The sequence below is a fragment of the Emys orbicularis genome, chromosome 12, assembly GCF_028017835.1.
Source record: "Emys orbicularis isolate rEmyOrb1 chromosome 12, rEmyOrb1.hap1, whole genome shotgun sequence".
Lineage (NCBI taxonomy): Eukaryota > Metazoa > Chordata > Testudines > Emydidae > Emys > Emys orbicularis.
Genome location: NC_088694.1, coordinates 6,798,345 through 6,859,292, shown reverse-complemented (window position 1 = coordinate 6,859,292; position 60,948 = coordinate 6,798,345). Strand labels below are relative to the sequence as shown.

The following is a 60,948-nucleotide window of genomic DNA, read 5'->3' as shown; positions in this document are numbered from 1 at the left end:
AACAATGGGGGATTGCTTCAGTTTGTACCAGCCTAAAGCTGTAAGTAAGCACAATCCAGGGGGTATTTGGTTATATGTATCTGTTTTTATATAATTATACTTAGGCTTGGATTTATTTGGATCTTAAGTAAAGTCTTCGTGTTTCTAATTGTTTGCTCCACCAGTCTCAATTCAATACAATTTCTTACATAGCCGCCTGAGTAAAGAATCTGTTATTAATTATGCAATTTCCACCCTCAATTTATCTAAGGCTACAAGAGGCACAGAAAGATTAAGTGGATAGTCCAAAATGATACATGTCAGAAGCAGAGCCAGGATTAGCACCCAGGTCTAATCCAATAGTCCCTTAGGAAAGTCTTTTATAGTCTGATTTTCAGAGCTGTATCAGCTGGGGATGCCCCTTCGCTGGGAGAATTCTTATAGCTGGTTAAGCCATTTTTAAATAAGCTATGCACCACTAGAGCAACACAAAACATCTTTAACGGGGCACCTGGTCTGGCCCCAAGTGTTTAAATTTCCTAACGGTTGTTTTGCAGAGTTTAACAATACAATACACTGGCTCTACCTGTCTATGTGCAAGAACAGGCAAGACTTGCAGAATCAAAGTTTGAAATGGATCTCAGCCCAACCTCTATCTGATGCATGTGCAATTCTGTGTGCACAGTTATTTTGTGCACACTCATTTGGGCATGCAAATGACATTTTACCTGTCTTATTATGTATTTATAAAGCATTGCCTACATATATGAGGCACTTAAGCAATTTGATCTTGATTTACATGCATAGATGGGCTTTGTGCACCAATGGTCAAATTTTCAAAAGGATGCATTTTCATTTATGGACACAATTTCTATTTCTCTATCTAGGGTTTTCTACCACACACATCATCATGGTGTCTGCAATTAAATACAGGTTCAGATCTGAATATTTGCACTACTATTTGATTTACAGGCACAGGTTGAGTGGCTGGAAATCGAAGTACTCAGATTTGCACCTGCAATTCATTTTGCAGTGGCAAAAAAGCAGACACACATTTAGCAAGTGCAAAGTATACCCATAGAAAAGGAGGGTGGGTCTCAGCCTTTTGAAACTTTAACCCAGAAATTGAAATAATGCACCCATGCATATATTTGTTGACAAAAAATTGGGCTAATGACTGCATGCACAAAAAGAAGCGATTGAAATATCTCTTACATAGGTGAGCATAACGTATTAGGAAGTATTACAAAGAGGATAATGTTGCAATGGAGCAGCATGAGTGCCTATACATAAATATAAAGGGTCATATATCAGCAGGGCTTGTCATGTATTTATTCTGTAAATCAAATTATATATTTACTAAATTATATATTTACTAAACAACATAAAAGTAAGCAAAATGGCTGTAGCAAACCTTAACTAGTACTTAGATTTTCAGACACCGTATGCTCAAGCTCTGTCACGGTGTTTAAGGTATAGGGTGCCAAGTCATGGAATTAAGAGGAGATTGTTGTAGTGTACTGAAAATTGGCTCAAGGGAAAGTGAGCACAGATGGAATCTTTTCCAGCTGGATGGCACAGATCAATGATGGGACCTCTGGCTTTCATTATTTATACAAACCACATGAATAAAGGTATTAAAAGCAAGGCTTCCATAGAGAATAATGAGTGATATACAGAGGATGATTAAAATCATTTTCAGCACCAGGGCTTACACATGACTAATACAATTCAATACGCATAAATGTGTAAGAACAAAAAATGAGGGAAACGAATTCTTAATGGACAGAAAAACATAACTTCCCAAGGCTTGAGTAGGAGATGGGAGAGTTACTGTAGAAAAAACCCTTGCACGATAGTTACCGCCACATACCCATCCCAACATGCAGTTACATTAGAAAGCAAAGGGCCAAATTCTGCCCTCAGTTTACAGCTGTGCAACCTTTTTGATTTCAGTGGGCACAATTTACAGAATTAACTCTGGCTGGAATTTTACCCAGGATCCTAGATAACCAATTAAATTTCAGGAGACAAAGTGCAAAAGGTGGATAATAATGAGGTGACTCCTTGTATTAGTCAGACGTAAATTATAATACACAAGAACTTGAGAATGAAATGATTTCCTTTTGCAGGTGCTGGCCATGTCCATGGACAGGGGACATGATAACCAATGCAGAAGGCAGCTGGAACCACTGGGAACATCACCCACACACTGACTTTGAAAAGTTATTACTTACGGGAAACAACCCAGAGCAACAACCACAGTTCTAGGGCTTACTGGAATTGTCAAGGCACATTGCATAAAGTCAACACAGAGGAATGCATGAAGACTGAACAAAAATGTAGCAAAATATTTTCCGCTAAAGCATAATATATATTTCTAATGATTCTCCTGGTCCTAATCTATGGCTACCAATAGTAATTTTTCAGTGGTTAGTGTGAAGGAGTGCAGAGAGTGGCAATTACTGCAGTGGCATTTGATCTGGGATCAGTTTGGCCCCTTGTCTTATTATGTATTTATAAAGCATTGCCTACATGTATGAGGCACCTAAGCAATTTTATAAAGTAATAATACCTCTCTCTGAAGGTATTTTTCTATCAGAGATGATCCAAAGATACACTCTAAACCCCAGTTCTTAAGCGTTTCGTGCTGTCAATGAAGAATAAGGGCTTTATTTTCAAAAAGGTTAGGCACACATGCTCATATACCAGCTAAAAGCAGAATGTGCACACGCAACGTTCATGATCATCTGTGTGAATCAGGTAAGTGTGTATGCAAATAGATCTTTATGGCCATTTTAATGTGCGATTACCTATATGTGCAAATACCACATATATCTGGGTGTAACGTGTTCATAAAGTATGTGTTGTGTTCTCTTCCTCCAGGGCCGGGTCCACATAACATATAGCAGCCTACTACTATTGGCAGCTAATGGTTAGCTCCAGTAGTAGATGTCTGTATTTTGGTGTTTAAAATTCTGGTTTCAAACCCGACTGTTTACCTGTGTTGGGGATCATTATACATGCACAATCACGACAACTGTGCATGCGAATTGGGTGTCTCCATTGCTTCACTGACCTTTTCCAAAACCACAATATCCCTTTTAATATATATAGAAATCAAGTGCTGGGGTGAATTCAGATGTTCAATGATTGCATGAGGTTATCTGCAACATTATCACAGAGCAATTGGGCTGCATGGGTTTGTCTCATCCCAAAAAGGCCAAATAAGGAGTCATTATTGATGGCTGGTGCTGGCATGTGGGCAGAGTTCAAGTGAGCATACTGTGGGACACAAAATATTTATCCATATAAATGTCTCTCTAAATGTATGCTTAAATATAAATACAAACACAAATATAAATATGGAGAGACAGTTCTCCCACCTATAAAAGGACTGATCACATGTTCACAGAATGTTTTAGTGAATCCCATGCTGTAAAGGGGTTGGTCAAATGTGACAGCAGCAACAAAATGGAGGTGCTAAGGAGAACTGACACATCGGATAAACTCCAGCTGTCACCTGCAGTCAGCACCTCTTTCCCCCTCCCTGGCCTGGTCCTCTTCCCTTGGCTAAATGATGAAGTTTAAATTAAAGGTAAACCTCTGAAATTGAAAAGTAAAAGGAGGGGAAATGTTTTCAAAGGAGATGCTCAGTGGGTAACAAAATGTGAATTGAGATGCAGAAAATGGCAACAGCTTATTATTGTTTAGAGCAGTAGCTCTCAACCTTTTTGATACCACGGACCGGCTTGCTGTTTTCCTAAGCGGTGTCAGGGAGATCTCAGGGACTGGCACCAGTCCATGGACCGGTCATTGAGAAACACTGGTTTAGAGCATGAGTTTTCTCTGAAATGTTCGTAGTATTCCTTAGGGATGCATTTCACAGGCGCACACTGATATAGTTGCTGTGTCAAATGCTTGTTTTTTTCCCACCCCAGTAAAACAATTGTATAGGGGTGACAATGGTCAGATTTCAGGATTTTCTTGTCCAAAAGAGTCGTCTTTTCCTAGTTTGCTCGTACTCTGACCCTGTCAGAACTCACCCTTAAGCAGAATCAAAGTCAGGTCAGTATTTGAATGGAAGACCTTCAAAGAACTCCCAGTAGATGCTACAAGAAGTAATATTGGCAATTCTGCATGTGGCACTCTGCCCACTGACCTAGTACTGAACAAATGCTCCTGGATGGTTTTAAGAGGCTACCAAAGGTGTCATCTTTCAGGTGAGATGGAAAACTGAGGTCCTGACTACTCACAGCCACTAAAGTCATTTTTTTTTCAGCAATGGGGGATGTTGACACTTGTGTCTGGCCCAAATCTTAGCTCAGATAATGACATATTGCCTACCTCAGTCCATCCTGCAATTTTAGCTGGATAAAATGTTCTTTACTTCCTACATTCACCTCGTCTGTGGACCAGTGCTCAAGTTGTGCTAGAACACAGTACTTCTGGTACTTGCGTTGCATCACTTCTTTTTTTTAGGACTGGAGCATTGCTGTAAGTCTTTCTTTGCTTCACCCCATTGATGAATGAAGTGATTCCCCCTGTGCTTAGTTTGTAAAGCGTGTTAGGTTGGACTAGGACTCAGGCAACCTGGGTCCTTTTCCTGGCTTTGCCACTGATGTGCTGGTTGAGCTTGGGCAAGTCATTCACTCTGTGCATCAAGAGGATAACAATGTTGACCTCTTCCGTAAAATGCTTTGAGATGGCTATATAAGAGCTGGGTATTATTTGTATTCTTTGGGATAACTGGATATTCATGTGTAAGATATTGGGCCTCAATTCTGCAGAAACTCACACACATGTTTAAGTTTGGCTTCAATGGGACCGCTCCCATAAATCAAGTTAAGTGTGTGTGTGTAAGTGTTTGCAAGATCAGGGCTTAGTAGTTGAATATGCTTTTCAAATGCACAAACTTTCATCCTCATTCTGCTGGAAGAATGACTTTAAGTAAATATGTCCTTGTTCATGGCTATAGCTGGGCACTGATCCCTCTCAAACCTGTACTTTATAATGCATGGACGTATTGTATAAAAGGGAAGGTTTATTCCTTCTAAAATTTAATTCCAGTCTTGTCTCAGGGGTGCCATGGAGAATGGCCACTTATGCATGGGGCAGACATTGTAACTATCCATTAAAGTCCTGATTTATTCCAAGTAAAACATAAGGTAATTCAATGTAAATGATGCATCATATTTTGTTCTGAATAACCCACCACTGCTTAGAAGTCTCATGAAGAAAACCAAGCAACTGATGCAGCCTTGTATACCAGTTCCCTTGACCTTGTTTTTTTCCCCTCTTAGTAATTATTTTGGAAATGTCCCTATTCTTACCTCTATGAACAACAACAACCAAAGGGGAAAAAAAAGTTGAAAGTGGCGCATTATCTTTTAAATGACATATTTAGCCAGTTATTCAGACTATAATGAAGCTGCTTAATGAAGTCAATGTCCTTGAAAGTTCTTCATCAATTTTTTTCTCATCTGTCAGCATATCTACTTGCCGACACAATATTAATTAAACACAACATTTCCTGAAGTGTTGATGTGAAGTCCCATCACTGATAATGAACAGGTTTAGGAAAGTCACATCCCAACAAAATTACTTTTTAAACCAGCCTTATTAAGCAGAAAATTAGACCTAAATCACCCTACAACAGCCTCATTAAAAGCCACTGATCCTTGGCTGCTTCTATGTTCTAACAACTTTAATTAGCAAACTGCTAGTCTATCTGCCATGATAAATGCTATTAATCTTACCTTTCATTTGCTTTCTCTTAACCTATCATTTGCCAACTTCGGGGAGACACACGCTTCCACCAGAATTCATTTTATTTTGTCTAACGTCCTTGTGAGGATGAAAAATATTCTAGCTATGGGTTAAACATAGTTATGGGTTAAACACTTCCCTCCCCCCATCCCCCGCAACCTCCATTGCCTGGGCCTCATGATTTGTAGTTCTCTTGGATGGTGGAAACAAAAATATGGTCGTTATGTTTCTTGAACTAGTAAGTATGTTTTCTAGCAGATACTTTGAACTTTAACTTGTCAGGCTTTGGTGGTAAAATAGTTACTACAGATCATTTCCCTAATTGTTACTATGTTTAAAGTTGGTAATTGTAAGGGACTCTGATTAAAAAAAAATCTATCAGGGAAAACACTGTTTTAAAAATATCGCTGCACTTTTGAATTCTAGCAACTGAAGCTGTAACCTATAAGTAGCTTTTATACAGTCTGACAGCTTCACAGCTTCTTTAATATTTGTTCATAGAATCTACACAATATAGCAGGACAAATAACATACTGTGTTAGGTCACTTTCACATTATATTAGTCATATGTACACATAGAATGGCGTACAGAAGACTGTATTTCAGAAATCTATTATTAAGTACCATGCGCTCAGATTGTTTTTTCTATCTTACATATGCAATGTGAGAGGCCTTTATTTTTCCAGTGTGTGGTAGTGGTCTTAATCTAAATCAGAGCATTTTCAAGATGGCATTTTCACTGTTCAGTTGTGATAGATAAGGCTGCTTGATTTTCATGCCATCTATCCCATCAGCCTCATATCACAACCACAACAGTCACCACGTACAGTAGCCTCTTCTCCAGCCTGACCTCATCTATTTCATGTCTTGTATAAGACAAAGTCAGGCTGCTCTTGCACATCTGTGGTGTCCACAAGGCTTTCGGTGTTCTTTGGATCTCTTCCCCAAATGTAGGTCTTGGTTCAAGAAAGCACCAAGGCACCTGCTTAAATCCCAATTGACTTCACTGGGACGTAAGGCATGTGCTTAAACACCCCTCCTGAACAGGGACGCTTTTCTATGTCAGGTTTCAGAGTAGCAGCCGTGTTAGTCTGTATCCGCAAAAAGAACAGGAGTACTTGTGGCACCGTAGAGACTTAACAAATTTATTTGAGCATAAGCTTTCGTGGGCTACAGCCCACTTCTTCAGATGCATAGAATGGAACATATAGTAAGGAGATATATATACATACAGAACATGAATATGGCTACTTCCACCTTTTCATGTTCTGTATGTATATATATCTCCTTACTATATGTTCCATTCTATGCATCTGAAGAAGTGGGCTGTAGCCCACAAAAGCTTATGCTCAAATAAATTTGTTAGTCTCTAAGGTGCCACAAGTACTCCTGTTCTTTTTTCTGAGTCAGTCTCCATTCAGTCCCTGGTCTGATTCCCTCTGCTACCAGACCTGCCTTAGAGTATCTATGCTATGGAGGCTATACATGTAGATGCAGCCTACACCAATGCAAGGGGTTCTTCCATCTGTGTAGAAACACCACCTCCCTGAGCGATGGTAGCTAGGTTGATAGAAGCATTCTTCGGTTGACTTAGCTGGCAAAGCTATGGCTCTCAGGGGGCTGTGGATTTTTCACACCCCTGACAGCTGTCTCTATGTCAATCTAACTTTTAAGTGTTGGCCAGGCCTTATAGTTGTCCTGGGCAGCGTCACTTTCTCTCTCTGATAGTTTGCACCATGTCTTTGAGTGGTGGCTGAAACTTTGCTTTGTCGTTTTTCTGGTGTTTCCCATGTCATTCCATAATTCTCTCTGCATGACGTGCAACATCTACACGGTACGCTTTTCACCATATGTAATGGCTGTAGAACTTCTTTGCAGTACCCCTTCCAGTTTAGGAGGTAAACTTTTAGAAAGCTTGCAAGCTCAGTTTACTTTGAGTATCGTATTAATCTCTTCATTATTTTCATCCCATCCTATTTAGTGGTTATACTGTTTGCCCATGTTTATACACCTTTCCCCAGTTGGCTGCTTTAATGATAGCTGCTTTCAATTACAGCTATCGTTGCCAATGTTATTCTTAGTGCTGAGGTGTTACTTTTTACTGGGTCCAGCTTACTATAAATGGTGAGACAGAATAGTCTAAGCTCTTATCTTTGGGCTTGGTCACACCATTAGACCCTTACTGATTTTATTGGTCTACGACCTATACCTGAAGTGGTTGAATCAGAGGCAGAACACTCTGTTTATATTAGATTTCTGAAATGATTCCTCTGTAACAAGATCTTCTTTTCTCATAGGATTTCTTTGTATTACAAATTTTTTGAGCTAGTTTTCTTCTCACACGGGCACAAAAACATACAGCCCATTCATTCATTCACACACTTGCCGAAACATAAATAAATAACCCCTCTCTAAAATAGCCAAGCTGCTTTTCCTACAGGAAGAGAAAGGGATTGTTATTGGTATTTCTGTTTTTCAATTCCTGGATGCTTCGATACTACGGTGATGGTTGTTATATAAAAACCCAGACAGGTAAAGAGAGAGCTAGAAAACTGAACTGTGTTGAGGAAAAAGAAGATTTAATATTAACAATAGGTTTCTATTCCACCACCAGATCTATTCATGCCTTGATTTAAATCTGATTTGGAGTCCTTCATAGGCAGGCTAGAGCTGGGTTTAAATCAAAACCCTGGACTCAAAAGCCCACAAATTTTGGGGGACTTTTGAAATCTGGATCTGAATTTTCACAGCTGGTCCAAACTAGCTCCCACATCCAAACATTTGGGGGTCAGATCTGGATTGAGATCCAAAACCAAAGCAAGTCCCTTCTCTGATTCAAACAACACTTGTCAGTCCAACAAATGGAGCAGTGTGGAGGGGGCAGTACAGGAAGCAGAGAGAAAATCAGCAGAGAAGCATTTAGAAAATTGTTATCAAAGAGCATCAAGCTTTTCTGTTACTGGATTGGTTAAAAGCCCTCCTAGGGTTGTGATGATATCCTGGACATCTCTATTATGTGGGACCACTTTCTGTTTCCTGAGTCCAGCCTCACAGATGCAGTCCTACCCACCTAAGGTAAATGGATAGTTTTTTTAGGTTGCAAACTGAAATATGTAGGATTTAAGGGCAAATTATTAGCATTATAACCACACTAACATCAATGGGAATCACATGCCCCTACAAAGTAAATGCCCCACTATTAGCAAATGCTTTTTGTTATTCTTATGGCTGAACAAATCTGCCCCATCTGTAAAATGGGGATAATGTAAAGTGCTTTGAGATCTACCAATGAAAAGTGCTATATAAGAGCTAGGTATTACACCTGGTGAAATTTTCCTTTTCATCTGTTTTGAAGAAAAATGTTCCCGGGGCCTTAGACAGTGACTCTGAGTTTCTCTCACTCAAAATCAATTTTCACATCATTTCTGAAAAGGCCTTTTAAATAAGAGGGGGGCAAACTTGTTTCTTGCAGAATGGAAGAAACTAAGGGCATGTCTACACAAACATTGAGTTCATGGCAATCTGGGGTGGGAATCTACCCCGCAACTAGCCTGCCATGCATAGTTGATCATGTGGACCCTGCTGATGTACACTAACAGTTTGTTAGTCTGCTTTAATCAACTCTCATTTCAAAGTGGGGTAGATCAAGGTGCACCAATCAACTGTTAGCGTGGGTTAGCAAAGTCCACGTGGACAGTTAGAATGTAGCAGGCTAGTGTGGGGTAATTCACTCCCCCCCTCCCCCAGTGTGCCGTGAACTAAATGTTCATGTAGAAGACTTAAAGGTTCAGGATCTAATTTAGCTTGCTGAATGGTACCCACATCGTCAGCTATATGTGGTGGTGTCAATGCAGGAAATCTTGGGAAGAGTGGGAGCATAGACATGGAAATAGTGAGGAAATAGTGAAAGAAAATTGCCTTTAAAATGTTGGCCCAAAAGGTAAATGTTACAGGCCTGCCTCTCCTCTCGCACCACCTAAATCAGGAGTAACTCCATTGAACTCAATGGATTTATACTGGTGTAAAAGTAGTGTAACTGAGAGAAGGATAAGGACCCTGGAATGGAAACTACTGGCTGGCTGTGGAGTGAAGGAATATATATATATATCTATATAAATCAAAATCCCACAGGATGAGAAATGGCAAAAAAGTGCAGGTTAGAAAAGAAAGGACAGACTATAGGGATGTGACTATGTAAATTAAAAAAGGATCACTATTAGAGATGCCTTAATATTCTCTTTATAAGAGGAAAAGGACAAGGGGATTGGTAAACCAGTAATAGCACTGACACCTCCACCGTGCATGAGTCTTCATAAACTGAGGTTACTGACTTCATAAACTCTTCCTTCTGGGGCAGCAGCCCTTGGGTTGAGTCATGCCCAAGATGCAGACAGTGGCAAAGGAGAAGCCCACTGCCAACACTGAAAAGATTAAAATAGTGTCATTTCACATTCACAAGTTAGAATCTAGTGCGGAGCCTGTCACTTCCCACATTGCAAGAGTTAGAAGTGACAGAAATGAACACACAAACTCGGAAACCAATTAAAAAGATGCATTTTGCCCAAGCATATTTTTACTTTCAGGCAATTTAAAAATTCTGGCCCAGATCCTCTGGTGTGGCTCAGTTGTGGTCAATGCAAGACCAGAGGGATAGAAAGGCAACAGGTGGCTTCTTTAAGCCACCTTTACACTCCTTTGATGGGGATGTTTGGGAACTAGCTGGTCTCCGGTGCAAGTTCAAGCTGCCTCAGATCTATAAAGGGCTGTTCTAGCATCAGGGGATTACTGGGAAGCAGGGACCCAGCCACACCCCCTTTTCCCTGGATGTCTTTGGTGAAAAAGATGCCATGGGGTGATGTGTGTGACACAGCACCAGTACAACGGCTTTATTCTACCCAGGCAGAGAGAGAGAGGAAAAAATGATTGTCAGTGTCAATATTATTGAAAAAGCAGTGATTACAGCAAACAGCAGCAAATCAACAAGGTCCTGGGTTCAAATATGTTGAGCCACTCATTCATTCACTGTCAGTGTACGGCTGGCGGTAGACTTCTTGAACTTCTTATGCCTCTAGCCACCGTAGTCAGAAACTAAGTAAAAAATAATAGGACGTTACTGAAACCCAGATGCTGCATATGAGCTCTGCTTATCTAAGAAAAAGAAATGAGAAAAAAAATATATAAACGTCTTTGAATTGACAGGGAGAAAGAACTATCCAACTACAAATATTTGACACATTTATCTTGAAAATCCTCCTTTCTGTAGTTTTGCTTCCATGGAAGCATCAGATTGCGAACTCCTTACTCCCCATGGGACTGCTTTTGTGAGTAACTACTCACAACTGCAAGTGAAGAGATCACAGCCTGGTCCTTTTCTGCTAACAAATTCCCATGAAAATCAAAAATAGGAAAAGTTGCCTCTCAAGAGATTTCTCCCTCCTCCTTCCCCCACCTTGTTAATGAAATAAAACATAAATGACTATTGGACCCCAGACCACTAAGAATGAAGGAAACATTCCATAAAGGTATTCTGTTGAAATGCACAGGAAAAAAAAGTATATTTTTATGTACTGCTGCAAGCAAGTCTAGCGCTTCTCTTTGCGAGGGCGGCCCGATGGAAGATGTGAGTAGTACAGGAATGAACTTGCCTATGTAGTGCATTCTCTTGGCACCTGTATTATTCCATACAGTGCCATATTTAATCACAAAGGAGAATGTTAAAGTAATAGAGCTCCTGTAACTAAAATGTTTTCTATTCTCAAATCTTTTAGAAGCTGACTGAGGCAGCAAGGGGGAAAAAAGCCAAGGGGAGAAAACTTGTTATAAGTAAAATTCTATTTTCTTGGACACTGGAAAGTATGTAAACTAACCCAGAGGCCTCCAAGTCAGCAGCCATTTTAACATTTTGCAAGAGATTTTCATCTTTTCCCCCTACAGCCTCAGTTCTTTTGTAAATACTGAGCATGCCCACTATGGCTGTCACTTGTTTAGTCTACTTTACACTGAAGCTGCCAGGAGATAAGAAATATTTAAGGCAGTATAATTCTCAAATCAGTGGCATAAGGATTTTTCCAGGACTTCTCTTGTGAATAGCACAATGCATTACACTGAATATGACCAAGTACTGAGTGATTCAAAAAAATGACAGTTCAAGTATTTGGATGCTGCCATTATGACGAAGTAGGAAAGATTAAAAATAACAAAAAAACAAAAACCAACAATCCAAACCATACACTGATTTTTTTAAATGAAGTCAAAATGATTAGAAATAGTTTCTTCATCAAAGTCCATGTTTTCATTATACTGTCATATTGTGCAGGCTAGAGCAGTTTTGAAGTAGTAGTTTGTAAGTATGTGCAATGTATTAGTCTCTAGCATCATCAAATTATACATTGTACTAGATTAAATGCAATTCCGTAATAGTCTAATACAAAAACAAACCGAAATGAAAAAGGCACAGTTCATGTGTATATATAAATAAGTTAGAGATACAAATCACACACATACTTTCCTGTGTGTTTATAAAAGTGTTTGTGAATATATGTTATATATCGTAATTGTGCACACATTTATATATGTGTGTGTGTGTGTGTGAGAATATACACATAGATATACAGAAACATAAATAGAGGTGAATTTATCATTTTTTCCCCCTCGATCGATTGGCCTGCCATTTACTGGAAGGCAAATAAATGATAATTTCCCTACTGGTATCACTAAAGAAGAGGAAACATTTCTACAGAATATACAAAAGTTCAGCACTAGTAAATTCTTACAAACACCATTACTCTGATTACTGTTTCTGCAGAGATATGTCTGCCTCATTGTCATTTCTGATACTACATCAAGCGGAGGCTGGTGGGTTCCCAGTGGTGTTGTCGCCCAGTTGAATATGACCTTTTTTGGGTGACCGCGTTCAGGTTCTGGTGGAGATTTTTCCTTCTCTTTTGTGAACATGTTAATAATATTAAAAATTATAGAGCCTAAAACGCTAAGCAAAGTTTAAAGCATGGAAATTAAGTAGGCTTTTTTCATTAGCTTTGCAACTTTTGTGTCATTTGTAGTAAAAATGAAGGGGGTAAATATCTTTGGATGTGGCAAATTTTAAGCCACATAATGGTGGCGATAAAAATCCATAATGTCAGTTGCCTTGTGGCAATCAGCAAACATTTCGCATTATGCTTGCATCTTAGGGTTTGCGGCCAAAAAACAGATTTGCCTCTGTCTCATTAAAATAACGAATGCAGTCCGAATGGATCTGCAATGATTCACTGTACGTCACACTAAATCACGACGCTTTTTGGAACCAACTGACTATGGCCTCATTACTTTAGACAAAAGTGGGCTTGGAGGAAAAACTGTGGTGATGTTTTTTTGCTCAGCCATGTTTTTCTCTTTGAAATACTTAAGGCAAAAGAGCAGATTGATTTTCCCATTGGTAGCTTATGAGGATTGAGTTATATTAAATCTAAAATTTTGTTTTAATACAGATAAATGAACAAAACACTAATGTTAGTGCAGGAGATTAGAGGTTAATCATATACACACATTTTGTTTTTTAAGGCTAATTTTACTGAACATGATTCATTTTGATCAGAGATTTAAAAATGTAACTAACTTGTTTAAAGGATACAGAAACGGAATTTTGAATTATTCTGTAAATGTAATAATTTTGAATACATGTTTGTTCTCATTCCACATTATGTACGTCCTTAGATATTTGTGGATTATCTTGTGTTAGGCTTACATCTTCCAGTTTCCCTATCTTCCATAAAAATGTAGCAGAAGAATACTGCAAACCAATTTTGTTGTCTTTATTTGCACAGACAAAATTATTAGACAAATGTTTGTTTTAGTTTCAAAATTAACATTTAAGAATGTAAGCATGCAGCTTTTATGAATTTGGAGAATAAATATTAAATCAAGTTTTAGTGTTTGTAGAGTTGATTAGGAATATTTTAAAGGTTAAATTGGATTACTTGAAAATGATCTGATATATATAAATAGAGAATTTTAGAAATTAGATTTTAAGAAATGGGCATGTGTTTATTGATCCATGAATACATTCCAGCTTTTTTTAAATCGGGGGAAAAAATTAACCACAGTCATGCTGAAAATCATATTTTGAAGATTACTCTACGAGAATGGCAGAAATATCAAATATAGATTTGAAAAAAATCAACATACAATAGTGTATTTTTCCATGTTGCTGGCTGATTTCTTTTATAAATGTATGCCTCAATTTAATGACAGAACACTGTACCTTGATACAAGTTGTTCTAGTTAATTGCAAGATATCTGCAGTTTTTAAATTTGAGTAACACAGGTTTCTAATTTAGTAGGAAAATATTTTGTTATATTTATATAGTGAATTTTATATTTCAGATATAATTTTTCTTGTATGAGAAGCATCCATGGTTTAAAACATCACAAATCCCTCTTTTTCATTTCCCATTGAATAGGATACTGAAGGGGATTAAAGACTAAAGACATATCACAAACAAATTTACATTATCAAAATTACTGTAATCAGTCTTTTCTACATTAATAAGGATTTAATGAAACTTTTCTGCTTTGCAATACCAATCATAACTCTGTCAGAAGACAGTGGAGTGAAAGCAGATTTGTAATTAAAATTATTGTTTTGTGCATTAGATTGTTTAAAAAAAATTGTGTTAACTTAGGATAAAACTGCTCTTTGGATGTTTCATATACTGTAAAATTACATGTTGGGCAACAAAGCACATGTAATAATAATGTATATTAGCTTTAATAATGCTGTAAAACCAAGCCTTTTACATTTGGAATAATGTTAATGGAAATGTATTTGTAAATTTATGCAAATATTTGAACTTTTCCATCTTAATGCCAACTAAACAATCTTGTTTCATTTTGCAGAGGGGATGCAGTACCTTTCTGTCCTGCTAAATATAAAAATCTCTCTGAAGCCACAACATTAGTACTATAGTTTAGACGACTTAGTTCATAAAATGATGCAAATGCTTTGCAGGCTTCAGTTCATTATTCTCTTTGGTATTGAATATTAATATGTAGAATATTTTACCCTGGTATCTACTAGTGCTTTGCAGGATGGTCTCTGTGCTAAGTATCCTACTGTTCACTTACTTATAACACTTCATAACACTGAATGCCTAGTTTTGGCCTTGTAGACTGAGTCACTCGAAATAGTCTGTGTTTTGGAAAAAGAGGCCAGGAACTTGCTATGCTGGGATACTTTGCTTCCAATAACTTAAATACCACTCAGCCAGGACACAGTTGGCAATACCTGGCTTGCTCTAAGTATGTGGAAGCAGTACATTGAGGCCTGCATCCACCAGTGGTCCATACTTTGTAACCATGGTGCAGGTCTAAAACAGTAAAGGGATAAAGGCTGTATAAATTTCCTGCTCCTTTTGATGCTTTTTACAATAAATAGAGTTGCATCGTATTGCTTTCAGTTCACAATTTGAGTTCTATAAAGCAATGGCTCCACTGCAGTTAGTAGAAGTTTTGCCAATTACTTCAATGGGAGCAGGATTGGGCCCCACACCCATTGCTTCCTTATAAACATCACTTCTACTAAAGACTTAAATCGTAGAAATGTATATGGAAAGAATGACTACAACAAAGATATAGAATTATAACTTAAATTGTGCTATGACTGACTGCTTTGGGAATTCAGAGAAGCCTGGTTTCTAGCAGAAAACTGGATACTCATAATGGTTAAAGGGTAGTAAAAGGCTTCATTACCTTTACTTCATTCTATAAGTTGTAACTGACTGGGTTTCAGCAAAGAGAATTAAAAGTAGACTGCTGTACTCTGGACTCCTCATCTTCAAACCTGTTGCTTCCCTGTATTTGGTTAATCAAGTTTTATCTTGTAATCTAAAGAACACTTCAGCCAAGATTTGACATTAGCAATGCAAATTGACAACTGTTTCCTACTCACAGTTAATAAGATTATACTGATTAGAAAAACATTAATGTTAGTGACTAACATTACATATCTTACAAGCGACAGATACTTGAGAACCATTTCCCTCTTTGCCTGTCTTTCTAAAGGTGTTTCACACCAGCTGCTCTTAAAGTTTGGAAAACTAAATGGAACTAGAAAACAATATTTTTTAATTAAAGCTGACATTCAGTGTATTTTCTATTAAATTAAGGAGAACAGTAATAAGATAATTAATAGATTCATACACACAAGCTGCATTTCAGTATTATCTGAGCATACAACACAATTAATATTAAAATGAAGGCTAGGCAAGATAAGAACAAGAGTATTTTAACATAAAAACGGGTTCTCAAAATTTCAAAATCCTCCTTTTGCACCCCCTAAAAATTGCTGAATGCCACAGATTTTATTCTCACATGGAATATAAAATATAATTTGAACTGAAAATTACATGAAAAGGATGAAATCAAATGACAATCTGTAGGATGTTGTCAATTTATTGCAAGGTTAACTCTGAAGATACTGTACCTGCAAATGCAATATTCTCGCATTAGGTATTATTAGAGAAGTGCGGACACAACCGGATTTCTTTCATCCAAAGTTAGGAATTATCCTCACTGAGACTTTAACAACATTACAAATACAAGATATAAATTTAACTGAAGCAGACACCTTCTGGTTAACAAGAAAACAGAAGAAGGGTTGCTTGCCCGTGTAAAAGTTTGTAAGTACTGCAGACACTGTTAGATGGAAACAATTTATCATAGTGCCTAGCTTTCAGACTAACCATTAAATAGTTATGGTTTACTCTGTTCTAGTTAAATGCTATACTGGTGCTATATGCAGGAAAGAAAAAGGAAATAAGTAGATTTTCTCTACTTCTAAGTTATAAATATACACCTTGATGTATATTTTTAGTCATGTCTTAGACGTTATTTTAACATTACTGTGGTGAATTCTAGACTTCTGTTTTTGAATGTCCAGCTTTTAAAAAGTACTTAGATACTGTAACCTTGCCACATTTCCATATGATTTTCTTGATCTTCTATGTTTGAAATTCCATTTTTATCCTACTGGGTATGAGAGCATTTAATTCAAAATTGGTTCTGAGCAGAGTTCTGAATATCTCAAGGTCCCTTAGAAAGTGGATATTTTAATCTGAGGATGGATATGACAAAATAAGGAAGCATTTTTTTACTGGAAAATTGAGATAAAAGTTAATCAATAAAATTATACCCAATAGCATTGTTCTACGATACACCTTATATCCATGGAGACTTCCTTAAGCTATCAGAAAGAGAAGCAATTATAAACCCCATCGTTATTAATGATCATCTCTGAATCAAACAAGCTTGTTTTTAATATGAAACTGTTAAATTCTTTATTCTACAGCTATTTTAATAAGAGTGGAAACTTAACAATTAAACTATTCTGCATTTAAATAACACCAACTGCTCCGTTTCCAGCGCTTTCAGCTAGAATTAATAAATGTTTATCATAAAATCATGCTTTAGTGTTAAAATTGAACCTTTGTTGAAAATCATTTCTGGCACTGACTCAGTCTGCAGAATTTAAAATGATTTTTGTATTTCCTAGTCGTTTTTGCTTCAGCAATGGTTCTTCTTGCCTTTAGTTTTGTCAGAAGTGTTTTAAACATACTTTTGTGTCTCATCTCGCTCTCTCTTTGTCTTGACACATAAAAACAGATAAACTGGTCTTCTGAAAAAAAAAAAAAAAAGGGAGGGATGAAGAAATAAAAATGGAAATGAGTAGAAACCAGTTTTAAGCATATGTCTGTACGAATGAGGCTTAATCACACACTTCATTTTGCAAATACAAAAGTCGTTTGGAAATGTATTAATTAAAATTAAATACTACAGACAAGCAGCTTTAGAGGGACTGCAGTCCTTGCCAAATTAGCATAACACTGGCGACAGCCATGGAAATTGGTTTAATAACCCTAAATAGTTACACCCCATTCCTAACACAAATGGCCATGGACAGGTCTAGCCCCTCAGGCTGCTATTGTACCAGTTTACGTGGTCGCTCTGACATTGGGTGGTGGGTATTCCTGTCTGAACACAAATCACAGAATGCACCTCAATTATTATTATATAATGATTTGTGAAGCATACAAGGCATCACAGCATTAAAAAAAATCCCAACAATTTAGGGACTAGCTACAGAGCTCACTTGGTAACTTGCACCAATGTGACACACTTGGAGAGAGCTTTTGGTTTAGTGATCACAGTGGGCCAAGCTTCTGACATAATATGGGATTAGGATTTGCAGATACAATAGACAACCAAGCAAATAGAATAGCAGTGATTTCAAACAATCGTTTATAGTCATCTCTGGCATGTTTTATTTTGTTCTGAGCATTAAACTCTTACAAAAATAACTGCTAAGATATCCCCTTCTAATAAAGCTGCAGCTTTGAGGACAAAGACTTTAGTCAAGTATCCAAATGCACAAACTCAAACCAACCTATCCCCAGACTATTTCTCTTTAAATGACATGAGTAAATCACTTCCCCCCCCCCTTCAAGATTTATGGGATAAGTATAAAAAAAAAAAAAAAGTATATTGAAATGGAGTTATCCAATAGTATTTTTAAAAACTGACTCACTCACCTAACTTCCACCAGTCTAATCCAAATGATGTTTCTTTACACCTTACATTGACTTCATCATTTATTTTGCTTAGACTGCCAACTGGTTTAGAGAGATGTAGGACAGAGTAAGTGGTTATTCATGTCTTTTATTTGTTATAAATACACTTTAATACGTTGAGTGATTTTATGTTTTGTTTACCAAAGATGAGCAATGACTTTGGAAAATCATCTGGAAAACCCAACCAAGTTGAGAAACAGGCAAAAAAGCAGGCAACAGTGTACAATCAAAATACTTTTGTCAGTCCAAGAATGGGTTCTTAACTTGAAAATAAACTAATAATTGTAAAGCTTCCATGGTTTTACCAACACCACAACAAACACCTGAGAGCTGATCAGATGGCATTTTAGTTTAATTCTTGGGCACTATTAGATTAATTTCCCCCTTTTTATAGGTGATTTTGCATTCTGAAAACATTGCATAGTTTTTACCCAGGTTGATCAATCCAAAGAAAACTCACTGAGATTTCCATTTCCAGATTTTCTCTCTCTGTATGGGTGTGTTTTAAAAACTTTGTTTAAACGGACCAAGAAACTTTGTGGGCCAAAGCAAGTTGATAGGCAAAAGTTATGCTCAAAGTTAATCCATTAACAGGCTGGGAAGAAAATAAAAAAACACTACAGAAAGTTGCAAGCAGCATGATTGCATTAAAAACCATGGAGGGGTGGGGAGCATATTACAGAATTTTAGCTAAGTGAACTTTAAAACGGCGGGGTTGTTTTGTCCAAACAGCTTTCAAATATTTCCCAATGAGAGAGCAAAAGAAATAGCAAAATACAAAAGAAAAAAAAAAAGAGAAACTTAACTGATGGTTGGAAGCCAGGGCTGATGGAGTGGGAAGAAAAGCGGACAGGCAAAAGAAATCAAGGTTTATCATGACAGTGTTTGCAGAGAGTGGAGGTTGTCCCAGGGAAGGCAGTGCATTTCTCAGGGCAGCTGGGCAGGGCTGTGCCCGAGAAGGGGTACACCGCTGACTGTCCGAAGGGGTTGAGTGTGGCAGGGAGAGGGGCGCTGAGGCTCTGCCCTTGGTTCAGATAGGCCACGAGCCGCCTCATCTCCTCCAGAGCCTGCGCCTGCATGAGGATGTAGTTCTTGGCCAGCAGCAGGGTGGCGATTTTGGAGAGTTTCCTCACCGAGGGGCTGTGGGCGTAGGGGATGACCGAGCGCAGCCCGTCCAGCGCGTCGTTCAGGTCGTGCATCCTCCGGCGCTCCCGGGCGTTGATGCTAAGCCGCAGCGAGCGCTGCTCCTTGGGCTTCTTCCCCAGGGCGCCCGCCTTGAGTTTGCCGTCCCGCTCGTACGCCGGGCTCCCCTGGGCCGGCTCGAAGGCGTCCTCCTCGTCCCCGCTCTGCTCGCCGCTGCTCTCCGCCGACTTGCCCAGCGGGTTGGGGTGGAAAGCCCCGCCGCCGCCCGCGTAGCCCCGCGGGCTCTCCGCCGCGCCGCGCCCCGGGCCGTAGGCGAAGGCGGACTGGCCGTAGCTCTGAGCCAGGGCCAGGTAGGGGTCGCTGCCCAGGGACTTCAGCTCGGCCATCGCCTTCTCGGGGAGGTCCCCGGAGCCCGGGAAGAGCTCGGCTCCCTGGGCAACACTCATGGGCGCACGGGGCACTTTCCCTGCGCCTTCCCCCCCTCCCCCGCTGGGGTCTGCGCCCCTCCTGCGCTGCGCCCCCCTCCTGCGCCCTGGGGGATCGCGGGGTCTGCGCCCCTCTCGGATCTCGGTCTGCGCCCCGCTGGGATCTCGGGTTTGCGCCCCCTCCCGGGGGTGTGCGCGCCCTGGCTGGGTGTCTGTGGGTCTGTCTGTGTCTCGTTCAGGTCTGGCTAGCACCGCGCTGTGCCCTGGCTGGGGGCGGGATATGAATCATCTCCTTTCCCAGCCGCCCGTTATATTACAGAGAGGGGCCCGCTGGGATTCACCAGCCGCCCAATCAGAGAGATCTCTTTAATTAATGGTATTGTAGGGCATTAAAACACAGGCAGGAGAAGCCAAGGTAGCGCCCGGCCAGGGACGGCTCCTTAGCCACGAAGCCAGTGTGCTTCCCCCCCAAAGCCCGGCCGTTCCCCACAGCCCGGCCCTGGATGGTGTATTTATTTTCAGGTGGAAAGGACAGAGGCATGTTCAGAGCTTGCCATTTGATTGTGCTTTGAACGGAGAGGCGCCCGTCTGCCCACTCCAATAAACACGTTCCCTACAGCAGCAAGGGTGGCAGCTAAACATCTGTGAAACTCGTCAGAGCTCTGCTGGGTTTCCAGGATAAACCCTTTGCAACTTCTGCTGCCCGGCGGGAGCCACGTGGGACCTCCCAGCAGGTCGGCCCGAGGACTCTCTAATCACTACCAGTGTGACAATCCGTAGCTGCTCTGTGATCCCTTCCACACGGGCACTGACCTAGGCTGGAGTGCTCTATCCCGAAAACCGGGACCCACACGCTTCCTTCCTCCGGGCTGCGGCTTGAGGGATGTACTTAGATCTAATCTCCTTCCGGGAGGGGAAAGATCGCTCGGTGCTTGTGCAGTCTGGCATGACAACAGAGCAGACAACGGTGCGGTGCGAGCTCACACTCGCGTTACAGGAGGAAGCTTAATGGAGGGGATCTTGCAGACAAGCACTTGCTGTCCAACTTTTCTTTGCAAAACCAAGTCACGATGCTGGGGCCAAACAGACACCCCCTCTCCCCCACCTCATTAGGAGAAGGGAGGCAGTTGAAGCGAAAAGAGGAAAGTTTTAATGAGGCATTTTGTTGGTTTTCTGCTACAGTGGAAAGTTTGTGGTGGCGAGATGCAGCCCCTTGCATTATGCGACCTTTACTTAAGTTTAATTCCTGTTTTTCCTCGCTCCACTTATCATCTAGTGCCCCCTACCACTTTTCTTCAAAGTTCACAGGAGAACCGCACACACTTCACTTTGCAAGGCTTCTCCATGCCTAGCAAGCTGAACATGTTTCTGCTCTTAAAAATATCAGCCCCATAGAAAGGCGCAGTGGTTATAACAAAATCCAAATGCACAGCTGAGCCTATATACCCCGCCCTCACATAAAATCCCAGACCAAAACAAAACCCAGGAGCTGGGGTGTGGGAGTTGTGAGTGAATATTTTAAATGGTCTCCTTCCAATATTTTAATATAATACAAATAATCACTTACACAGTCTGCTTTCTGTGAATTGTCCCTCAGACATGCCTATTGTGGGAAGGGAATCCATGGCTGGGGTCTGGTAATAATAGGTTATGGAAGCTTCCACCTCTCCCTCACTGGTGTGAATCCAACTTGGAATCATTAGTGAACCAAAAGCATTACCAGCTGACGGCTGTACAGTAGCCCCTATTAAATAATTTGGTGATCTAAGTCCAGTCCCTCATGAGGACAGATGTATCTATCACAAAAGAGAACAGGGCACTTGTCATAACTGACACCCTCTGGGGTCTGATCATTTGGGCATAATACATGCAACTCCCCAATGAGATTAATAGGCATTTTGCCTGCATGAGGGATTGAAGGATCAGACCCTTGTGTGGTAATCTCAGAAGAGGAGCAAAGGAGTGAATGGGAATGGAACATAACATACGAACATAAGAACGGATGTACTGGGTCAGACCAAAGGTCCATCTAGCCCAGTATCCTGTCTACCGACAGTGGCCAATGCCAGGTGCCCCAGAGGGAGTGGACCAACAGGCAATGATCAAGTGATCTCTCTCCTGCCATCCATCTCCATCCTCTGACAAACAGAGGCTAGGGACACCATTCCTTACCCATCCTGGCTAATAGCCATTAGTGGACTTAACCACCATGAATTTATCCAGTTCTTTTTTAAACGCTGTTATAGTCCTAGCCTTCACAACCTCCTCAGGTAAGGAGTTCCACAAGTTGACTGTGCGCTGCGTGAAGAAGAACTTCCTTGTATTTGTTTTAAACCTGCTGATTTACTACTGATGGAGACTGATTTACTCTTTCAGCCTTACCACAAGTCTCTCCTGGTTGGGATTTATGCCCCCTGTTAAGCAGTATGGAGGAAGGTTACACCACCACTATGCAGATTGTTCTTACTCTAATAATAAACATAGGGCTTCAGCATTTTGTTGGGTTTAATATGCAGGTGCTGTTGGTGGCCTGTGATATGCAGGAGGTCAGACTAGATAATCTGGTGGTCCCATCTGGCCTTAAACTCTGTGACTTGCAGTCTACTACTGTCAGACCAGCACGATTTCCAAGCAGTAACATCACTTTAATTTCTTTGGGGTAACGTGGTTGCAATGATGAACCAGGGGAAAGAGATGGCAATGTGGCCTGCAAAATTGGTTTAAAATATCTAACCTCACTGGAGCTGTGAGGGCTAATTTAGGCCTTCTAAGATGGACACATTGAGTTCCATGCAATTTACCATGGGGGAAGAGTTCCTAAAAACATACGTTTTTGTTGTAATGTGTTTCAAAAAGGGAGTCTTTAAGCCCAAGTCCAGGCCTGGAGCTGCACCCTGTCAGCCAAATGCACAGACTTCAACCCCCACGGCACTTTTTGTAAGACACAAGGGGTTCCCCCCAATATTCTTAGCGCAGAATCACCTCCTGCAGCCTTCTATGGTAGAGTGTGTTGCCCTGCCACCTGCCGCTGCTGCCTTCCACCTGAATGTCTGTGGTTATTCCTGTATATAATTACACAACTGGTCTGATGTACATGACTGATATGAAGTGTGATTCATAAATGTAGGATATTATTCATTCAAACTAACTATAATGGGTCAAAATCATTCCTAATGTTGACTTTAGTGAAGTTACACTAAGAATGTATTTAATCCATCCATAACACCCATAAAGAAAATCAAATTGCATCTATCTGTTTTGATACTTCTTTTATAAACACAAAAATGCACAGAGATTTAGTCCATGGAGTTAGACCATGGCTCATTAAGGAAGGCACCTAAACAGGATTTTCAAATTCTGAATTTGGGTGCTCAGCACTTAAGTGTCCATTCTGGGCACCGAAATTTCAATGTAAAACCTCAGACAATGTTTGTATGGGTATCCATGCCTGGATTCACAGATTCAAGTACAAAAAACAATGTAAACTTATTTGTATATCTACTTTATCCTAATACACACATTAATATTGTTACAAACGCACCATTTTGTTGTATGACCCTCTAAGTTAGAATTCAAGGATAAGATCAGACTTTTTTGGTGGCTCACACCAAACAGAAGGATACAAAGAAGGGCATACACATCTAACACCGGTGGCCTTCAGGCTCCAGTACATGACCCTCATCCAGCCTCACTGTTAAGTTAAGTTAACTGATTGGAGGATGAAAGAAACAGTCAAGAGTTTTCTCTTCCAGCCAGACCAATGTAAAGAAGCATTCACAGGACATTATCTTGAGAAAACTGAGAAGTAAACACCCTGAGCTCTGTCAAACAATCCACAGAGAAATCGGTACTTTGTACTTGGTTGTGATTTGTTCAGCGTGTGTGTAGAGTTGGTGAGGTCATCTTGGCTTAGGAGAAGATGGCTGATGGCTGAGCATCCGCTGTGCCGAGAGAGATTTTCAAAGCAGAGGACTTGTCTATTTTGATTTATTTCATGGATTCACTACTAGTGTTCATTTTGAATGCAATAAAAAAACCAACAACCCTGATCTTTGCTGAGTTGGCTGGTATTTGGTGGCCTCATTGTATCCAGCTGGAGGGTATTTGAAGGCCATTGCATTTGGGGGCTTTGAAACCAGGGCTGACTTCATTGTACACACTGTACAAGTAGTCACCTAGGGCAGCAAAATGCAAGGGGCAGCGACATGTTCAATACCAGTTTGTATGGGTGAGCACCAGTGTTTCCTCGAATTTTTCCCACCCATGTGCGGAATGAATTCTGTGATGTGCACCAATAGGGAGGTGATGTGTAACACATCACCTTCGTATTGGTGCACATAACAAAATTCATGTGGCGGGGGTGAGGCCAAGGGGTTTGGAGTGTGGGAGGGGACACAGGGCTGGGGCAGAGGGTTAGAGGTGCGGGGGGGGGAGGGCTCCGGCTGGGGGCTGCAGGCTCTGGGGTGGGGCTCGGGATGAGCGATTTGGGGTGCAGGCTGCCCCAAGGCTACAGTGGGGAGAGAGGACTCTCCCCCAGCTCTCTCTCCCCACAGCAGCACCTGAGCTGGGGGGGAAGAGGCACATTTCCTCCGGCTGCGGCAGGGCCGGGGCTGGGTTGGGGCCAGGGGAGGAACACCTCTCCCCCTGCCATGGCAGGTCCAGGCCAGGATTGGGTTGGGGCCGGGGGAGGAGTGCGCGCCTCTCCCACGGCCGGTCCATGGGCGGCGCTGGGTTGGGGCCGGAGGAGGGGTGCTTCTCCCCTGGCTGCGGCAGGTCTGGGTCTGGGCTGGGCTGGGGCCGGGGGATGGGTGTCTCTCCCCCAGCCATGGCAGGTCCGGGGCTGGCGGAGAGGCATCTCTCCCTGCCGCAGCCCTGAGTGCCTGTGTGGTGCTTAATAGGCTACATAGAGGGAACTTAGGTGAGCACTGGTATTATTATTTATTATTTGTATTGATGTAGTGCCTAGGAGCCCCCGTCACAGAGCAGGACCCCCCTGTGCTAGGCGCTGTACAAACACAGAACAAAATGATGGTCTCTATTCCAAACAGCTTGCAATCCAAGTATACAATGAGAGACAGATGAATACAGCTAGACAAGGAGTGTACAAGAAAACAATCCAACGGTATTGGTCCCCGTGACAGGCAGTGGTTTTAGGACACCAGCTGCTGAACCATTGTCAAGTTTTTTGTAGTAAACATGGCAAGGAGAATGTTAAGAAGGGTTTTGAAGGAGGAGAGTGCGGTGGTTTTGTGGATGACTATGGGGAGCTTCTCCTATAGATGAGGAGCAGCATGGGAGAAAGCACAAAGGTGCTTGTTTGAAAGTTTAATGAGTGGGTGATGAAGGCGGACATCTATGGTCCATCGGAGGTGGGAGTCAACACCTCGATAGCATATAAGATGATTGGCAGCCCATCCTCACGTTACCTAAGGCTTTGAAAGTGAAGACAAGTAGCTTATGTCTGATGAGATGGAGAAGGGGATGCTTGAGAACTACTGAAATGAGGAGACAGTGTGGTATTAAAATAAAGAAAGCAAACCTGTAGTATGTGATGAAGGAGCAGGCTTTGCTTGAGCTATCCATTTCTTACCTTGCTTGGATTTCTTTTTCTGTGACCTTAACTCTGAAATATCTGTGTTTGTAATGCTTCGTTTTGGAATAATTACAACATCCCTGGAATGTTTTATACCTCTAAATTACTGACACATATGCTCAATCTTAATTCTGTTTTAACAGGGATTTTTAGCTGGGAATAAATAAAAGTAATGAAATTAAATGAAGAAAAGGAAAATGTTAATTGAGTAACAGAACAAAAAGGCCTAACGGTGCTATTGATTAGTGTGGAACAGTCTCCCAAGTGGAAGAAGCAGAAGCCCCCTCATAGCAAACAAAGCACTGACCCGTAGGGCATCAATTCTGAAACTTTTTGCCCTCATGCTCTACCTTTATCAAAGCATATAATCAGAGGCTGAACCTTGCTGTGTGCTGGAGGCATTGTTCAGAGAGATCAGCTGCGAATGAGATCATTTGACACCTTTCAGGGAGATGGGTGAATTTGTTCCTATGGCCAGGCTAACCCAGATTAATATTGGAGACTGACCTATCTCTGCAGGGGAAGAGAGGCTCAAAGAGAAACAGGATGGGGGATGGGGGGGACAGAAATGAGGAGCAGGGGGCACAAGAGCTGAAGGTGAAGAGGCTGGGGATAGGGGTTTCCCTCATGCCGTCTCCTCCCCATTCTGTTCCCATTGCATGCTCACCATTAGTGACTCTATTCCTCCTTGGAGCCACTGCCTAGTTCCACTTCACTTCATCCCATCCTTGCTAGCAAGGCCCTCCCTGAGACAGCTGGTGGCCACCTACTCCTTTGCCCCTATTTGTCCTCCCTAGAGGCTTCACACTGCCTGGGCACCGGTAGATGGAGCTTTGAGCATCGAAGAGGAGAGACAGTTTCCCTGCCCTCAAGGCCAGCAAAATGGCTGCCTCTGAGTCCAACAGCTGGCAGGTGTTACTGCAGGGGAATTCCCGCTCATTCCCTGCAACATGCATGAGAACAATTTTAGCTGGAGCTGGAACTAGCTCTTGGGGGAATTTGTATTTGCTGGGCTTCAGAATTGTAAATAGAAGGGTAATAAAAGAGTTTTGTGCCCCAGCCAGACACTGTATAGGCCTATGGCCTGGCCCCAAAGCTTGAGAAAGGAGATAATCACTCAGACTAGCAAGGAGGAAACTGAAGTAACCGTAATGGGAGGTAATAAGAGCACAGTGAGTTGAGGCTGTGAGCAGATGGAATTCTCGATAAGGCAGATGCAACCAGTATGTAAAGGTGGAAATAGGAGGTTATTTGTTTCAGTAAATGACAGCTTGGGAACAAAGGGGACACCAAGCTTTCTGCTGCATGTGGCATGTTTTCACCAGGTCCCTACAAAGTATAGTTTGCATGTCCTTTTCCCATTACCTCCCCTTCCCTTTTGTGCTAATGTGAAATGACTAGCTTGTCTCCCTTCCTTCTCCTCCACATTATAACCACCAACACTAAGATACACAATGACACATGCACACTCTCTCGTGCTAGCAATATTCAGGCACTCAGAGAGCTAGGGTGCTAATTTTCTCTGTGAGTTTTAATCCGAAGGTCACTTTGCTACTCTTTGTGATAGGTGTACAGGTAAAGCTTCACAATCCTGTAGGCCTAGGAATGTGCATGTAAACATGGAGCGTGGGTAATAAAAGGACAAACGATTTCCTTTTTACTCATCTCCCCTCAGCTCACCTCCAGAGTCTGAATCTGTCGCAGTTTCTGCATATAGTCTCTCTCTTTCACTGCCCTCCTCACAGATTTCCACCCCATTAAGACTGTTTACCTGCTTTAACCACTTGATTGCTTCATGACAGTAAGACATCTGAAGTACTAATCGAACAGATCTGTATATTAACCTTTTTCAACCAATGTTTGCTCCCAAATGCAGACAGGCACAGATTAATTGATAATATCTGTAGACAATCCTGTTTTGCAAGTGATAATAACAAGTAGAGATAAGTACTGGAAATTAGCCCACACCGTCAGTAAAAATCACGCCCATGAAGAACGATGGCATGACAGGCACTTATTTAATGAGTTATAGTTGCACAAGACATGTTAAATGCAGTGCTGGAATTGGAAAAATTACACATATCCAATTAAGCTACCTCCAAGGCAGAGGAGGGCCAACAGTTAGAACTAAATTCCTTTATAAAGACATCATTGTACTGTTGGCAGGGGGAATAAACCTGGACAATAACAAAGACCCTGGCTTCAGAGGTAGGTCTAACCTGTTTTAAGGTCATTTGGGTCAATAATTCCTATGTAGGTTCTCAAGGGGGTTTATATATAGATCAAGTCTTCAAAAGGTTAAATTCCCACCTTTCAATACTGACAAACAGAAGAGTAGCCCTATCAGTCACAAGAGGAGGGCTTGTTAGGATTTGACACACAGAGGTGACACGTGGGGAGGTATATGGGGTCACAAGGCTCCCCCACCCCGTATTTCTGCCAGGGTTTATATGCCCTGCCCTGAACCCCGCTGCATACCACCAGCATCTTTAAATTGTGCCCCACACTATCTACAGTTACACGTCGCCTATGTTTGACAGTGCTGCTTTATGTATTCATAAAAGACACAATCGAGAGGGCCCGCCTGGATGCTGCTTGAATTTGAGCTAAAATCTGGACTTCAGAAAAAAGCATCACAGAGTCCAGCCCAGACTTCTCCCTCAAAATTCATCTGCACACAACAGTCTTTGACGATATTTGACACGGTTTCTCATTGAAAACTGATGTCGCTGCAAATTGTGAAACAGAAATGCTGATTTGGGCTTTGACATGTTGGACTGTAATAGCACTGAAAGAGGAGGATTGGAAAAAAAATAGTAACAGGGGAATGACCCATATGGAGAAATATGTGTGGCGATAAGGTAAACTCTTCCAAACAATTTGGAAAGACAGGACATCCTTGTGTGTCAAGAGAGTATTTGATATTCCCTTAATAGTTTAAAATAGAAAATAACTGTAATGTACCAGATGTTGTATGGTACTTGCTAACTTTTTAAATGTGACTTTATATACTTCTTTACATCTTCAAAACTCTGTATAACAGTGGTTTTCAACCTGTGATTGGTGGACCTCTGGAGTCTATAGACTATGGCTAAGATTTCCAAAGATGAAATCCAAAATTCAAAAATGCTTAGGGGTCTGCAAATGAAAAAAGGTTGAAAACCACTGCTGTAAACATTTTACACAATTAATCTTTATAATTGTAAGTGCCTCAAGGTAGGGTTCTTACCCTGATTGTGTCTGGTACAGCACAAAGCCTGCTCTAAATAATGAATGATTATAATAATTTGATTGCTTAACTACCCGTTTCCACTTTGTTGCGTAAAGTTCTCTTTGATGCCTTGAATATGTAGGGCTGCCTGCAAACAGTCACACTCACTACATGGATATGTGTAGCATTTGCATTCCCAATAAGACAAAGCAATCAGGGCTGCACAAGCAAGTCACTTCCTCTTGGGAGTACTTCAGAACCACAACTCCCAGATTCCACTGCCTCTCCCCCAGATGACCTCATCATAACAAGGTGGCTTCTGGGCATAAAAATGGATTTGGGACTTGTAGTCTCACCTGTGCTGGTTATCAACACTTGTTACCATAGCAAGAGATTGAACAACTTTATTTTGTTTTAATGTGGGAGAAAAAACACATTCTTCGAGTTGAAACATTTATTTTATGTATCTTGAAAACAGAGGCCCCAGGGAAACAGTAGGTAAAAACAAAAAGACACCCAACCAAAATCAAACCAAAGGGGAAAATAATAGAATCACAGAATGATAGAATCATAGACATGTAGGGCTGGAAGGGACCTTAAGAGATCGAATCCATTCCCCCTTTGCTGAGACAGGATAATGTGTACCTAGACCATCCCAGACAGGTGTTTGTCTGTTTTTAGAAACCTCCAATGACAGGCATTCCACAGCCTCCTTAAGTAATCATAGAAATGTAGGACTGGAAGGGACTCCAATAGGTCATCTCGTCCAGTCCCCTGCACTCAGAGCAGGACTAAGTAATCATTTAATTCCAGTGCTTAATTATCCTTAGAGTTAGAAAGTTTTTGTGAATATCTAACCCGAATCTCCCTTGCTGTAAACTGAGCCGATTACTTCATGTCTTACCCTAAGTGGACATGGAGAACAATTGATCACACTCCTCTTATAACAACCTTCTGCATATTTGAAGACTAATGTCCTCCCTCAGCTTTTTCTTCTTAGACTCGACATGCCCAATTCTTTCAACCTTTCTTCATAGGTCATGTTTTCCAAAACCTGTGATCATTTTTGTTGTTTTTCTCTGGACTCACTCCAACATGTTCACATCTTTATCAAAGTGTGGTGCTCGAAACTGGACACAGGACTCCAGCTGAGGCCTCACAAGTGCTGAGTAGAGTGGGACAATTACCTCCCATGTCTTACAAATGAGACTTCTCTTAATACATCCCAGAATGACATTTGCCTTTTTTGCCACAGAATCGCCCTGCTGACTCATATTCAATTTGTGATCCACCATACCCCCCAAATCCTTTTCTTCAGTACTACTGCCTCGCAATTTATTCCCCAGTATGTATTTGTGCATTTGCGTTTTCCTTCCTAGGTATAGTACTTTGCACTTGTCTATTAAATTTCATTTTATTGGTTTCAGACCAATTCTCCAATTTATCATGATCATTCTGAATTCTAATCTTGTCTTCCAAAGTGCTTGCAACCCCTCCCAGCTCGGTGTCATCTGTACATTTTATAAACATATTCTCTACTCCATTATTTAAATCATTAATGAAAATATTGAATAGTGCCAGATGCAAGACAGACACCAGTGGGACCCCACTTGATATGTCATCCTAGTTTGACAGTGAACTATAACTACTCTTATTAAGTAGTTATCAGTAGATAAATATAGAGTGAGATATCAATAGAGAATGCATCAAAAACAAAAACTCAAAAACCTAATATAGGCACCAGTGAACATTTTAAATGTCTAAAGAATTGGAATGAGATAAAGCGTCAGAGTCCAAATCTTGACCCAGATCCAAAAACTTTACCACAGTTCATGGGTGTTTAGAACTGGAGTTTTGGTTCGGGCCCCTGTCTAAATAGGAATTGTGAAAGAGGCAAATGCAACCTTGGATGTCGCAGGTGAGGTGAGCAGAGATAGAGACATATTAATGCCATTGTACAAGGCACTGGTAAGACTTCATCTGGAATACCGTGCACCATGCTGGTCACCCAAGTTCAAGAAAGATGCTTTCAAACTGGAACAGGTGTAAAGAAGAGGTAGGATGATCAGGGGCTTGTCTTATGAGAGGAGACTGGAAGAGCTTGGCTTATTTAGCCTAGCAAAATGAAGGCTGAGATGGGCTATGATTGCTCTCTATAAATACACCAGGCAGGTAATCACCAGGGAGAGTGGGGGAAGAGCTATTTAAGCTCAGGGACAATGTTGGCACAAGAACAAATGGGTATAAACTTGTCATGAATATATTCAGGGTGGAAATTAGAAGAAGGTTCTAACGCCCCAAGGAGTGAGGTTCAGGAACAGCTCCCAGTAGGTAGGGTTGCCAACTGTCTAATCACACAAACCCAAACACCCTTGCCCTGCCCCTTCCTCTGAGGCCCTGTCCTTGCCCTGTCCCTTCTCTGAGGCCCCACCCCACTCACTCCATCCCCCCTCCCTCTGTCGCTTGCTCTCCCCCACCCTCATTCACTTTCACCGGGCTGGGGCAGGCGGTTGGGCTGTGGGAGCTGGTGCGGGCTCTGGGCTGGGGCTGAGGGGTTTGGAGTGTGGGAGGGGGCTCTCGGCTGAGCCTGGGGTAGGGGGTTGGGGTACAGGTGGGGGGTGTGGGGTGAAGGCTCTGGAAGGGAGCTTGGGTGAAGGAGGGGGCTCAGGGCAGGGGGTTGAGGTCAGGGAGGGGGTGAAGGGTGTGGGTTCTGGCTGGGTGGCATTTATCTCGGGCGGCTCCTGGTCGGTGGTGCAGCAGCTCCCTGCCTGCCTTGGCCCTGCACCACTCCCAGAAGTGGCCGGCACATCCCTGCAGCCCCTGGGGGGCGGGGCAGGGGGCTCTGCATGCTGCCCCTGCCTGCAAGCACCACCTCCACAGCTCCCATTGGCTGCAGTTCCTGGCCAATGGGAGCTGCGGAGTTGGTGCTTGGGGCGAGGGCAGCACACGGAGACCCCCTGCCCCCACCAGGGGCCGCAGGGACGTGTCGGCCACTTCCAGGAGCGGCGCAGGGCTAAGGCAGGCTCCCGCTGCCCCACCGGACTTTTAGTGGCCTAAAATCTCCAGGATTGGCTTCAGTAGCCTCTGGGAGATAGAGCCCGAGTCCGGGAGACACCTGGCGAAACCGAGAGGGTTGGCAACCCTACCAGTAGGACTAGTGGGGGCTGTTATAATAACTGGGCCTACAAATGTACCCTAATTTTGAGCTCAATGGTGACCAGTGAGTGAAAGTTAATAAAATGTCACAATAACTGATGATAGATGCTGATGGAAAAAGGTGCAAAAAAGAGACAGAGGCTGAAGTAGTTCAAACCAAACGGCCTGGTGATATAATTCAAGGGTTGCGTGAAGATCATGCCTGGCAAACAGCAGCAGTGAGAGACCAGAAATCAATGAGCCAAAACCTAGGCCTAATTGGTGGACAAAATAATGAGGGGATGGGGTGTTTCACCCCGCTCCCCCTTTTGGGGTCCTTAAAAAAATCAAAGAAACTATGGGAGGAAAAGCTGGGGGAGGCTATTGTGATGCTGACTGACATAAAGAAGGGGAATGAGCGAGTTTCACCATTATGGCTGCCACCCCACCTCCACTGTTCCTGGGACCCTGGACCTTCTTCCTCCTAATCCTGAGAGACCTCTTGACCAGCCCGGGCCAAACAGAGGACCCTAGATGACATCACCACCTCCACTGACTCTGGCTAAATCCCCACCTCCACCAGGGACACGAGATTTTGTCATCCCTCTTGCCCTCTCCCCCCACACCTGGTGTGTTCTTTTCCTTCCCCACCTTATTTCTTCTCTTTCCTCTCTCTCTCCTTTTTTCCTATTGTGTCCAGTTCTGGGCACCCCATTTCAAGAAAGAGGTGGAAAAATTGGAGAGGGTCCAGAGAAGAGCAACAAGAATGATTAAAGGTCTAGAGAACATGACCTATGAAGGAAGGCTGAAAGAATTGGGTTTGTTTAGTTTGGAAAAGAGAAGACAGAGGGGACATGATAGCAGTTTTCAGATATCTAAAAGGGTGTCATAAGGAGGAGGGAGAAAACTTGTTCATCTTAGTCTCTAAGGATAGAACAAGAAGCAATGGGCTTAAACTTCAGCAAGGGAGGTCTAGGTTGGACATTAGGAAAAGTTCCTAACTGTCAGGGTGGTTAAACACTGGAATAAACTGCCTAGGGAGGTTGTGGAATCTCCATCTCTGGAGATATTTAAGAGTAGGTTAGATAAATGTCAATAAGGGAAGGTCTAGACAGTATTTGGTCCTGCCATGAGGGCAGGGGACTGGACTTGATGACCTCTTGAGGTCCCTTCCAGCCCTAGAATCTATGAATCTATAAAAGCTGATTTAGCTGGCCAAGACTATCTTTTGCAACACCACTCTCAGCCTGTGACCAAAGAGGCAGTTAAAAGCAATACCTTCAATAGGCCAATGCTGGTACAAGTTTGCCCGGTTTTGGAGTGGCTGAGGTGACCGTGTGGCTGGGTATTTCCAGCAGGGAGGCTGCAAGTGAGCGTCAACACCAGAGACAGAGGCTGCATTTCCTATCTTTGCTGTTTGTTCTGCTCCTCCTTTTGGGTGTGTTTGTCTCAAAGGCAGCAGGATTAGACTTTAACAACAGCAACAACCACAGCTCCAGCCCAGCTCAACTCACCTTTTCTCTTTCCTCCCAAAAGGAGAGTCATTACCCTCTACACCAAGAGACTGTCAAACAAGAGGGTTTTCCTCTAAAGACTCTCTGCAGCTGGAGGAAAGGGGAACAAGAGGTGTTAAAATGAAAGCCTTACTTAATACTTTTCTCTTCAAATGCATTAGCTGTTTTTCTTTCTTTTCTGCATCTTTAATACAACGTTAAAGGTTTTTAATAATGTGTTTGCCATGGACTAAGCAGGCTGAGGTCTCTGTGGACCAGACTTTGTTTAACACTGTTTAATTTTGGGTGGGTCATGTTTACACCTTTGACTCTTTGGGTTCTGTTATTCCAGCTAAATTACTACAACAGGGCAAACAACCCAACTAGTTTTAAAATGGAACTTGCTAAATTTACAGATGGGGTTATAAAATGGAGTGGCTGAGATGGGTGGGAACTGGACTGAGTGATCCAGGAGGTCCCTTCCACTCCTGTGTTTTAAGTTCCTAAGAACAAACTTATTACAAGTGAAGACTTGTCACCTTATTTAAAAAGAAATCTGGTTGTGTGTCCAACCCCATCTGGATTAAGTTTTGACCACATGGTCTAGGTCATGAATGGGTATTTTTCCATTTGAAAAGGGAAGGAAAGAAGCATAGAAAACACAATAGCAGGAGTTTGTTACACTAACAACAAAACATAAATAGAAAACAGAGAAGATTAAAGAATAAGACCAATGTGCACTGATCAAGGGCTTTAAAGGTTTGTGTCAAAACATACTGTGCATTAAAATATCATTTGTCTTTTATTGTAATGAGATTAAAAGTCCACAGTATTTGATGTATCAATCTTCCTCTGTGGTTCTGCAACCAATGCGGTGTATCTTGACTGGACATTCAGTGGGGTCAGATCTGAAAAAAATACCTTCATTTATAAATAACGTGCAGGAAATTGAGTGCATCTTGTTTTTAAAAGTCGTTTACTGACACCTAGCGTCCATTTAATGGATTGCACTTTTTTGCCTCACATGAAAGAAAGCAGAAGGGAATTCACATAGATGACCTCTATGAAATTTTAATAGTTATAAATTAACCTAAAACTCCCCACATGCTTTTCATTAGCCAAAGCAAGGAACCAGAGATTATCAAGTGATAAAACTTCAGAGCAAGAACCAAAGGGTAAGGGATATGGTAAGGAGTGACCCTTTTTAATGTCTGTCTTAGGGTGTTATACCGCTGCCAATCACTGCAGTATCTGAGTGCCTTCCATGTAAATCTATGCCCGGTTTCTGAAAGGCAGCTGGTATTTTAGCAAGCCTAGGACCCCTTCCTCTACTGCAGAGCAAATGGCTGGATATCAAGAAGAGAGAGAGAGGTGTGGGGTCAGGTATGTGTGGTCAAGGGACATGAGGCAATCATCCACTATACTCAATTCAGAGGAGATGGAGTACTTGTGCACGGTGCTCAACAAGACAGAAATAAAGAAAGTGGAGCTACTGACGAATAAATACAGGCTTCTCTTTCCTGACACCTTTCGGCATGGGCAATAGAGAATCAGCTATGGAGTTAGCAAGGGAAACTGAGCAGAAAAAATATGAACCATTACCTAGTTAGATGTATATGGTGGTGGCCGAAGGCCACCTGAGCCCACTATATCCACTGAAACTACTTATTTTTGCAAATGTGCTTGTCTTCACTGTTCTGCAGTTCCCCACCCCTGTTTATCCACTTGTTGCAGATTATAACCCTTGATTGTGAGCTCTCCAGGGTAGGGACTCTGTCTTTGTTTTAATTTGCACAGTGCCTAGAACAATGGGGCCCTGATCCCTGTCTGAGGGCTCTAAGCCATAATGGAGAAGAAAGAGGCCAGTTGGCTCTTTTTATTCTGGTAGCAAACTTCCTGGCTTGTTTTCAATGGAACTCACATTTTTGCCAGTTAAACCACTGGAGGCAATTCCCTCCTGTGATGTGATACAATCGAGGGCATGGATGGGAGTGTAATCGGAAGGCATAAAAATACTTCACATTGCCATCTTCAAAACACATTATAGAATTAATTAATCCTCATAAGACCACTCTGAATCATGCAAAGGAATATTATCATCTGCCTTTTACAGAGGGTGAAACAAAAACAGAGAAGGAATCAATGTCAGAGACTGGATTAGAACTGGATCAGGCATTCCCGGTGTCCTGTTCTTTCCTGCACCTTTGTACCATGGCTCTTTCTTAGAAAGAAACAGCTGATTTGAGAAGCTTGGGGAGAAACTGGCAGATAATTCACAAACATATTTATTGAGTAATTTGTTTTGGAAAATGTCAATTTTTTTCTCATAGTATCTAGATAGATCTACCGATGAAAAGTGCTAGATGAGAGTTAGATATTATTATGTATGACAAATAGTGATTTGATTATTCACCTAGTTCTCACTGGGAATATGCTTGAATTTCAGTATCTGTGACTCATGTTTTGTGCTATTCGGCAGCCCCAGGCTTGGGTGCTCTCCCTCCTAAACAGTTTTGTGAGCTTAGACACTGGCCATTCAATTCTCAAATGGCTGGAGACATTTATTGACTGTGGTGGAGCAATTTTTCCTTAGTTCATCTCCTCTCTTTACATTTAAAAGCAGCTGGTGTTCAGTGGTGGATCCAATTCCTTTGCTATATTGGTTTTCAGAGGCGTTTTCAGGGGAAATGGACCCACTAATGGTTTAGATTTATTTTTAAACAAATTAGCCTTAATACTCTCCCTTTGTGTTTTCTGCTTTCCCCACTGGGGTCTAGAATTAGTCAGTCAATGCTTTTAACTAATTGGCCAGCTAGGTTCTTGGCCTAGATTAACCACTCTTTGTTCTGCTTCACCACAAAGGGGACTCAGTGATTCCCTGAAAGGGCAGCAGGGGATTTTCCTGTCCGGAGGCTGGGCGGGGGGGAAGAGAACCCCTGGTAGTCTAAAGCCCAAGTATCTGTCTCTAAGCCAGCTGTTTCGCCCTCTGTGCACAGGTGTATTTTTGGGATAGATGGAGTTTCCAGGAGGTGTGGCCAGAGTATGCTGCCCTCTACCGATCCCCAGCAGAGGGAGCAGTCCCAGCTGGGGTGATTTAGAGCTGCCTGGGTTGCTCTGACATTCAGCTGGGTCTCCAGCCAGCCCCAGGGCTGGGGGAGATGTAAAGGTGGTGCAGAAACACCTTTGTCTCCCCATCTGTTAGCTATGCTGAATGTGAACTTGGCCCTACGGAGGATTAAACCCTCTGCGTTCATTGTCATTCTAAAGTAATGACACAGCAAAGAACTGCCAGCATGTCAAAGTGGGCAAGACACATGGAGATCACAGCTAAGGAATCGTGTGTGAACCAGATACAGATGGGGGAGCATTGGAGGTGATGATGGAGCCATGTCTTCATAAAAGCTGATGGACAATATATTGCTTCGTAACAGGGGCAAGATCCAGACCTCTTTTAGGAGACTTATATGAAGAAGACTGTGCACTTTGGGCCAGAATCATTTGCTTTTACAATTCTAAGCTCTGTTGCTTTTATTGGAGTATGATCATTTGGCAAAAACTTTGTTCTCTAAACTTTTTTTTGGTTACAATTTAATGCAGCCTAAACAGAGCTACTGTTAGTGGCATCTAGTTACCAGGCCTGATCACCTACCGCTGATCCTGCTTAGGCGAAGCTGCCTTTGCCTCAGTCATTGCTTTGTGAAGGAGATTTCAGTCCCTTTTGCTGTGACAGCCACAGCATGGCCACTCTTTTAAGTAGCCTCCGTGGTCTATCTTCTTCACTGCCTTTTGGGGGCTCTCCGGTACAACCACAGTTAGTTCAGCTCCGCTCTGGTTGTGGCAAATCTCTCTTCTGGCCTTTCCAGAGGACAGTCTCACCTCTCCCACACCCAGGCTATGTCCTGTCCCAGGCATGGTGCTGTAAGGCCTGTTTTTGCTGATTTTGCTGATAATTAGTCTACAGCTGGTTAAAAACAATGCTGCCAGTGGGAGTCTGTGTTGCACCAGAGGCAGCAAGCACATAACTCCCTTTCTGGCTCAGTTACACTTGTTAGCAGAGTCTGTATTGGCTTCAAGGTGTTCCTCTTAACCAATTAAGGCTTTCAGAACCTCGGGTGGAATTATCTCTGATCTAGCCCTGCTACTTAGCACTGTACTGGCATCCCTTAACTGAATCATGAGGTGTGGCTATTGGACCAGTGGTTTAATCCCTCCTGTCTATAAATCCCTGAGAGGTGAAACGTGCTGTCACTCATTCATTTTCAGAGGAAGGGCGGGCCTGTGGTTAAGGCACTGGCCAGGAGATTTGGCTTCTGTCTTCAGCTGTGCCACAGACTGTGTGACCTTGGGCAAGTCACTTGATCTCTCTGAGGCCATCCGTAAAAGGGGGATAATTTTACTTCCTTTCTCCTGCTCTTTTCTGTTTGGTCTAGTTACTCTGTCAGCTCCTCAGGGCAGAGACTGTGTGTATGTACAGCACCTAGCACAATGGGCTCTGGATCTAGATGGGGCCTCTAGGCACTACTGTAATTCAAATAGTAAATAATTCACTCTGTGAATGACAATGGAAAATCCCCTTGCTTTAGTGGAGCACTAGCATAGGACAAACACAGCAGTCCTTAGTTTTGCCCTATAGATGCATCCACAATTTCCTTGAAACCTTTTATAAAGTGCCTCGAGATGTCTCTGCACAATAAGTTGCTATGCAAAGGAAAAGTTTTGTTGCTGATCAGAGATTAGTGATGACATCTGTCCTCAACTGTCTCTCAATGGACTGATAAATTGCTTAATGAAGGTAGCCGTCCAATAGAGGGGGAGCAAAACCCCACACAGAACTTTTGGGGTTATTTTCGGGCAGTCTCTTAAAGTAGCAGGTTGACTAAATAAGCAGGCTCCTGATATGCAGGTTTCACTCTGTCACTTACAAGTCTAGTCTTTCCCCACTAGGTGGCAGCAAAAAGATGGTTATGAGAATATTGTGCATTTTACAACACTTAGCAGAGAGTTTTTAATTGTTTCTCCTTTTGAATAGATTTCTCCTGGAGGGAAGAGAGCTGGTGAATCTTCCAATGCCTAGGCCTTGACTTATGAAATAGGTTCAAAAGAGGAATGGAAGTGCCATTTGCTTTGCATGGGCTGTTGGGGGGAGTGGGAGTAACATAGATTCCCTGTATGTTTCAGTACTATACATTATATATATTTGCATGAGCAGATTAATTGGTCTTGTAGCACCCTCTGCTGGTTAATTATGTAGTTGTGCTGAATGATTTCAGAAGCAGCCTTCACCTGATATCTTGGTCAGCTGTCAGAGCCTGAAGATAGGTTGCAGAAGGGCTGAGGGCACTCAGATTGAAAAAGAGAGACTGCCTCGGAGGACTAGCATAGCAGATCTGTGGATATCATAGTGGGGCCACTGGGGTTATTTGTTCCTCAAGACATCATGGGCTGATGACATACTCAGCCTTGGGGAAAGGTGGGGTCCTATTGCTTACATTGTGCTGCCACACACCTGTGATTAGAAGGGGAGATTTGTTCTTCCAGACGCAAGACTGTAGTGATCACAGACTGTTTTAGGAAGGTGAGATTAATGAGCAGTACTTCCCCTCCTTAGAACAACTTGGCCCGGTGGGGCTAGGGTACTAGAACTGGGAATCAGGAGACCTGGCTTCTCTTCTAGGTCCGCCACTGATCTGCCATGTGACCTTGGTCAAGTCACATCCTGCCTCCGTTTCTTTTCCCACCTCTGCCTGTCTGGTCCATTTAGACAAGGGGCAGGCATTGTTTCTTGCTAGGTATATGTACAGTACCTGGCACAAGGGGGCCCTAGTATTGGTTAGAACCTCTAGGTGCTACTATCATACCCATAACATTTCTTATGTGCTTTTAGAGTATGTCATTGCTGGTGCTAAAGGAAGAGATGTGCTTGGAGGTCTGCAAGACAAGCAGCACAGAGGAGAAAGAAGGCAGCACCTGCATTCTTAGGGGGAGCTTTGCTTTAAAACAGAAGAAATCAGTGTAAAAATACCCCACCCCTCTAAAGTCCAGGCTCAACTACAACAGGGCCTCCCGCAGTCACGGTCTGAAGTCAAGAGGATAAGGCCTAGCCTGCTTCAGCCCAGACCCAAGCATACAGAAACCAATACCCAGCCACTCCTTTTATCCCCATAGCAGCCTCAGTGCCTCACAGCAACTCTCTTATAGGGTGTGTGGGAAATTAGTTGATGGCCTATAGCTGGCCCAGCCCAGCCCAGCTCAGCTCAGGGCAGGCAGCTGTGTGCCTTCCTCCAGCCAAAGGGAGAGTGTTAACCCTTTCCCTGCCATCCCCTGGAAGGGGGGCTATATACCCTGTCAATATGTTAGCTACTTTTCTGCAAAGAGTAAAGTAATAAACAAGCAGCTGCAGTGTGAAGGGGCAAGGTGAGCGGCATGTTCAGTAGTGTAAATTGTTGTGGGTTATTGTTACATAATTGCTGGGCATCCCAGGTGGAGTAGAAATCTATTCACCAGGCTGTTAGAATATCTCCAATAATTTATTTATTATTATTATCTCCTAGAACTGGAAGGGACCTTGAAAAGTCATCAAGTCTGGCCCCCTGCTTTCACTAGCAGGACCAAGTACTGATTTTGCCCCTGATCCCTAAGTGACCCCCCTCAAGGATTAAACTCACAACCCTAGGTTTAACAGGCCAATGCTCAAACCACTGGGCTATCCCTCCCCCCAGACTGGGAATCAGGAGACCTGGGTTTTATTCCCAGGGATGACATTAAGGAGTCACTTGCTTAAGCCTGAGTTCCAGAGGCATTACGGTGGATGTGCCAGACTTTGCTACCTTCAGGGTGGGGCATTTTAAATGGCATCTTTCTAAATCATTGGGGTGAATCTGGTGGTCAGCAGCGTTGGGCCAGGTGACACACATGCTCCGCTGGCGATCTCTGCACTGACCTAGGACATGTTTTGCTTCTGGTGAAGGCAATGAGAACTTTCCCATTAATTTCAATGGGAGCAGCTCCCGCACCCCCCCGCACCTCCGCACCTCGAAGGCCTCCAGGCCATCTCTGCGGGGACTGAGGGGAAGTGGCTTGTGCCTCCCCTATCCTGGGGCGCTATGGGCCAGTTCGGCTCCTCCTGCCACAGGGCAGCCAACATGGAGGGCATCCCAGCTGCCATGGCTTCTGGGGGCTTTCTGGCATCCAGGGAATAGCTGGCATGGAAGGATGCCCTACTCCAATGGGTGAGGGACTCTTGCAAGGGAGACTCTTATGCTGGGGCATTCCATGGGGAGACCTGACGGCTCTTTGGCGACCATAGACGGCATAGCTGAGAGCAGAATCTGACCCAAGACTGTAGATTGTAAGCAGGCGCTGACTTTTCATTGTGTCAGGGGGTACTCGACCCCAGGCCCCACCCCTTCCCTGCCCCGCCTCTTCCTGCCCCTGCTCCTGCTCCACCAACTAAATATAAATATATGGAGATACACCTATCTCATAGAGCTGGAAGGGACCCTGGAAAGTCATTGAATCCAGCCCCCTGCCTTCACTAGCAGGATCAAGTACTGATTTTTGCCCCCCCCCATCCCTAAGTAGCCCCCTCAAGGATTGAACTCACAGCCTTGGGTTTAGCAGGCCAAAGCTCAAACCACTGAGCTATCCCTCCCCACTTTTCCTACCCTGTTCCGCCCCTCCCCCAAATGTGCTGCATCCTCGCTGCAGCCCCCGGTCCCCAGCAAGCCGTGAAACAGCTGATTGTGGTGGGCGGGAGGCACGAGGAGGGAGGGGGAGGTGCTGATAGGGGGGCTGCCGGTGGGTGCTCAGCACCCACCATTTTTTCCCTATGGGTGCTCGGCGCCTATGTTTTTGGGACAGGAAGTGTCTTTTTGTTCTGTGTTTGTATAGCGCCTGGCACAATGGGGTCCTGCTCCATGACTGGGGCTCTTAGACCTTCCCCCAGATATTCCACAAAGGGAGTGATAAAAGCCAAGCTTTCTTTTCCTTTCCGGAAGGTCTTTCCATTATTTTCGGACCTTTCCCTGCCACTGCAACTGGAGCATCCAAGCGTTAGCAGGGTCCCGGCCGTTCTAATCAGACAGGGGAGCAGTTGAAAATGGATTAAGAGGGGATTGAATGTGTCTTGTGAGAGCCTGGCTGTTGATTTCGATCCCTCCCATTCTGGCGTCTTTGCAGAAATGATTTTTACACCGTGCGGTGATTTAAATATTAATAAATTGGAGGAAAGAAAAGGAGAGAGGAATGAAAGGCCAGAGCCCAATGCCTGTCCTCATTGCAGTTAAAAAGCAAATGAAGGATATTTGTTACAAGCGTTCGTTGCCTGGAGTTTTGTGAGCCTAATGTAGAAACACAAGGAGTTGCTGTGAGATGATGATGATGGTTTTTTATTGGGATGGGGGCAGCCCCGAGGAGTCCCCCGTCGTTGTGCAGTCAGACTCAGTCCCATTAGTCTATTCATTATGTAAAGTGGGGCGATTGGCAGCGAAGGATGCCCAAGAGATGATTTTTATGTCATAGATGTTTTGCGTCTCACAAGCGTTAGACATCTTGGAGAGCTGTTGGGTTGCATGCTCCAAACGGACTGTGAACAAGTGGAACCCAGAGACACAGGCGGCTGCTGCAGGAGAAGAGTTGACAGTATTTGCGTGGCAAACGAGAGCTCCTGCTTTATACAAACCTCCCTAGGAAATCTGTTGCTAAGGCAAAGCTCCCCGCTTTGCGCTCCCTTCTGGGCTTTACATTCCCCTCTCGCGGGAGTTGAGCTCTCACACTAGTCGAACAGGAACATGGCAGAATGGGAGTCTCTCGTCTAACTTGTGCAACACCCGTATTCGCTCTGCAGTGGGACTCGTGTGGAAAACACAGATGTTTGTTTGGAAACATGGTATATGGAAGATAACACGCTTCTGGGGAGTCAGGCCCATCTCTCATAGAAGAATGGCTCAATTTAGGGCCCAATCCAACTCTTGCTGAAGCGTGCGTGTGTGTGTGTGTGAGGGGCTGCCTCCCATAATTCAATTGTATTTTCTCCCAGAACTGGGGAAAAGTGGGTGTCACCACTGTATATTAGGCCAAAGAAATAAAATACATGAACAATCCTCCACACATTTCCATTTAGAGGCCTCCATGCTGGGCCCAGGAAGAAATTTATTTCTCTCTCACCCTCTGTCTTGAAATCTCCTACCTCTCAATCTGGAACATCTATGTAAGTGGTGAATGACCTTCTGGCCCTTGGGACTCCAGCCGTCAACCACTCTCCATCTGGCCTGCTTTAATGTGAGATTTTTTTTCTATCTCAAGACACTGCCTATGAAATGTTAAAAATGATCAAACTCAGATGATCAAGTGCAGCATTTTTCTGCATTTAAAAAGCAAATCAAAGCAGTGGGTGAAACTCCATCCTCAAATCCAGAGCAATGCTTTTGATTTCCGTGGGATGTCTTTGGATTGGCACTAGTGTAACTGAAGGCAGGATTTGGCCCAATGAGTAACAGAACTTTAATGTGTCACCATTTTTGCACCATTGCCTCCTTCCCTTCTAAGCCAACAGTTTTCATACTGCACAAGATAAATTCTCAGTGCTGGACATCCCGAACAGTCACTCCTTTGGCAGTCTCCTTTCCTCCCATCACTGACTGTGTACAGAGGCAGATAGCGCTGTTGTTAGTTCCTTGAGGCCCTGATGCAAAGCCTCTTGAAGAATTCCCATTGACCTCAGCGAGCTCTGGATCAGGCCCTAAAGTGACTGTCTTTCCATTTCCCCACATCACTCCCACCACTGAGGTCCCTTCTCACTGTTCTCTCAGCTGAAGAGGACCTAGATGGTGTATACACATTCAAAGATGTTTGGCCAAATCCTCTGGGACAAAAACCCTACAGCCTTTGCTCAGTCCTTACTCAGGTGAGATGCTTGTTGACTGACATCAGCTAGCTTGGGAAGGCCAGTAGAATGTGTCCATATATGTTTTAGTTCTGCCAGTGACTACTTTGCATGAAATAAATGTGCTAAAGGCAGGAAGTAAACAGTGAGGTGGCAAAATTTGCAGATGGTAACTATCTTGAGCAATTTTGTAAGTCTCAGGCAGGCTGCGAAGACCTACAAAAGGATCTCTCAAAACTGGGTGACTGGGCAACAAAATGGCAGATGATATTCATTGTGGATAAATGCAAAGTAATGCACATTGGAATACATAATCCCACCTAAACATACAAAATGATGGGGTCTAAATTAGCTGTTACCACTCAAGAAAGAGATTTTGGAGTCATTGTGGATAGTTCTCTGAAAACATCCACTCAATGTGCAGCAGCAGTCAAAAAAGCGAAGAGAATGTTGGGAATCATAAAGAAAGGGATAGATAATAAGACAGAAAATATCATATTGCCTCTATATAAATCCATGGTACGCCCACATCTTGAATACTGCGTGCAGATATGGTCGCCCCATCTCAAAAAAGATATATCGGAAAAGATTCAGAAAAGGGCAACAAAAATGATTATGAATATGGCTGCCATGTGAGGAGAGATTAAGAAGACTGGGACTTTTCAGCTTGGAAAACAGATGACTAAGGGGGGACATGATAGAAGTCTATAAAATCATGACTGGTGCGGAGAAAGTAAATAAGGAAATGTTATTTACTCCTTCTTATAACACACAAACTAGGGGTCACCAAATGAAATTAATAGGCAGCAGGTTTAAAACAAACAAAAGGAAGTATTATTTCACACAACGCACAGTCAACCTGTGGAACTCCTTGCCAGAGGATGTTGTGAAGGCAAAGTCTATAACAGGGTTAAAAAAACTAGATAAGTTCATGGAGGATAGGTTCATCAATGGCTATTAGCCAGGATGGACAGGGATGGTGTCCCTAGCCTCTGTTTGCCAGAAGTTAGGAATGGGCAACAGGGAATGGATCACTTGGTGATTATCTGTTCTGTTCATTCCCTCTGGGGCACCTGGCATTGGCCACTGTCAGAAGACAGGATACTGGGCTAGATGGACCTTTGGTCTGATCCAGTATGGCCTTTCTTATGTTCTTATGAAGGCTTTGTGGTTAAGACATTGACCTAGGGCTCACTAGACCTAGGCTTCATTTTTTGCTCTGTCACTGTGTGATCTAGAATGAGTCATTCAGGGTGGGCTTCACAAAGCTGTTAGGGCACTTAACTCCCATTGTTTCAATGGGATTTCAATGGGAGGTAAGAACCTAAATATAATTGTGAATCCCAACTTTAGTCTCTCTCTGTGCCTCAGTTATCCAGCTATAAAAGGGGGATAATAGCAGTGTCCTCCCGCATAGGGATGTTGTGAGGATAAATACATTCATGATTTTGAGGTGCTCAGATATGGTGGTGGTGAAGACAATAAGAACCTACATAGATATAGACCCCCCATAAATAGCCTACCGCATTGCACAGTAAATTGTTCAGTAATAAAATGGGAGTAAGCCCCTTTACTGGCTATATAAAGAGAACATATGCAGATTATGCCCCACGTCACACCTAGGTTTAGAAGTGACATATGGTGTCTTTTTACAGACACCAGGGAATATTTAGAGGATATTCTAGCTCTGTATAATGGAATTGCAGAAGGTGTGAGAAAACCATATCTCCTCCCATCTGCCCCCGTAAAGGAGGCAAATGCTTTTCCAGCCCACCGTTCCCTGAGAGTTAGAACTTTAGCAAATAAGGGACTTTATTAAGTTGTTAATAAGATTTCATTTTCTCACTAATGTTGCCGTGCTCCATTATTAATTTAAAACTGTATTTAGCCTGACATGCTAAAGTGCTAGGCCTCATTATTAATGCATAGACCTATGCCTCTGTTGTTTAATTAAACACCATGATTATGAAGGTCTGATGTGGCTTAATGATAGCAGGCTAGAATGGCAGCACATTCTGGAGCACGGCCCCCCCGCCTCCCTTTATTTCACTTTAAAAGCACAAGCGCAGTTGTTGTTCTACTGAATAAACATTATGTGAAAAATGATGTTGATCTTTCCAAGGTGAAATAGAATTGCCAGAGCCATTTTTATTTTCTTAGGCTTAGCTTTTTATTGACCTTAGATTTCAATCCTCTTTTTTATGGCTGTGAAGATGACCTTGCTTCCACTTCCCCAAAGACCCCAGAACATTTAGGGTGAACTCCTGGCACTAGTGAAGTCAATGAGAGCTTTGCCATTATTTCAGTGGGGCCAGGATTTCACCCCCGGAGGGATTCATTTGTAGAGAACAGAGCTAGGCAATTCATTTTGCATCTCTGTGTTGAATCTGTGCTGCTCAAAATGGCCTTGTAATGTCTGATACCTATTGTCTTGGAGAGGCAGTTTGATGCAGTGCATAGCCCCTGGACCAGGACTTAGGGCAGGTCCTCACTACAGCCAGAATCAATGCTCTGAGATCGATCCACCGGCGGTCGATTTAGCGGGTATAGTAAAGACCCGCCAAATCGACTGCAGATCACTTTCCAGTCGACCCCTGTACTCTACCTCTGACGAGAAGAGTAAGGTAAGTCGATGGGAGAGTTTCTCCCGTCGACCCCCCGCAGAGTAAACCCCGCGGTAACTCGACCTAAGGTACGTCGACTCCAGCTACATTATTCATATTTATACTCCAGCTACGCGGTAGTGTAGACCTAGCCTCAGGACTCACCATTCTTTCCCCAGCTCTGCTGTTTAATCTTGGGCTAAGCCCTGATTCAGGAAAGCATTTTAGCAGAGAAGAGCAACCAAAACGATTAAAGGTCTAGAAAACATGACCTATGAGGGAAGATTGAAAAAATCGGGAGAAGAGAAGACTGAGGTGGGACATGATAACAGTTGTCAAGTACATAAAAGGTTGTTATAAGGAGGAGGGAGAAAAATTGTTCTCGTTAACCTCTCAGGATTAGAGTGTCCATATTTCCCAGAGGAAAAACAGGACACCGTGCGGGGCTGGCCCAAGGCCCCCCCAACCCCCACGGGGCTGGCCTCAGCCACTCGCACAAGGCCCCTCCATCCCCCCATGGGCTGGTTTCAGCTGCTTGCCCAAGGCACCCCCCTAGACTGTCACTAGTCACTCGACCCCTCCCAGCCCCCCATGCACTGCAACCCTTCCTCCCCCCCCCAGCCCAGCCTCTCCCCTGCACAGGGCTGCATCTCCACTTGCCTCCCCCATTGCATATTCCTCCGACTGCACCGCAGCCCACCTTTTATGACAAAAGTGGGCATTTGTCCCGTTTGCTCTTGCCAATTGATCAGTTGGCAAGAGCAAACGGGACAAATGCCCACTTTTGCCAAAAAAGTCAGGATGGTTGGGACATGGCTTAAAAAAGGGACTGTCCCGGCCAAAACGGGACGTATGGTCACCCTACTCAGGATAGGACAGGAAGCAATGGGCCAAAATTGCAGCAAGAGCAGTTTAGGTTGGACATTAGGAAAACTTCCTAATTGTCAGGGTGATTAAGCACTGGAATGAATTTTTTAGGGAGGTTGTGGAATCTCCATCATTGGAGATTTTTAAGAGCAGGTTAGACAAACACTTGTCAGGGATGGTCTAGATCAGTGGTTCTCAACCAGGAGTCCGGAGCCCCCTGGGGGGCCGCGAGCAGGTTTCAGGAGGGCCACCAAGCAGGGCCAGCATTAGACTCACTGGGGCCCAGAGTAGAAAGTTGAAGCCCTATCATGTGGGGCTGAAGCCCAGGGCCCTGAGTCCCGCTACCCAGGGCTTAAGCTGAAACCTGAGCAATGTAGCTTTGTGGGGGCCCCTGTGGCATGGGGCCCGGGGCAATTGCCCTGTTTGCTACCCCCTGATGTCTGTCCTGGCTTTTATATGCAGAAAACTAGTTACTGTGTCACAGGTGGGCCATGGAATTTTTATAGCATGTTGAGGGGGCTTCAGAAAGAAAAAGGTTGAGAACCCCTGGTCTAGATAATACTTAGTCCTGCCATGAGTGCAGAGGAATGGCTAGATGACCTCTCAAGGTCCCTTCCAGTCCTATGATTCTATGTGCCTAGCTTTATGTATGTACTTAAATCCCATTGAAGTCAAGGAGACTTAAGCACATGTTTAAAGTTAAGCACACGCTTAATTGCTTCTCTGAAAAGGGGTAGGCTTAAGTATGTGCTTAAGTGCTTTCCTGAATCATAAATCAAGACACTCCTACTCTCAGTGCCTCTGTCTCCCCTCCCACCTTTTGTCTGTCTTGTCTATTTTGATTGTAAGTGCTTTGCAATGGAGCCTGTCTTCTACCAGGTGTTGAATCCTGACCCCACTGAAGTCAAAGGGAATTTTGCCATTGACTTCAGTGGAACCAGGATTTCACCCCGTGTGTTTGTACAACGCCAGTCTCACCTTTAAATAATAACAACAACAAAGTATTTATTTCAAATGTGCCTTTAAGGGGCCTTGAGTTTTTTCTAGGTAACTAATAAAAATGGTGTAAGATACAATAAAACTTCCTTCCAATTCTTAAAGTGCATCTATCTATCTATCTATCTATCTAGTGTGTATGTGAGTATGATATAAATAGTACCTTTACTTTCCTTTTGTTTTAACACCATACAAATTATGAATTTAACACCAGGATAAAGTGGATTATTCTTTAAATGAGTTTGCAGAGAAAGGCAATCTTCTTTAAACTCCCTATCACCAAAAGGTGACCTTTTTGCATTTATGAAGTGCTTGTTGGTAGGATTTAGATCTTTCCTGAAAGCTGTTATTTCTCTAAGTACAGGAGAAAATGCATTTTCATATCCATTTGTGTAAACCATCATTTCCTACTGTTCTCTGCTGGTCTCACCATGGAATCATAATGTGAGGTTCAGTGGCTTTTGAGAGAAATACATTCCAGAAGTGCAGTGGGAACTGGGAAGTCCTCCGCTATGTTTACTGCTAGGGGAGTGAAGGAGATGAGGGAAATTGCAACTCTTGGTTTCTGAAATATTTAAGGATTCTGAGTGCCCACAGTTGCTCAGCTTCTACCATCAAATCAGCTTCAGTTTAGGAGGGTCATGCAGGTATTTCATAATTGTACACATAAAGAAACCCATGGGTAGCTGCAAAGATTATATATGTATTTGGTGGTAGCATCAGCAGCTGCAGGAAGCCACTTTGGCTGGATTTAAGCGGATCCTGTCAAGCCGTGATACTGATGAGTAATAGCAATAATTCAATATCATTCTATGTACAACAGTCATATTACAAGTAATGCTATTAATACCTGATGCATTAGGAACTACACTGCTTCAAATGTAGTTGGCCGCAACAAAGATAAATGTGATAGTTGAATGCACATGTGTGCAGATCACTTATAGGCATAAGTGTATTAATATCTTCATGTCACTCCTCCTTAAATTTCTGGGATTGTTAATTTTTGTTGAGAATATGAGATTCTAAGAAAAATTATAAAGAATAGTTTGACCAATTTCAGCTCTTTTTCTCTTTGCAAAGTGAGTACAAGCAAGTTCTCCAATTTCTTTGCTATTTGAGATTGTTCACAATTAGTTGGCTCATTGCAGATCATTTGCCAATGGTTCATTGCAAATATTTGAAATTCTTGTTTCCTGGTGTGTTGGTGAGTTCTGTGACATATGGCATCACTTCTGTTCCCTGACTGGATGCCTTGCATATCTAACCAACAACGGTGCAAATTTCACATTCAGATTTGAGGGTCAAACTCACTGATAGCAATTTGAACTTCTCACAGTTGTTGGGTAGTCGGTAAATTTGCATTTGGAAAGTGTTAGAACGTTGGAGTTTAAAATGTGCTTTTTGGGAGTATTTATACTATTAAAACTCATTCGTTAAAATATTTGCAGAAAAACACAAACCGGGAGGGAGGGGGGGAGAGGGGGGAAGAACCCAGGCCAAACGAATTCATTTAAACATTCAAATAGATATTCAAGGACAATTTTTTTCAGTATTCATACAACTCTACTGCCCACAAAAATGCATATGTAAGTGTTTTTCCAGCCACAGAATTGTCCACATATCTGCCTTTGCAGGAGCAGATTTGTGGGTGCAAACACACATTCAAAGTTGGGGACAAAAAAATCAGAGGTGTACTTATCGGGTGAAATGCTGACCATAGTGAAGTCAATGGCAAAACTCCCATTGACTTCACTGGCGCCAGGAGTTCACCCGCCATCTCTGTGACCTGCTCATGGAATCTCCACTAATGTCAGTGTGAGTCCTGTTCATAGAACAAGAGGAGAGAGAGTGGATCACATAGATTAGTAAAGAATCAGGGGGTAGTAAAGGTGACATTTCCCACAGTAATGATATATAGGATAGTCACAGTTCAAGGCACCACGATGAGGGGCCATTTTAACTACAATGCCAGTGAGCAGCCGTCATTGACCGCATTATGTCATCAAATCATTTATTTGTCAGACACAGGAGCTTGCTGTGTCACTTGTGCCTTCATCTCTCCTTGGCTTGACAACCTGCAACCCCCTTTACCATGCCTTCCCCAAGCCTTGGCTCACTGGACTCCAACATGGACTCTCCAGCCAGCTATTTCTGCTTGCCTAGGGCTGACCTTCTTTAGAACCTCTTTCTCCAGAGCATCTGACATCTGGAACGGCCTTCCTTTACCTCTCTGCTTCATTGACCCTCTGTCTGATTTCAAATCAGACAGATGAAAACATGTCCCTGCTCTATATCGCTTCCTGTGATATTATTTAATTCTGTAAAGCACTTTTTGGATACAGTTTGCATGTAAAGCATTATATAAAATAAGGCCCCAATCCTGAAATGGGATCTTCTGGTACAAACCCTTGTGCCTGTGAGGAACCCCATTATCTTGAAAGTCAATGGAGCTCTGTATTGGACCGGTAGTCTGTGCTTGACTCCAGGATCGATGCCTAAAGTTGTAAGCAATTCTGCTATCTGTACATTATAGGCAAAACAGTCTCACATGGAGTTCTCACTGGAAAAAGAGAACCAGTATATACTGCAGGTATGTGCTGGTAGGATATACAGTCAAGGTGAACATTCAATTAAGTGCAACACTTACACTATTTTGTAGCAAACCTGCTATTCAAACATTTTCATATGTTGGTTAAACATTTTATTAACATGATAATATTTCAGACAGAGGCCAGCAGTAGCTTAAACATTTATCAATCATACAAAAATCTTTGAATATAAGTTATTGCTAGTGAATGGCACAAGCCTTTAGTGTCTGTTGCCATGTGTTGAATGCAATAGCTTCAAACCAGTCAGTCAGATCAGTGGAGTAAGTGTCCTTAACAGAAATAGGTTTTCTAGCTCCATTCTCTGTTTCTCTCTCACATGCACTCAGTAGACATTGGGCAATGGACAATTTCACTGAAACTGAAACAACTAAAATTAATCAAGTCCAAATCCCTCCTGTCCAAGAGACCATGAATTCAGCTGGATCAGAAACCCTCAGTTAAGCAGCCCCTGAAAGTCTATCAGAAGTTTATTAATATGATAATTTATCTGGGTAAGTGCATAAAGAAGCTAATTGAAATAATCATTTTTATACTTTTTTAAAGACAGAAAGGTTTTTTTTTTTTTAAGGCAGGAAAGTGGAATTGTTGCTTATGTTTCATAATTTCCCCAGTGCTTCAATTAAAAAAAAAATTAAAATGTGAAGAACAAAGAACTCGATACTCGGAAGATTCGGGGCTCTTGCCACGTCTGGTTCTGGTCTTGATGCATGGAGATAGATTGAATTAATCAAACTTCTTCACACTGCTATTTAATCGGGTTTACAATTAGCTGAGGGCTGCAGGTCTCCCGGGCCTATCAGCTTTGCCAGCAGAAGCTGTAATACAGCGGCTCTGCAGTCACACACTGGGAGTGCTTTACAGACCAGATTGTCATAATGTGGCATGAAATTAAAGCATGATGTTACTTGACAACAGAATTTCAATTTCCCCCCCTTCTTCTCCTTTAACAAAGTCTCTACCTAGAGATAGTCAACCCATCGAGCTGCCCCCACCTGCTCTGAGCTACACATCTGCCTTCAAAAGAGTTTCTGATACTATTAAACTGATCTATGTTCCATTACAATCATTCTGATATTCCTCCCTGTCTGCTTTCAGTGGCAGATTAGTTTGCTGTGAGGAGCTAATAAGCATAGAGCTCTTAACTTGTTTCAATTCTTACGCAAATGTATTGATTTTCTCTCTCCCGCTCCTTTCACAAGAAGGATATTCACTTGCGTCTGTCCTCCCCAAATCAGCATGGACATTACGTCAGACCTACTCACCCGCCCCGCTTACATTTGGATTTATTAAGTCCAGTTGCTTTCTGATAAACAATCACCATCCTCCCTAGAAGTATGATTTTGGATAGGCCTTTTCTTTTTAGTTTTTTAATTCCCCTCTTGCAAAACAGCCCAGGTGAGTGGTCAGGAAATTGATTTAAGCACCCAGCCCTCCCCAAACAACCCAAGATTTTCTGAAGAAGAATAACAAATATCCCTGGGTTTTGATAAATGGATTTGGGTTATTTTATTGAGATTCTATGTGCCTAGCTTTATGTATGTACTTAAATCCCATTGAAGTCAAGGAGACTTAAGCACATGTTTAAAGTTAAGCACATGCTTAATTGCTTCTCTGAAAAGGGGTAGGCTTAAGTATGTGCTTAAGTGCTTTCCTGAATCATAAATCAAGACACTCCTACTCTCAGTGCCTCTGTCTCCCCTCCCACCTTTTGTCTGTCTTGTCTATTTTGATTGTAAGTGCTTTGCAATGGAGCCTGTCTTCTACCAGGTGTTGAATCCTGTTGTATTGTGAACAGCAGCAGCAATCCCAGAAGTAGTGGGGAGAAGGTGAAGGTGAGGTCAAGATGATAATGTGGTTGCTGTCCTCATTGAACTGAAATGGAATATAATCTAATTCAGCATACACCTTCGAATCAATGGGCGGAGAACAGAGAACTCCCTGCAGTTAAAAGGAAAATGTAGGGAAAATGTTCCCAATGGTGAAAGCAGATGGGAATAGCTTCCCAAACCACAAAAATTGAAGCATTGAGAACTGCCCTGGACAAAGCAAGAGGAAATGTATTGGCAGGAGACATAGAAAGGGGATGCACTGTGGGTTCATCCCTGCTCCCAGTGAAGTCAATGAGCAAATCTCCCTACAGGAGCAGGAGCAGGCCTTTGATGACCTGGTTTTGCTCATGTCTATTTTCTGTGGGCCACATGCTGAATGGTTCTGAGCAATTGAGACTCCCATTGGCTTCTCTGGGTGTTGCAGGTGCACAGCCCGTCTCAGGATTTGGCCCTATAAATCTGCGCTGACAGATCCAGCTTGCTAAGTGTGTGTTTTTTATTATCCACAAGTTATGAGAATTGTTTCACTTCTAGATCATTTCAGTTCACTAGTAGTAAAAGCACAAGCAAATGGAAACCACCAGGCTACGTCCTGCATGTGTGTGTGAATCAGGAGTTCTTGATCGGTACAGTGGGATAGCACGAGAAGGGTTCAAGCTACATAGACAAAAATATGTCTTTCAACTTCCATTTTAATTTCATCTGCCTTTTCGAATGCCACAGCACTGTAGCTTTTTTACATTCTTAATCTCAGCAACCGCCATTTAGATGTTAAATCATAGGAACGAAAAGGGCTCTGGTTAAAAAGGAAAGTTAACTCAGCAACTAATTTTTTTTTTTTTTCTTTCTTTCTTTCTTTCTTTCTTTCTTTCTTTCTTTCTTTCTTTCTTTCTTTCTTTCTTTCTTTCCCATGAACAACAACAACAAAATCCCAGTTCCTGCAGTCCTCTCTCTCAAAGACTGTCACATACTTAACTCAAAAATGGCTGAATGGATTTTGCTCCAGCCTTGTAAGATCATCCTTTCTTTTGCACTCAGTGCAAGCATGTCATGCTAGGAGTGAACAGAAAGAGGGGTGCATGGAAGTGCCTCTCCAGCCTGATTTTTGCAATCAATCCCCTGCATGTTTGTCAGCCCCACTGACTATACCCATTTGCCCTTGGAATACAGTGTGGTATCTTTCTTGGGGTGGCAGAGGGGGGAGTTCGCTGGCTGCAGCATGGCCCCACACAGGAGCAGGGGCTCCACTTGCATGGATTCAATTACAGGATTGGGTCTAACCCTCTGTGGCACTGAGTATCTCTGCAAAGGACCGAGCAACTGTTCAAAGACTCAGTTCTGCTCCTATTGAAATCAGTTGCAAAACTCCCATTGAAATCAATGGGCATAATCCACCCCATTGTCAATGGGGGTAGAGGGCATTCAGCACCTTATGCAGATGGGCTTTTAAATCCCTCTAGGGACGGTTTGTACAAAACTTGCAACTTTTGCTGAATTAAGGAGGCTGATCAGTTTTAAACTTCTCCTCCCCTGTTTTAAAAATGGATTTTTCTAATTGAGAAAAATCAAACGTAATGAAATGGCATGAACTCAATTGCCTCAATTTTAACAGGACGTTTTAAATGAAAGAGCAGAATGTAACGTCTTGTTTGCAGATTACTGTAAATATCTCAATCACTCCCTAATTTGTGGTCCAAGGGACGGAAGGCTGGAGTTTTGGGATACTAATCAAAGATCATTCAGGCTCTTTGTTTCCTCCTGTTTGTGCTGGTCTGGAATCTTTGGGACTTTACCGAAAAATGTAAATATATATTTATAGCTGAATATTTATGAAGAGTTAGCTAGTGACAGACCAGGCTGGCCCTGCGGGCCCAAAAGATTTAATGTAAATTCCAGTCAACCATGAAAACCCACTAGAATTGAACTGTATTTCAGCATGGTGGATAAAGCACATCAAAGAGCAGAATTTCTATAAGATAATTACACACAATGTAACTCTAATCACAGAAAGATTGTGGATATTGCTGATAAAGCATAATAAATCTTTTATGACTATGGTTTGTTCTTCTGAATCAGCTTTCTGTTCCGTTACATGAAACCCCAGCTTCTCGCCTTTATTTATATATTTTTTTATTTTTAAATGTATTGACTAGCAATTTACTCAGAGGTTTCATGGGGGACTTGGGGTATTTGTTTCCCTGTCAAAGTGCGGTGGGACCAGCAACAAAAATTAATACCGTACGCCTGGTGAGTTTAAGAAAATAAATAGCCAAACAGCTGGAAATCTGTCTTTTTGTCATTTTTAAAAGAAATTGCAACAGTTTCACTATTACCAATCCCATGGTTTCAAAAATCAGGAATCAGCCCCCCTCCTGATCCTCCCCCCTCCCAAATTACAAGATTGGCTTAAAAACATGAGATTTAAAAAAATAATAATACATTTGTTTTTGCCATCTAGGTTTTGAGCCTTCATGGTGCACTCCAGTCAAATTCTCAAGCTTTTCTTCACAAACGTTATGGCTAGAAACGTTCATTTAGAATAAAAAGTAAGCTGTGATTCTCACATCCCCTCATGACTCGAGGAGCTGAGGCTTTAAGAAGAACATCAAGTATCAGGAGTCCGGTGGCACCTTAAAGACTAACAGATTTATTTGGGCACAAGCTTTCGTGGGTAAAAAACCGGACTCCTTGTTGTTTTTGTGGATACAGACTAACACGGCTACCCCCGCTGCTTGACACCAAGTATCAGGAGATTCCTGCTAAAATTGTGAGAGAGGGTGTGTCTGGCAGCATTAAAGGGGAAATGCCTCGGCTGTTCCTAGCAGTATAAATTAGCAGAGGAACGGTTATTAAATACAGGCTCAGTTGTGAGCTGGCCTAGGCAGCTGTAAAGGGGAGTAAGGGAGCATAACTCACCCCTTTACGCCCTTGCATGCGTCACCTTTATTGAAGGGAGCAATGTGGCTTGAGGAGACCAGTTTTCCTCCGGGCACTAGTTCCCTCCCACGCATGTGGGTGGGTGGACGGGCAAGGCTGGGGAGTTGTCAGAGCTCTGGTTTCATGCCTATAACAATGGGCCAGCACAACTGAGTCACTGTGGAGGGGAAGTAATCTACACCAGGGATAGGGCCTGCCTGATGCCGATTATTTCCCACCCTGGAGCAAGGGGGAAACTGGAAACTTGATTGTAAGGGACTCTGATTATTGGTCTACTATCAGAGCTTTCTTCTGGATCTCCTTTGTGCACACCCTTGTGTAGGGTCGGGCACCACTGGGCTCCTACAACGGCATTTACAGATGGTCTATTGCATGTATAGTTTATTAATCAAGAAGCCCAGGGGTTGCCTTCTTCACAGGAGCTTTGTCCTTCATTTGTCTTTTTGGCATATGGGCAGCAGAAGGGCTTTGCTTCTACTGGTGTGAAAGAACCTTACATATGGTTTAATTACGGTAAATTAACAACAAAGAAAAGTGTTTGCAGAAAGCCAGCTGAATAGCATTCCTGGGCTCGCTGGAATAACACAGCATTTCCGATCAGCCCAGGAGTTGCATGCTTGCGATGGGCATAGTTTAATTTAGGCCCTGTTCAGGTAGAAGACAACCATGCCTGGCATGTTCAGCTTTAGTGACCATCTATCTCTGGTACTTATAAGTAAAGCTGGTCAGGAAACGGTTTTTCCCAGTTCATGAATAGTTTCAAGAGTTTGAAAATTTGGTCTGTCCTGACTTGGGCCAAAAAGTCAAAATCTCGAAAACTTTCATGAAAGAAATAAACTCAAAGTTTTCATTCTGGGTCAATTGAAAGGTTTCCTTTGGACAGTTTTCAGGCTTCAGCCTTTTTTTCCCTGTTGACCCTTTTCTCATTTTGAACCAGCAAATGAGAACTTTTTGTTTAAAAAATGTCGAAATGAAACCTTATGACAATTCCAAAAGTTTCCCCCCCCAACGTTTTTTTGGAGTTGGGAGATGAATGGAAACCGACCCTGTTTCATGAACAGTTCCAATGAATAAGCATTTTTCAATGAAAAATAATGTTTTGTCAAAACAATTCCAGACCTGATCTAGTGACAGTGGTCCCCTCTAGCATAGTGACTAAATACCTCAGTCTTTAACGTATGTAGCCTCACAACCCCCCTCTGTGAGGTAGTGGAGTCCATTTTACAGATGCAGAAATGAGGCACAAAGAGACTTGTGCTAGGTCACACAGGATGGCTATGATAGAGCTGGGAACTGAGCTCAGCTCTCCAGAGTCCCAGCCTAGCATGCTAACTGCTAGACCAGTCTTTTTTTTTATTAAAACCAGCAGGGAAACAGATATAAACAGCCTTGCTCAGCTGCATGGCGACATTCCAGTCAAAGCAAGATAGACAGGAAAAAAAATAATTCTGCAGTGATGTGTTGGCAATCAATACCATCACCAGAAGCATAACTAAAACATACCCAGCATTCAAACTTTGTGTAAATTACTGTCGTGACAGAACCAAAATAAAAAAATAAATTCCAACCCAAATTTGTAAAGGAATATTTGTGCATGCACGAGCCCCTGTCATTTGGGAACACATGTGTTGGTGGTGCAAAATCCTGTGATGGTTGTGTGCGTGTAACGGGGTTGGCTGACTCCTGAGTGCCCCCTCATGGTCAGGGGTGCTTCTGTTTTCCCCTTCTTCAGGGCTCCTTAAACAAACTCCACACAGTCTTTCTCCTCCAATCACAGCCCTTCTTGGGGGGCTGCATTTTTTTTATGAACACAAAGTTTCAAAAAAAAAAACCCCCAACCCTCCCACAAAAAAGCATCTTCCACCCAGCCTTAAGCTGGGCACAGGCCTGCTCCCAATTGTACAGTCCATTCCTGCTCTCTGAGCAGCTGGAGAAGATGCAAGGCCCAACCTGCCTTCTTTGCCTTCTCCCAAAGGAAAAACCAAACTTTCAGGTGTCTCTTTTACCCAGCCCCAACTCCCTCCCTGAGGGACCACTGCAGGAGACCCTCTCTCCCTGCAGCTTCATTCTTCAGTTCCCTTTCTAGCTCTGCCCCCCTGAAACTCCCTCTGATCAGTTGTAGCCCCACCCCCTTTATTGACTCACCTGGGAGCACCTGTCCTGGCACAGAGGAGCTGGACCAGGCCAGCCATCCTGTGACAATGCAGATGGGCATTTACTTGGAATTACCTGCTTAACAAATGGTGCCCCGGCAAATTTTACAGGTGCTTTTAAGGGGGCGCTTTAAAAATGTGTGTTCTGTGTTGGCAGTGAAAGGGACTAGATGACTTTACAGATGTTTCTGATTTCTAGGCTATATGAGTCTATGCTAATTTCAGATCATCCACTTATACCCTGGGTGGCTTCCTCTCTGGCTTTTGGCTAAGATCAAGTGGAGTGAGTCGAATGTGGGATGATACATATGATCTGTCAGGTGGCCAGCTCCTCTTTTCCGTGTCTGGCTACTGTGCTCCTATGAGTCTATTGAAAAGTATACAAAGGCGGTCATAGTATATTTGGGGTTTACCACACCCCCTTGTAAGCATACCAGTATTCATCCTTATTCATATTAACTAAATCCACCCCTAGGTATTACCTAATGGAAAGTGCTTTGTACAAGCCAGCTAGATATGAAGACAAAAGGCCACATCAGGACAATGGAGGGCTGCAGAGGTTGGTCGTCTTTTCCATGATTTACATCAGGCCTTTGAAAGCGTGCCCCTTCTTTCCCCCCGCTAGAGTCTGAAGCAAATAAACAACGTTCCTGGGGAAAGGATCTGCGGCGTTCAAACATCCTGCTGAACTTTAATGTTCTGTACATTGTTAGGAAATGACTACAAAAAATTCTTGGAACAGCAAAGGAAGAAAATTAGCTCAAGGCAAAGTGATATTCCCCCGTTCAAATATATTTATGTAAAATTAAGATGGCAAAGAAATCTCATTTGTTCCAAGAAGGTATAAAACCCATGCTTTTCTGATCAGAAGGGGCTTGGGAGCTCTTGCTTGCAAAAGCATGAGTGAAAAAAAGGGTATTGTATTAGAGCATTTTATGCTACTCTAGGAGAATAACTAGTGCAATTGCACTTAAAAAGAAAAAAAAACCCCTTTTGTTAACTCAATGTGTATCACAGCAGTAACTTTTAGGGCAAATGCTGCAAAATGTGGCCTCTGATTTTGCAGGCACAATTCTGCAAGCAGTGTTTTGGCATGCACAAAGGATCATATATGGAGAACTGAACATTCAAATTTGGGCCTGAGCTGACCACTGATTTGCATGCTAGCTAGGTGATTTGGATGCATAAAGACTGATGCTTCCTAGAATATTTGAGCCTTATTTCTGTGAGGATGGTACTTACCCAAAGTGATGCTATAGGGCAGGGCTGGTAGCACTGCTTGTCATTAAAGTTGTCCAACTCTTCCCATGATAAGATAAGATTCCTGCTCATTTTAGGGTGTTTCTGAGCTTTTTTGCTTGTGTGTAACTCTCTGAGCTAGATTCTCAGCTGGTGGAAGCGGGCACAGCTCTGTTGACTGGGTTGGAGGCACACTGATTTATGCTAGTTGAGAATCTGGTCCGCTATTTCCAGCAATGTGTGCATCACTGAGAAGATGAGCATTCTGAATGCAACAAGGATGAACAGCAGAAATAATACTATATATGCAGTACCATTAGAAATGGTACATGCTGATGCCTGCACATGCGAATATCCAAAACTTCTGATCATTTGTTCTTTTTCTTCCAATTCACCTCAATTGTTATGGGTTATTATTTCTCCTGGGATCCAGGACCGTATTACCATTATTCACTCATCTTCCATTCTATCTACCTGCGTCTGCTACCATCAGTCACCACGGCCTCTACGCTCTGCGCAATTGAGATCTGTCACATCTGAGCCCATTGCTGTAGTTAAAGGCAACCTTCTGTGTTCTGGGTCATCAGGAGCCATGAATGAAGATGCGTTTGCAGCATTTGAGTAAATATTGCTGCTTCATTATATGGAATCATTATATTTGCTCACTTTGTAAATTTGAATGGACTCGAGGAGATAACAGGATGAAGTTTACACTTTCCTGGGCTGGAGTAATTTTTTCGAACATCTTTTTCCTTTGCATTTTATTGTTCACTCCAGAAGGGATAATTGGATGCATTATCTATTAGAACCTGGAGAGTGCTATTAAATAATACTCTAAATTAGATTACTACTTGGATGAGATATTAATTATAACAGCATCATCAGGGCATTTAAAGACCATGAGCCCAGCAGACAGAAGGTGTAAATCAGTGTAGCTCCTATTTCCACTAGCTGAGGGTTTGTCCTCCTGGGTGCACGTTGTGTTGATGGCATAGACATGTGCATTGTATGGAATGAAGTTGCTTAAAGATATGTTTTAAAGAAAGCTCATGGTCAGCTTGCCATTAACGGCTAGAGAGTGGTAGGGAAAGTCATTCTGGGTCTTTAATTCAACATTTCATGGTATATTAACCCTCTGCAATAGTAGGATAAAGCATTACAAATACTAGTTTGAAGTCCCCTAATTAACCTGCCTCCAGGAAAAGTAGCCTCAGTTGGAGCTGCCAAAAAAAACAAACCCCTGCACACAAGTGCTGTCAGAGTGCAAAAACCTCATTGCGTTTCAGGGCACTGCAGACCAGCGGAGCTGTTGTTCCATGTCTCTTTCCCAGTCCGTTCTTCCCCAGTGGGAGCTGCTGGAGGTTCACTCTGTGATCTGATCGGAAAACTCAGCCGGTCTTGCACTGGGGGCAGCTGTGCTGGGTGGGGGAGGGAAGGACAGCAAATGGGATGGCACTAATGCACGTGATAATGAAGTTCGTGTAGCTGAGCTTACTGCTCCCTGGGATCCAGTCAAAGCTTGGATTGTTCCTTAAGTAGTATTTGCTCAGAATGTACACAGTGCTCAGTGTAGATTTATTTTTCCCTGAGAAATCAGCAGAAATCTCATATCTCTGCCTAGGCCGGCTTGTCCATCTCTTTTGATGGCTTCTTTTATCACTAAGCAGCCCTGTGAAGAATGAGCACCCTGAAAGGTGGGGCTTTCTTTCTTGCCCATAGTGGACAAGGCCCTCCCCACTGATCTTGCATTAATATAGTTGGGGTTATGTGGCCATGGGCAAGTGTTCATCGTTCAGGGGCCAGACAAGGTGAATAAGCAAACCACATTTTATTCAGTTTGACAGAGGGAGGAGCAGAATGGAAATGATCTTTCTGTCCGTTTGTCACTGACCTATATTAATGCGGTTCCTGGTGTTGAGAAACGCCGAGGAGCAGATGTCCGCATCGATAGGCTCTTCTCTGTCAAAGCAAGCCTGAATCAAAGCCGTATATCCAAACGCCTCTGAACTTTGGGGAAAAAATCTCATCCAACTCTTTGGTTTCAGGACTTTATGGCTGAGGCCCATATCTCATTGATCAACTGTAATTCATAAATCTCTTCTGAGTAGTAATATTAAAGTAGTGCCTAGAGGCCCCAGTCAAACTCAGGGAGCCATGGTACTAGGTATTGTATAAAGAGAAAGAGCCTGTTTGAAGGGCTTACAATTAAAGTAGACAAGACAGACAAAAGGGGAAACGGAGGCAAGGAGAGGAGGAAGTGACTTGAGCAAGGTCACACAGCAAGGCAGGAGCAGAACCTACATCTCCTGAGTCGCAGTCCAGTGTGCTGTCTACCGGACGGTTGTCTGTGTGTCCGTCTTAGCACCGACTGTGTCACCAAGCCCCACTTCTCCACTGTGAAGCCACAATGGCCCCACTCGCGGATGAGATCTTTGTAGGGCAGTGGAGGGGAAAGAAGGGA

General features: G+C 42.9%; 1 protein-coding gene across 1 annotated transcript; it reads right to left on the bottom strand.

Annotated features, from left to right (window-relative positions):
• Positions 1-19,234: 19,234 nt before the first annotated feature.
• BHLHE23 (basic helix-loop-helix family member e23) lies at positions 19,235-19,960 on the bottom strand. Its single transcript, XM_065414989.1, has one exon. The coding sequence runs from the start codon at positions 19,958-19,960 to the stop codon at positions 19,235-19,237; it is 726 nt and encodes a 241-aa protein (XP_065271061.1).
• Positions 19,961-60,948: the final 40,988 nt, after the last annotated feature.

Coding starts and splice junctions, on each gene's coding strand:
- BHLHE23 (XM_065414989.1), bottom strand. CDS start 19,960: ATGAGTGTTGCCCAGGGAGCCGAGCTCTTCCCGGGCTCCGGGGACCTC.